The 72,089-nt window shown below is 43.2% G+C and overlaps 1 protein-coding gene across 1 annotated transcript; it reads left to right on the top strand.

The window, feature by feature from the left end:
- The first annotated feature begins 27,131 nt into the window (after positions 1-27,131).
- Positions 27,132-45,726, top strand: LOC124795709 (glucose dehydrogenase [FAD, quinone]-like). Its single transcript, XM_047259790.1, has 3 exons — positions 27,132-27,204; positions 27,984-28,324; positions 44,104-45,726. The coding sequence occupies exons 1-3, from the start codon at positions 27,132-27,134 to the stop codon at positions 45,724-45,726; spliced, it is 2,037 nt and encodes a 678-aa protein (XP_047115746.1).
- The last annotated feature ends 26,363 nt before the right edge of the window (positions 45,727-72,089 follow it).

Here is a 72,089-nt window from a genome sequence, read left to right on the forward strand (position 1 = left end):
TAACCTATCCATTTCCCTTTTTAAATTTTCTAACCTACCTGCCCGATTAAGGGATCTGACATTCCACGCTCCGATCCGTAGAACGCCAGTTTTGTTTCTCCTGATAACGACGTCCTCTTGAGTAGTCCCCGCCCGGAGATCCGAATGGGGGACTATTTTACCTCCGGAATATTTTACCCAAGAGGACGCCATCATCATTTAACCACACAGTAAAGCTGCGTACCCTCAGGAAAAATTACGGCTGTAGTTTCCCCTTGCTTTCAACCGTTCGCAGTACCAGCACAGCAAGGCTGTTTTGGATAGTGTTAGATCAGTCAGTCATCCAGACTGTTGCCCCTGCAACTACTGAAAAGGCTGCTGCCCCTCTTCACGAACCACATGTTTGTCTGGCCTCTCAACAGATATCCCTCCGTTGTGGTTGCACCTACGGTACGGCCATCTGTATCGCTGAGGCACGCAAGCCTCCCCACCAACGGCAAGGTCCATGGTTCATGGGGTGGGGAGGGGGGGGGGGGGAGGACCACGCAAAACAAATCGTAGGAGAGGCAGTTGCCAAACTGTGATTCATTGGGAGAACATCAGGAAGTGTAGTCTCTCTCCCCCCCCCCCTCACCCCATTGTACGTAGTTACAAAGCCTCCGTTCGTCCGATACTTCGAAATAATACTGCTTCTCATTCCCGTAGCACAAGTAGAGGGAACGAAGAATGTCCAACGAAGAGCAGTAGGTTTCTTCACGGATTCGTTTAGTAAGCACGAAAGATTCATTGAATTGTTCATCCAATCCCAGTAATAGGATGTACAGGAGAGACGGGCACATTGTGTCGTTTCCTGTTAAAATTCCGTGAGCATACATTTCTAGGAGATTCAGCCATCATATTGCTTTCTGCCGGCCGCAGTGGCCGAGCGGTTCTAGGCGCTTCAGTCCGCAACCGCGCGACTGCTGCGGTCGCAAATACGAATCCTGCCTCGGGCATGGATGTGTGTGATGTCCTTAGGTTAGTTAGGTTTAAGTAATTCTAAGTTCTAGGGGACTGATGACCTCAGATGTTAAGTCCCATAGTGCTCAGAGCCATTTGAAACATATTGCTTGCTCCTACTTATATCTCACTAAGACACCATGAAGATAAAAGTAGTGTGATTCGAGCTCACATGGAGATATATAAACAGTCTTTCTTCCGACGAATCAATCGAAACGGGAAGAGGAAAGAGGGGAAATAACATTGGTACAGGAAGTATCCTACGCTACACACACTAAGGTGGCGAGTGGAGTATAGATGTAACTGTAGATGTACCCTGAATACATCGAGAGGGCACACACATTCCTCATACTTAATGAAATATGCGAATGACAACCAAATACAATTGTGTGATCAAAAGTATCCGGACACCTAGCTGAAAGTGACTTACAAGTTCGTGGCGCCCTCCATCGGTAATGCTCGAATTTAATACCGTGTTGCCTACCCTTAGCCTTGATGAGAGCTTTCACTCTCGCAGGCATACGTTCAGTCAGGTGCTGCAAAGTTTCTTGGGCAATGGCAGCCTATTCTTCACGGAGTGCTGCACTGACGAGAGGTGTTGATGTCGGTCGGTGAGGCCTAGTACGAAGCCGGCGTCCCAAAACATCCCTAAGGTGTTCTGTGCAGGCCAGTCCATTAGGTATGTTATTGTCGTGTAACCACTCTGCCACAGGCCGTGCATTATGAACAGATGTTCGATCGTGTTGAAAGATGCAATCATCATCCCCGAATTGCTCTTCAACAGTGAGAAGCAAGAAGGTGCTTAAAACACCAATGTAAGCCTGTGCTGTGATAGTGCCACGCAAAAAAACAAGGGGTCAAGCCCCCTCCATGGAAGACATGATCACACCATAACACCACCACCTTTGAATTTTACTGTTGGCATTACACACGCTGGCAGATGTCGTTCATCGGTCATTTGCCATATGCACACCCTGCCATCGGATCGCCACGATGTGTACCGTGATTCGTTACTACACACAACGTTTTTCCACTGTTCAATCGTCCAATGTTTACGCTTCTTACACGAAGCGAGGCGTCGTTTGGCATTTACCGGAGTGATGTGTGGCTTATGAGCAGCAGCTCCACCATGAAATCCATGTTTTCTCACCTCCCACCTAACTGTCGTAGTACTTGTAGTGGTTCCTGATGCAGTTTGGAATTCCTGTGTGATGATCTGGATAGATGTCTGCCTATTACACATTACGACCCTCTTCAGTTGTCAGCGGTCTCTGTCAGTCAACAGACGAGGTCGCCCTGTGCGCTTTTGTGCCGTGCGTATCCCTTCACGTTTCCACTTCACTATCACATCGGAAACAGTGGACCTAGGGATTTTTAGGAGTGTGGAAATCTCGCGTGCAGACGTATAACACAAGTGACACCCAATCGCCTGAACACGTTCGAAGTCCGTGAGTTCCGCGAAGCGCCCCATTCTGCTCTCACGATGTCTAATGACTTCTGAGGTCGCTGATATGGAGCACCTGGCAATAGGTGGCAGCACACTGCAACTAATATGAAAAACGTATGTTTTTGGAGATGCCCGGATACTTTTGATCACATAGTGTATTTCAGAAATTAATCCCAGCACTTTTTTCCGGAAAATTATCCTCACTTCTCAAAGCTCCTTCCTTCAAGATATACTACGTGGAAATTTATCAATAGAAGACGTCAAGTCTGTAAATGAGTCCGCGATCATATTGTCGTACTTTATTTGTGAAGATCCGTCTTGACCACACAAATTTTTTACAACTCACTACTACCGGTTTCGACTACTGCCATTTAAGATCTGCTTCAAATGTGTTACCAGGCCTGTTATAGATTTTGTCTCAGCTAATTCAACTTCGTTGATTATACCATTATTTTTTACTTGTAACACATCTGAAGACGGTAGTACCCGAAACCAGTAGCAGTGAATTGTAAAAAAAAGTGTGTAATCAAGACGGACCTTTACTAATAAACTACCTGGGAAGATTATTTAAGGATGCTTCGAACACAAATACAGCAGTCTCAAGAAACAGGAGTGTTTCCTTGTTTGAACAGTTTATGCACATCGTTTGAAATAAATTCACTGAAATAAATTGAAAGGAATTGGTGAGGAGAAAGTTAAGGTATATATAGTGGCAAATGACATACTACTTTACAATACAGGCACAGTCCTGCCACTGCAGTTTTTACTCTGTTCCCATACGTTTCATTCACTTCATTTCAGTGAATATAATTCAACATATATATATCTGAATTACAAGAAAGATCACCGTCTCCCGACAAATCTCTTCCCTGGGTAGTGCTATTTCCACGCATACCGTCGGAGGACCTCTAGTTGCAGTTTTGGAAAAAACAGGACTTTGACAATATGAATTTGTCCTGGAGACGTGCACCCAGATGGCCTAAGTGGCTGCCTCGCAGATAAGCAAGATGTTCAGTTAGTAGCTGTATGTCACGACTTATTCAGTACTACATGTTACAGCATAAAATGATTTTACATGCGATATTATAAAAATATGGTATTTCAGACTAAAATGATGCACAGCTTATTTTCACTCCTCAATGTCAGGATTCATTACTCCATGCGAAAGTTGGAGAAGAGTTCCTGTTTCAGTGGGTGAATTCTAAAAAAATGGTTCAAATGGCTCTGAGAACTGTGGGACTTAACATCTGAGGTCACCAGTCCCCTAGACTTAGAACTACTTAGACCTAACTAAACTAAGGACATCACACACATCCATGCCCGAGACAGGATCGAACCTGCGACCGTAGCAGCAGCGCGGTTCTGGACTGAAGCGCCTAGATCCTCTCGGCCACAGCGGCCGGCGGGGTGGATTCTGCTTCATTCTGATTGGAAAAAGGTAAGTGGTTGAAACAAGTGTTCTAGTGTCGAAATTTCTTTCTGTATTTTTTTCTTTTTTGTAAATTTTATATAGATTTCATTTGTGCACTATTCATGCAAGAGTCATTTTATAATCATTTGAAGTAATTTTTAGATGTTATGTTTCAGTTACTGATTCGTCGGGTAGATTGTCATACCATTTTCTCAGTAAATGACATGCTACGTGATTTTGTCAGGTAGAGTTGCCACTGACGAAATACACTCCTGGAAATTGAAATAAGAACACCGTGAATTCATTGTCCCAGGAAGGGGAAACTTTATTGACACATTCCTGGGGTCAGATACATCACATGATCACACTGACAGAACCACAGGCACATAGACACAGGCAACAGAGCATGCACAATGTCGGCGCTAGTACAGTGTATATCCACCTTTCGCAGCAATGCAGGCTGCTATTCTCCCATGGAGACAATCGTAGAGATGCTGGATGTAGTCCTGTGGAACGGCTTGCCATGCCATTTCCACCTGGCGCCTCAGTTGGACCAGCGTTCGTGCTGGACGTGCAGACCGCGTGAGACGACGCTTCATCCAGTCCCAAACATGCTCAATGGGGGACAGATCCGGAGATCTTGCTGGCCAGGGTAGTTGACTTACACCTTCTAGAGCACGTTGGGTGGCACGGAATACATGCGGACGTGCATTGTCCTGTTGGAACAGCAAGTTCCCTTGCCGGTCTAGGAATGGTAGAACGATGGATTCGATGACGGTTTGGATGTACCGTGCACTATTCAGTGTCCCCTCGACGATCACCAGTGGTGTACGGCCAGTGTAGGAGATCGCTCCCCACACCATGATGCCGGGTGTTGGCCCTGTGTGCCTCGGTCGTATGCAGTCCTGATTGTGGCGCTCACCTGCACGGCGCCAAACACGCATACGACCATCATTGGCACCAAGGCAGAAGCGACTCTCATCGCTGAAGACGACACGTCTCCATTCGTCCCTCCATTCACGCCTGTCGCGACACCACTGGAGGCGGGCTGCACGATGTTGGGGCGTGAGCGGAAGACGGCCTAACGGTGTGCGGGACCGTAGCCCAGCTTCGTGGAGACGGTTGCGAATGGTCCTCGCCGATACCCCAGGAGCAACAGTGTCCCTAATTTGCTGGGAAGTGGCGGTGCAGTCCCCTACGGCACTGCGTAGGATCCTACGGTCTTGGCCTGCATCCGTGCGTCGCTGCGGTCCGGTCCCAGGTCGACGGGCACGTGCACCTTCCGCCGACCACTGGCGACAACATCGATGTACTGTGGAGACCTCACGCCCCACGTGTTGAGCAATTCGGCGGTACATCCACCCGGCCTCCCGCATGCCCACTATACGCCCTCGCTCAAAGTCCGTCAACTGCACATACGGTTCACGTCCACGCTGTCGCGGCATGCTACCAGTGTTAAAGACTGCGATGGAGCTCCGTATGCCACGGCAAACTGGCTGACACTGACGGCGGCGGTGCACAAATGCTGCGCAGCTAGCGCCATTCGACGGCCAACACCGTGGTTCCTGGTGTGTCCGCTGTGCCGTGCGTGTGATCATTGCTTGTACAGCCCTCTCGCAGTGTCCGGAGCAAGTATGGTGGGTCTGACACACCGGTGTCAATGTGTTCTTTTTTCCATTTCCAGGAGTGTATTTACCAATAGTTAATTCATTGTTTCCACTTCCACACTGGTTTAAAAGTTCCTATGTCCCATGCTATGCAAGTGGCAAAAATGTAACATCTCATCCCATGCTGGAAGCCTGACTGTCTAAATGTAGTGTCTTAAATGCCGATTGACCCTTAAAGTTTTAGAATAGTTAATTTAAATGCCGATTGTGCCTTGAAGTTTTAGAATAGTTAACTTTTATACCGTCAGTTCATGAACAAAATCTTCTTGGTTTACAAGTCGCGTCGCTTCGAATGAAAAGCCGAGACGCTTCTCTTCAGACATGGCACCGAGAAACACTCTGAGGGTCGGTTGGTGTCCTCACGGGTTTAATTAATCCTAGAAATTGGTTGGTTACTACAATTCACTCAAAACATGCTGCACTGGGCATACAATCCTAAATGAAAATTTTTAGGAATATGACACGGAAATATGAGATACCAATCAATGCAACACTAAAATTAGCAACTGCAGTTCAACTATTGGGATTCAGTATAAAAAGCATGAGAAAGACTTACATTGAGTATTTGACAGAGAAAAAAAATACTGACCGACTGCTCAAAGAGAAAAATTCTTTTAGAGGAATACATGTCATACTGGATTGCAAGTTCTTGTCTACAGTGAGACGAGGCTGAATAAAAGGCCGAGGTTTAGCACCTTCCACGACTAGTCGACGGCGCGCCAGTGGTAGTGGCGAGAATTGCGTGGCTAGCGCAACTCATGTGCCTCGTGTCGTCCGCTGCGTACAATGAATCTCAGCTCATCGAGATGGAAAGACTCGTGGCGCTGTAAGCAGCAGAGTGTGAAACAGAGGACAGTGGCAGACACTGGGCAACCTACGGTCTTAAGGCGGGAGCCGATAGTGAAACACTTCATCAAGAGTCCATAAGGTCAGCGCTCTGTCCCTAGATATTCGTCTGCTAGTCTCCAATCCAACAGAACTCCTTCTTCGAGGCTCTAACTGAAAAGTGTTGTTTTGCCACTGTCTTCTTTTCTCGCAGTTTACCTTCACTGATTTGTTCATCCCATGCTACCCAGCTAACGGAGTGCGGCGTTACGGAATACTAAGTTTCTTGCGATCTGATGTATATGTCGTGAGAAGGAAATGATAAACTGCAGAACGGAGTCAACTTCATTCTGTGGCAATTATTTGTTGCATTTAGCGTAATTTTTTCGCTCTACATCAGATGTTACAGATGATAAGCATGATACTTTCTGTCGGAAACTTCAGTATAATAAACGACTGACAAAAAATTCTATCAATGGGATGTATGCAATAATAGGTACATATCACCTAAAATTTGCTCTTTAACAATTGATGGTATATCTTCTTCTCTTATTGCCTCAAATACAGAAAAAGTTATACAGTTCTGGAAAACCTCAGTCAATTTCAGTACTTGTGCTTACGGCCTGATAACATTCTATCTTTTCGCTTCAGCGCAAAGATCGTCGATTCCTCTAAGTGTCAGAATGTTTGACAGACACTCTGAGGCAATAAATGCAGTGTAAGGAGCGTCAGCAGAATTCATCATGAAGAATTCCTACAGCAGCACAGTAATATCTAAGAACGTGGTTGAGTACCACTACAGAAGTTATCTTAAATACCGGTTTTTTTAAAGTTTTAGATAAGCTGAGCTTTGTTAACAGACGTATATATAATCACAGAGCCACAAGTTATGGTATAAACTATCTGCTTGCACAGGTACGTACTATTATGAACTTCAGTTGCTTTATGGATTTGAATGTACCGAAATAACTGGGGAGCATGCTGTTGCAGTCACTACCACCTTACTTGCCATTTATCATACTTTTATAACACGTTTTTGATGAGTCCTAATATCAGTTATATAGTCACATTTTATGGGATAAATTTTTCGATAAAGTGAAGATTTAGCCATGTTCTGACAAAAGAAAGAAGCATTTTTTCATGGTCATTATGCTGTGACAATGTTTAGCCCAATGGTGAGTCAAGCCCTTCAGCATTTCTTTGGATATCGTAACTGTTGTAAACTGATATACTCACCAACTAACTTTTCAATGTTGGATGGAACTTTCACTTTACGTTGGAAAATACTTTGTGCTCAAAGTTCTCGATGTAGTTAAATTAAATATCGGACATAAACTCTGATACAGAACGAAAAGTTTGCTTTACAAACAAAACGTGAGCTGTGGCCAAGTCATTCAGCCATTCCCTCAAGTATCCTTTCTTTCAGCAATCTGGACTAGCCTGTGGAATTGGTAGGTAGAAGAGAGTTACAATCAGTTGAAAGTTTGAAATAGACTATGAGTTCTGCTAGTAAGGATAGCTTAATAAGCATGTTATTCGTTAAAGTGGTAGGTCAAGTTATCATTTCCGGCTTACCACAGAAGTTTAATCTGACAAGAAGTTGGTGTGTGCATCACGTTAGGAATTCTGCGGATTTCTTGCATCGCTTAGAGCGACTACGTTTCAATGATTCTGATATGTGAATTTCAGTAATTTTTGATGTGGTCACTGGCGTTTCTTTCGTCTGTTTCGTTACGGTTTATTGAGGATGGATTTGGTATTGAATTAACTAACCTACTTCAACATGTGCGGACTTGCGTTTACTTCATATTCAACAGCCGGTCCTACGAGAAGATGCATGGCGTTTTATCGGTAGCCCCCCGTCAGTATTTTTTGCTAATCTGTTTATGGAAGATTTCGAAGAGCGTCCTGGAGTCTGCGGCATTGAAACCTGTATGCTTTTTCAAATATGTAGACGATACGTCTGTCGTTTGGCCGCATGTTAGTAAGAATGTCTTTTTCCAAAGCTGTTTCACAGAGGAAGACTGCACTGTAGTTCCTTCTCTAGATTGTGGCACAGATGACAAAATGGTAGATATCGAAATAGATGACAGAGGGATAGAAAAAACAATTAAAATCGCTCAAAAGAGGAAAGACCGCTGGACCTGATGGGATACCAGTTCGATTTTACACAGAGTACGCGAAGGAACTTGCGCTCCTTCTTGCAGCGGTGTACCGTAGGTCTCTAGAAGAGCGTAGCGTTCCAAAAGATTGGAAAAGGACAGAGGTCATCCCCGTTATCAAGAAGGGACGTCGAACAGACGTGCAGAACTATAGACCTATAACGTCGATCAGTTGTAGAATTTTGGAACACGTATTATGTTCGAGTATAATGACTTTTCTGGAGACTAGAAATCTTCTCTGTAGAAATCAGCATGGGTTTCGAAAAAGACGATCGTGTGAAACCCAGCTCGCGCTATTAGTCCCCGAGACTCAGAGGGCCATAGACACGGGTTCCCAGGTAGATGCCGTGTTTCTTGACTTCCGCAAGGCGTTTGATACAGTTCCCCACAGTCGTTTAATGAACAAAGTAAGAGCATATGGACTATCAGATCAATTGTGTGATTGGATTGAAGAATGCAGCATGTCATTCTCAACGGAGAGAAGTCTTCCGAAGTAAGAGTGATTTCAGGTGTGCCGCAGGGGAGTGTCGTAGGACCGTTGCTATTTACAATATATATAAATGACCTTGTGGATAACATCGGAAGTTCACTGAGGCTTTTTGCGGATGGTGCTGTAGTACATCGAGAGGTTGTAACAATGGAAAATTGTACTGAAATGCCGGAGGATCTGCAACGAATTGACGCATGGTGTAGGGAATGACAATTGAATCTCAATGTAGACAAGTGTAATGTGCTGCGATCACATAGAAAGAAAGATCCTTTAACTACAATATAGCTGGTCAGAAACTGGAAGCAGTTAATTCCATAAATTATCTGAGAGTAGGCATTAGGAGTGATTTAAAATGGAATGACCATACAAAATTAATCGTCGGTAAAGCAGATGCCAGACTGAGAGTCCTAAGGAAATGCAATCCGAAAACAAAGGAAGTAGGTTAAGTACAATTGTTCGCCCACTGCTTGAATACTGCTCACTGGTGTGGGATCCGTACCAGATAGGGTTGATAGAAGAGAGAGAGAGAAGATCCAACGGAGAGCAGCGCGCTTCATTACAGGATCATTTAGTAATCGCGAAAGCGTTACGGAGATTATGGATAAACTCCAGTTGAAGACTCTGCAAGAGAGACACTCAGTAGCTCGGTACGGGCTTTTGTTGAATTTTCGAGAGCATATCTTCACCGAGGAGTCAAGCCGTATATTGCCCCCTCCTACGTATATCTCGCGAAGAGACCATGAGGATAAAATCAGAGAGATTAGAGTCCACACAGAGGCATACCGGCAAACTTTCAATTCACGAACAATACGAGACTGGAATAGAACGGAGAACCCATAGAGGTACTCAAGGTACCCTCCGCCACACTCCGTCAGGTGGCTAGCGGAGTATGGATGTAGATGTAGATGTAGATGTAGAATTTGAAGAGTTTTTCAGAACATCTGAATTCAATCCACCCGTATATTCGCATCACTGCCGGCCGCGGTGGTCTCGCGGTTAAGGCGCTCAGTCCGGAACCGCGCGACTGCTACGGTCGCAGGTTCGAATCCTGCCTCGGGCATGGATGTGTGTGATGTCCTTAGGTTAGTTAAACCTAACTAACCTTAGAACTACTTATAGTTCTAAGTTCTAGGGGACTGATGACCACAGAAGTTAAGTCCCATAGTGCTCAGAGCCATTTGAACCATTTTTTTTATTCGCATCACTACGGACGAGGAAATGGCCAACAAAGGCGAGTACCGGCAGACTTTACGATGGCCACATTTCCTTCGGGCCTAATTTTATGTCTTATTTAAATAAATAAATAAATGAAACAACATATTTAAAAAACGCTATTTAGTTAGCAGCAACAGGTGGCACGAAATCTGCTACAAGTAATTAACCCATTCGTGGGTAGCAGATTTAAACTCATACAAGAAGATTAAAGGTAAAAAACAAAGTATTAAAACGTCTTGTCGCTGCTCGTGGCACTTCTACCTTCAAAATGACGGGATGTTCATTTGTCCAAATGTCGTAGATTATCGAAGATGTCACTAGACCGCATTCCCGTAAGTTGTTTGAACTGTTTCATCATAGCTTACACCTCATGGCAGAACGAAAGTTTCCTACTGGAGCGCCTATGCTGTGCCTAAGCCATAACTTTCCCACCAGAAGACCTTCTGTGGACTTCAGAAGAGTAGAAGTGAAGTTCTGGAGAAGTGAATATTTGAATTGGACTATGCGGTTATAATATCTGCGTGGTATTTAGGGTCTTGTGTTAATATGACGTCGTTGTTTGGGTGCGTGTTAGCACTTGCGGGTTAATGAAACACGCTATTCTACACTGTCTGTTTCTTAACAAAATTAGATACTTGACACCATCGCCTGAACATCAATCTTGAAGCAAATTAGTACATATTCCGTACCTGTATTGATACATTCGAGAGCTGTCAAGCATCATATGGTCTGCTAACGCGCGGTCCGGGCAAAAGTTCGGGCGCACACAGAGTGGCCGCCATACTGGCCATTTGCTTCTATCATATAAAGTCGTAACTCATCACTCTGGTAGATTGTCTAGCTAGTCAAAAGTTTTCAGCTGTGTGATTGGTTCTCCCACTACGATCTGGTTATAAACTAAATGGTTTCGTTCATTTCTCACCAAGCCTTTCATCACCGTCTGTAGCTCGGTTCCTAACTCGTTGTGCTACTTGTACGTCATGCAACCATACAGACACAATGAAGTCCATTTCGTCGAATGAATCGCATTTATTTACTTGTTGCAGACATGTACACATACCAAATTCAACGGCAGCGAGCTATTAAAAAGCAACAAGTGCATAATTTCAAAAAAGCAAGGAATCTCAGCTTTCAGTCTCGTGTGTACGTCGATGTCATTGTACACGCAACGCTACCATCATATGTACAGTAGTAGGAAAACGAATCGACTGTGATGTTCTTCAGCGTAGTATGACCGAAATGAAACTACTAAAGAGTTAAATCTGAAGGTTAAATTTATTGCGTAGGAGTTCCGTCCATGCCACTACGTCGTATTTATTTGTACGCACAATTTGCATTTTTATTTTTAATGGTAGCTGAGAAAACCTGCGTTGCCCGGGTCAGATTATATGTCATGGGAGAAGGCACGAGTACCATTCTAGATATGAGATGCACACAGACATATATCTCATTAAGGATATTATGAATGCAGTTATCCTGTTACTAAGGTAGTTTTGTCGCAGTGCATGGCAGTAAGTGAGTGTGGAGAGAAAAATCCGGGAATGCTCTTAGGCAAAGTTAATAATATATGACTTACGAACTTCACAGTATACATGAAAATGTTCCTATTGTTTCATTCACGATGCAGTATAATGGTGATAGAGTCCTCAACGTGTTTCTTCCACATTTTGATGGGTAAAAGTGAACTGTCGTGTGACTAGGGCCTCTCACGGGTAGACCGATTGCCTGGTGCAAGTCTTTTTAGTTGACGCACTTCTGCGACTTACATGTCGATGGGGATGACATGATGATGAAGACAACGTCCAGTCCTTGAGCGGAGAAAATCTCCAACACAGCCGGCAATCGCCTCTTAAATCGTGTATATGGATAGGGAACCGCAGAGCACCTGTAACACTACCTTGGAGAACACCAGAAATCACTTCTGTTTCACTCGACGAATTTCCGTCAATTACTACCAACTGCGACTTCTTCGACAGGAAATCAAGTCTCCAGTCGCGTAACTGAGACGATATTCCATAAGCATGCAATTTAATTACAAGCCGCTTGTGAAGTACGGTTTCAAAAGCCTTCTGTAAATCTATAAATAAGGAATCAATTTGAAAACCCTTGTCAATAGCACTCAACACTTCGTGTGAGTAAAGAGTTAATTGTGTTTCACAAAAACGATGTTTTCTAAATCCATGTGGACTGCGTGTCAATAGACCGTTCTCTTCGGGATAATTCATAATACTCGAACATTGTATACGAGGATCGTTCAATAAGTAATATGCCCGACTTTTTTTAAAAAAATCCATTAATATACATAGACAGACGTCCTTGTTGGTGCTTCACATTTAATGTTTTTTCTGTGCGCCGGTGAAGTTTCGAGCCGTTCTGGCAGATGGCTGAGCCGTAGTACAGCGTAAAAATGGCGTCTACATACGACTCACGTTACAAGAAGTGTGCTGTTATTGAATTCTTGTGTGCAGAAAAAGAAACCGTAGTGAACATCCATAAACGTTTGTGTGTAGTGTATGACGGTGCTGCAGTTGATAGGGAGTATAGCTGGGCGATGGGTAAAGAAAGTTGCAGCCTCAGAAAATGCAGAAATAGAGCTCTACGATCAGCCACGCTCGGGACGCCCTGTCACAGCCACTCCTCCAGACATGTTGAATCTTGCGGATGCCATTATTCGTACCGACCGGCGGGTCACAACTCGCAATTGGCTCTACAGTTGTCGATCAGCATTGGAAGTGGTCTGCAATGATCGAGACTCCCGGATATTCAAAGAGGTGTTCATGATAGGTTCCACGAATGTTCACAGCGGACCACAGATTCAAAGAAAGGCCTCATCCACCCTACAGTCCAGACCCGGCACACACGGACTTCCATCTCTTTGGGCTACTTAAAGATTCTCTACGGGGAGCACACTTTGAAGATGACGAGTGTCAGTAAAGCGGTGAAAACATGGCTACGCCCACAGGACAAGAGCTTTTACCAGCAAGGAAGACATGCCCTTCCACAATGTTGGCGTACGGCCATAGAACGTGATGGAGACTACGTAGAAAAATAAGACAGGGTGATGTATATTATCACCAAATTCTGACTCTTAACAATAAATATGTCCTGAGAAAACAAATGTGGGGCAGTACTTATTGAACGACCCTCGTATGTTCCAGAATCCTGCTGCACATCGATGTCTGAAATGAACCTAATTGGTATACCCTCTAGACTGGAAGACTTGCTTTAATTAAGTGACTTAAGTTGTTTCACTACTCCGAGGTTATCTACTTCTAAGTTACTCATTTGGCAGCTGTTCTTGATTTGAATTCTGGAATATCTACCTCGTCTTCTTTGATGAAGGAATTTCGGAAAGCTGTGTTTAGTAACTCTGCTTTCGAGCACTGTCATCGGTAGTATTTCCATTGCTATCGTGCAGGGAAAGCATTGATTGTGTCTTGCCGCTAGCATACTTTACATACGATCAGAGTCTCTTTGGATTTTCTGCCAGGTTTCGAGACAAATTTTCGTTGTATAACCTATTATAAGCATCTCGGATGAAAATTCATGCTAAGTTTCGTGCTTCTGTGAAAGATCGGCAGTCTTGGGGATTTTGCATTCGTTTAAATTTGACATGCTTTTTTCGTTGTTTCTGCAATAGTGTTCTGACCCGTTTTGTGTACCAAGAGAGATCAGTACTGTCGTTTGTTAATTTATTTGGTACAAATCTCTCAATTGCTTTCGGTACTATTTCTTTGATTTCAAGCCACATCTGGTCTATACTTACATAATTAATTTGGAAGGAGTGCAGATTGTCTCTCAGGAAGGCATAAAGCGAATTTTTATCCGTTTTTTTGAATAGGTTTATTTTTCGTTTATTTTTGCAGGATTTGAGATTTACGGTATTCACTCTCACTACGACAACCCTGTGTTCACTAATCCCTGTATCTGTTTTGATGCTAGTTATTAGCTCATGATTATTTGTTACCAAGAGGTCAAGTGTGTTTGCACAATCGTTTACTATTCGAGTGGGCTCATGAGCCAACTGCTCGAAATAATTTTCATAAAATGCCTTTAGTACGATTTCGGATTACGTCTTATACTTTCCTCCGGATTCAAACATGTATTTTCGCCTACGTATCGTGGGTAAATTGAAGTCACCACCAACTATACCTTAAATTTACGTTTTTGAAATTAGATTCAAGTTTTCTTTAAATCTTTCAGCAATTGTATCATCTGAGTTGGGAGGTCAGTTGAAGTATGCAATTATTGTTTTATGCCGGTTGCCAAGAATGACCTTTCGGCATACTATTACTTCAGATTCGTTACAATATAAACTACTGTTTATAGCAACAGATACGCCACCACCAACTGTGTTTAGCCTATCCTTTCTAAACGCCGTTAGGTCCTTCGTAAAAATTTCGGCTGAACTTATCTTCGGCTTCAGCGCCTATAAAGATTTGAGCATCAGTGGTTTCTAATAGCGTTTGGCGCTCTGATACTTTCCCAACACAGCTACGACAATTTACAGATACCGATGGATCCTAGATCAACGTTCTTTCAATGTTCGAGCTGCACCTTTGAGACTGAAGCCCTCTCTGTGTTTCGACGAGACCCTCTAAACTAAAAAACCGTCCATTTCACGCCACACACCCCTGCTACCCGCATAGCCGCCTAGCCTGGGTGCAAGTGTGTTTTTAAATGGCTCTGAGCACTATGGGACTTAACAGCTGCGGTCATCAGTCCCCTAGAACTTAGAACTACCTAAACCTAACTAACCTAAGGACATCACACACATCCATGCCCGAGTCAGGATTCGAACCTGCGACCGTAGCAGTCGCGCGGTTCCGGACTGCGCGCCTAGAACCGCGAGACCACCGCGGCCGGCTGGGTGCAAGTGTGATTGTGGTTGGCAGATATATCAGTATAATGCGAGATGTGCAACACTTAGTTCTTTTGGAAAAAGCTATATTCTCTATGACTTTTGCACTTTACGGTATTAGTGAATATACTCGCCTAAACAATCCTCACCCTGTTCCATTCATACTGGCATTAACATTACGTTACGCAGACATATTTTACCGGTGGTGACATCAAGGGGCTAGTGATACTTTAGTAATATTAGGACGTGGTCAATATGCAACAGAAGAATAAGCAAAGTGATTCACGAAAATGCACTAAATTATGAAAAGGATTATACCCACGAAGAATAAGCGAAATGTTTATCCGAAATCACTGTAGTTTACTGTTCGATTATTCATTTGTTAGTTACGAGTATTTTTATCTTTGAGTGTACCTAGATTCTTTTTTGTGTCTCTGTCGATCGTAGGTGAAGTGTCATTCACAAAAACGTACTGAGAGATTAAAAACTGACCTCTTTGATGTTACACATCTTTATTAAAGTCTGAGTGACGAAGCCGCACAAGCATCGTACTATATCAGACGAATGATACAATAGACGCATTTTCATATGTACGATAAAGTTCGTAAGTGACAGAGCGTATAGCTTTTCCTAAGAGTACTTATTGCTCCATATTTCACGGATTTTTGCTCACCACATTCACCCACTGCGACGCACAGAAACCAAATTTCTTTACTAACAGTATGAGCCAAGGGCTATCTACACCGCAACCACAAGTGAGTAGCAGGGGGTGATCAAGCAGAAAAGATCTTTTTCTTTAGTCATCACACAATTACACGAGCAGAGTACGGTGTTTACTCCACGTTCTACGTACCTATTGCATTTTATTTGTTCCTTGTCCTCTTAACGAACTTCTCCCGCGGTTTGTCCGCAAGAGTCAGAGTAACCGTGTACAGATCTCGATGGAATGAACAAACCACTGGGTCGCTCTGCGAGACTGTCAGCTTAAGCGCGAACTGTGAAAATTTATTAAAGCAGTAATGATTCATTATAATGAGACGCAAATAACTCACAAACTAAGAACTACAGCAAAAAGCCAATACCACCACGTAAAGTCTGGTAATACTCTTGTGTAGTTGATGAATAAAATTTTTGGTGGCTATAAGTTTAATATAGTTTTTTCGGTCAAATATCCGCGTATGACTGACGAGAGACATTGTGCAAGATTTATCTACAAAAGGCACTCCAGATGTCATGCTCTACCACGTCAAAGGTATCAGTGCGTAAACGAAGTTACGTAAAATGTTTACATGTATGATTTTAACAGTATTATATTTAGTAAATGCCGTTTGTTCGTTTCGCAACGACAGTTGGAAGGCTACTTAAAGATGGTACACATACTGGCCTCAGTCAGGTCAATAGAGGTCCGATCTGTGCGAACGTGTGGCGTGCCAGTCGTGACCAAACGTGACATATTTCATGCAAAATTTCTACGAACTTTTAAAATTTCTGTACGATTTTGTGAACTTAGAAAAGTTTTTCACTGGTTTTGGTGGACTTCAACTCTTAACAGCCGCACGGTGTTCAGCAGAGCTTATGCAGGGAATTCTTGATTGACCCCGTGGATCGCTCTGTCGTCGCATTCACAGCATTAAGCACGAGTGAAATAAAAATTTTTATTTATTAAACAGTGACCACCCTGTATGAAGGACGTTTTTATTTCACCAACCATATTCGGTTTATAATTTAGTCAATTAGCAGGAATTTAACAGAACAGTAACCGGACACTGCGGTGGATGTGTGGCCGTCCCCTGGACACCAACGTAGCCATGAAAATTTAAAGTTGGTCACACATTTTGTTGAGTCCTTTTACACGAATTGTGAATAAGCAGAGAAAGAGATGCGATAGTCAATCACTACATTTTTTTATTAGATTGCCGTTTTTGGTATGGCCTACAGATGACCTGAAGATCCAAAAGTAGTGCAGCAACGCGTAGTACATCCAAAAGCGTTAAGATCCATCCTTATTCTTCTGTAGAAAGGGCTTTGCACCACTAGCTGTAGAGTTGAAGAAAGTGGTGTAAGGTAACTACTTTTCGATGATTTTATCGAATGTGTTAATATTTATGAAGAAAAATTATATATTTGAAGAACTGTGGTCAGTTGCTAGACAGCAGTACTTGTGTCTGTGATAGCAGCACCGTGGAGTCGTAGCATCTTTGACAGTCAGTAGTGGAAAGCCGCGGTGTGCAGCAGGCGGGGTTTCGTTGAACCTACAGTGCAATGTATTGACGCACTTTGGGACCTATGCGAGTTGTAGATTTATTACGAGGAGAATTGATGACTCAGAACAATGGTTGGATAGAATTCAGACATAAAACAAGTTTTGAAATGAAGAACAAGGTATTATATGATGAGGTAAAGTGTGTGTTCAAATGTTCAAATGTGTGTGAATTCCTAAGGGACCAAACTGCTGAGGTCATCGGTCCCTAGACTTATACACTACTTAAACTAACTTATGCTAATAACAACACACACGCCCATGCCCGAGCGGGTGCGACCGCGGTAAAGGATTTTTTTTATTTATTTTTATTTTTGTAGACATGTATTGTTGATCTACTTCACCCTCTTCACATCCGAGTTTTTGATAATTATTCTATTGTTTGATTGATCTTCTGACTTAATTTACAGTACCATGGAAGTTGTTACATTAAATGAATTTTCATAATAGAGTCTATAACTTTTTTGTATAAGTTCCTTCCGAACTGAAATTACGGAACTTGAAGTTGAGTCATGTGTTTCATTGACATTTTGTGTCAAGAATATGAACGCAGTTTTCCTGGACCAGCTGTAGTTAGTTTTTAGCAGTATTTCTTCCATTGTTGCCGAGTCTTGCTGTGTTGCTGTTTCTGCCTGTACTTCATTTTGCAGGTGAGATTCGTAATAAGTGACTGTTTCGATTCCTTTGCGCAATGTAGGTTCTGTCAGTTTTTTTATTTTACCAGGGCCATATGTGAGTGCAGAAATTTTCGTGTGTTTCAGGTTACATTCTTATAAAGGTCGAAATTACAGTTTGGATTTTTTTATACAGTTACGCTTTTTTCAAACAGTTCGCACTGACCATATCTACTGAGCGTGAAATTACTGGCTTGCTCATTTATGTGCGCATGAATGAAATCGGTTTTCTCACACACATACACACAAATGGTTCAAATGGCTCTGAGCACTATGGGACTTAACTTCTAAGGTCATCAGTCCCCTAGAACTTAGAACTACTTAAACCTAACTAACCTAAGGACAACACACACATCCATGCCCGAGGCAGGATTCGAACCTGCGACCGTAGCGGTCGCGCGGTTCCAGACTGTAGCGCCAGAACCGCTCGGCCACCAGCGGCCGGCACACACACACACACACACACACACACACACACACACAGAGAGAGAGAGAGAGAGAGAGAGAGAGAGAGAGAGGATATTTTTCAATTTCATAGAAGTGATGTGGCTTTGAGCTCAGTAGCGTATTTAGGTTGTCACTTCACATTCCCAGGTTTGTACTTGCGATAACACACACACACAAGTAAACGCTACTCACTTACAGTGGTAATCTAATTAAGAAAAGTGTAGTGAATGATCCAGATCAGTTTTTTTTTTTAAATTAAGCAAGTAGTGTGTACAATTTGCGAAACCTCAGTGCCTTTAATTGCGACTTCATTCTAGCGATTATAGTAGACAAATTCTCGTAAACATAAAATAAAATAAAAGAAGATAAGGACAAGTGAAATGCCTTGTTGAACTACGTAGAGGGAATCATGATATCTGTAGCATACAGAAGACGTATTTTCATGGTCTATGGTTTTCTCAAACTGATTTCCTGTGAGGCAGAGGCACACTATGTCAAAGGAAGCGTAAACTGTCCATGGAAAGTAACGCATCACTGTATTCCATAGCGGAAAACAAGTTGGATCTCAGGTAGATGCCATTTTCCTTGACTTACGAAGGCGTTCGATACAGTCCCGCACTGTCGCTTGATAAACAAATTAAGAGCCAACGGAATATCAGACCATCTGTGTGGCTGGATTGAAGAGTTTTTAGCAAACAGAACACAGCATGTTGTTCTCTATGGAGAGTCGTCTACAGACGTTAAAGTAACCTCTGGCGTGCCACAGGGGAGTGTTGTGGGACTATTGAAACACTATTGAAAAACTATCTATTAACCACCAAGCCTGCCGATACTACCTGCCATCACTGTCTCTCTCTCTCTCTCTCTCTCTCTCTCTCTCTCTGTCTCTCCTGTGCATTTCCTACAGCTGTCGCTGCATCCCTCACATCTGTCACCGTCGTTTTCTATCTTCCCATGCTTCCTTATCTTCTTCTACTTCTCTTTTTTTCATGGCATCCTTTACCCCGAATAACAAGCATTTTTCGGTCCCTCTTCTTCTTCTTCACTGGGGAAGGCACATCAAGATCTTTTTTTGCCATCTGTCATGTGTCATTCGCATTGTTTGTCCACACCAGGAGAGCTGCTGTTCTTCTGTTCTAATTGTGATGTTTTCTTGAGTGTGGGTCATTTCTCTGATCGTTGTATTTCTTGCGTGGTTTCGCTGATATTCTACACGATCTTCTTGGATAATGCATGCCTACAACTCTCACTTTGTTTTCATTTTTTTTCCACTAAGGTCCCAGCACTCGCATCCACCAATCGTTACAGGCGCTACAGTGCTTGTATAGAGCATCTTCTTTACTTTCGACCGTATCTTAGAGCATCATAACAAAGGGTTTAGCTTTTGGATTGCTGTCCCATAGTGTTCAGAGCCATTTCTGGATTGCTACTTTCCCATGGGCTACTCTTTGCTGTATTTCCCAATTACTTGCTACGTCTTCCGAGTGAATGCCGCCCAGATATTTAAATTTCGTACATCCCTTGATGTGCTGGTCCTCTACTATTATGTTTCTTTCATTTTCTTCACTGCATAGGTTTTCAGCTTTCTGAAAATATGGTTTCAGTCCCCACTTATCACATTCTTCAAATTTTTTTTTATGTTCAAATGTGTGTGAAATCTTATGGGACTTAACTGCTAAGGTCATCAGTCCCTAAGCTTACACACTACTTAATCTAAATTACCCTAAGAACAAAGACACACACCCATGCCCGAGGGAGGACTCGAACCTCCGCCGGGATCAGCCGCACAGTCCATCATGACTGCAGCGCCTCAGACCGCTCGGCTAATCCCGCGCGGCGATGTGATCCCCGCCTATGTTAGTCTTCTACGTGCAATAACCACTCACAGACGGCAATCGGCAGCATTAGCAGTGGAGGGTATATAAAGTGTATGGGGGGGGGGAGGAGGGGGGCGGTAAACAGTGCAATCGGTATCGTAATGGGGAAACAGAGTGATTTATCTGATATCCAAAAGAGCATAATCACAGGCTTTCGGGAGAAGGATGAAACGTATCCGACACGGCTAAGTTCTTAAAACGTTTGACAGCCTTCGTGGTTAAAGTATGTCGGGCATATCAAAATGGCCACATCCAAAACCAGCGCCGAGGCTACTATGGTGCACCACGAGCCGTAGATGACTGGGGTGAACGACAGTTGCTGAGAGATGTACGAGAGAACAGACGTGCAACTGTTCAGCAGCTAACAGCCCAGATGAGCTAAGGGGCTACCAACAGCGTCTCCTCGACGACCGTTCAGCGAACGTTGCTGCGCATGCGCATCCGCAGCAGCCGCCTGGTTCATGCAACCATCTTGAATACTGTTCGCCGGTGACGGGGGCTGGAATTTGCACCCGAATACCACAACTCACGTCCACTGAGTGGCGATAGGTGCCTTTTCAGACGAATCACGTTTTATGCTCCATCGGACAGATGATCGTTGGCGTGTACTGCGTGAAAAGTCTAAAAACAAACCCCTACAATTATGAGGGAGCTTTATGGTCTGGGGAATGGTTTCGTGGCATCCCCTGTGTGATCTCGTCATTCTGAAAGGTGCAATGGATCTACACAAGTATGCATCTTTCCTTGAGAACCATGTCCACCCGAACATGCAATTTGTTTTTTCTTAGCACGACTGTATCCACCAGCAGAACAATGCAACGTACCACAAGCTTACAGTGTACGTTCGTGATTTGAAGAGCACCAAGATGCGTGTATCACACTCCCCTGGCCGCCAAATTCCCCAGATTTAAACCCAATTGAGTATCTGTGAGGTCACCTCGATCACACTGTTAGCACCGTGGGTCCCCAACCGAGAAACCTAGAGCAGCGGGTCACATTCCTGTCGGAAACTTCCTGAACCTCTTCCTGCACGTATTGCACTGCAAAAAGTGGTTTTTCTGGCTTTTTATAGGAGATCACATTAATATGACTGGACAGTGTATCACTCTATTCACTCGCACCATTACATGATCATCTGCGAAGAACAAGGTGTACAAATACTGATGACACTTTCTTACCTGAATACCAATTCCTACACATTTCCTACCTCACAAGTCTAAGGCTATCTGGATTTATAATTTTAACACTGTAGGAGCCAAGCAGCATCCCTGTTCAATCCTTTTGTAATTCTGAAAGGCAGTGACGAAATTTTATTCCCTACTCTGATTACACACTTTCCAAGGTTGCCTATACGTCTAACATACGTCTTTTCAAGCTCATTCCCACTCAGGACTACCACCTACGATGTACCTTTACCCCAGTATGGATGTGTGTATACAGGGTATATCAAAAAGAATCATCCGATCTGGCACGTCTATATTTTTGAAACTAATAACCATGTACAATGAATTTTAATTTTTGATGAAGTTTTTGTCACAGCTTTTCATAGGTGTTCGATATGCCCCCTGCAGATCCATGGTATATGTCAATGTGATATTCAAATTGTTCCCACACTTCAGCGAACGTGACTTGAGTTACAGCTTCCACAGCTGCTGTTACGCGATGTCACAGTTCATTCACTGTTGTTGGTAACTCAGGCACATAAACAGTCTTTTAAAACCTCCACAAGAAATAATCACACACAGTCAGGTCCGGCCACTTTGGAGGCCAGTAATGCAAGGCTTGGCGGTGCCCCATCCTGTTGGTAAACGGAGTCGTTCGAATCAGTCTCCAATAGTGGGGCAATAAACCTCTCAAGCACATCGAGATATATGCTACCTGTAAAAATGGCTGAAGCGTTCTGTGTCAGACACTCGGGGACGGCCCAGCAATTTGCATTTACACAAACAACGTGCTAGAACTGAAGTGGGCGCACTCTGCTGCTACCTAGTGGAACTATGTAAAACTCCAGAGTTTGCTCTTTCCAGAAGTATGTTGTTCACACACAAATCTCAAATAACATAATAGTAGTGACTTTTTTTTTAATTGAATGATTCTTTTTGATACGCCCTGTGTTATCTTGCTCTCAGGAAGGTATCGTTCAGATACTTGTGAACACTTTCTATATATCTATATATTCCTGCCTAACACTGGTAAAACGAGAAAAAAAAATCACGAATTGAAGATACAACATTGCTGAAGGCTTCTAGAACCCAGAGCCATTTGACATTTTCAGGTGCACCGAGAATAGCGGCCAGTCGCGAAACAGGATTGACCTCCAAGAGAAAGGACACTGGGTGCACTTGCTACTAGTCAGTTACTCCTCGCTGGGTATGCCCTCATTAATGTATCAATGGTGTAGAATGATGCTACAGCGGATTCTGAGGTATGGAAGCTGTCAGGAAGTCACAGTAAACTTCTTCCTTGAGCAGTTGATGAGCGCAGGCCTGCGGACAACGAGTATTGTACTTGGAATGGAATGTGGATCTCTGCGGAGATACGTGTAAATGGGGAGATCGATCCTGACGGAAATGCTTGGAGAAATCTTTATATCTTCATGTTCTCTGTCGTCCTGCAGATCAGTTACTTCAAGTTGCATTCACTTGTGCTACGAATCTTGATTTATTTCCCAACCTGACGGGCGCTCAGTCTGTAGAGACATAAACTCATAAATTGCGTGGCTAATCTGTACGTATTTTCTACACTTTCGACAACACTGCTAAGAATGTCACGCTAACTGTGTGCCTGTGATATTAAACTTTCATAAAGCGCTAAAGAACTTATAACAGTCGTTACAAAAATTTTGCAAGTGTTTGCAAAGCGCCAGCCGGTGTGTAACCACGCGACGGCTCCGGTAGCAGGTTCGAATCCTGCCTCGGGCATGTATGCTTGTGATGTCGTTAGGTTAGTTAGGTTTAAGTAGTTCTAAGCTCTAGGGGACTGATGACCTCAGAAGTTAAGTCCCATAGTGCTCAGAGCCATTTTTGTTTGGAAAGCATGTAACGGCACCATGCGAAACTGTTCTACCTGAAGTGGACACAGATGTTCAGCTGCAGCTATCAAGTGTTGTTTTATTAAATTACTATTAGCTGAAAGAACACAAAAGCAGTGCAATTTTGTAGCTCATCTCGCTGCACTCCAGTTTTTTCGTCCTTTCCCTCTTCTTCAAGAGCCTCCTTTTAAGTTTTACAATCCCTCGTACAGGCTCAGGTCCTTCAAACTTTCCGTTTCCGTATTCTTTGACGTGGATCGAAATGTAGAGCCTTTGTAAACAGTACGACCTCAAAGTATATAATGTTTTGTGATCCACTAAGCCTTTTGCAAATCCTGTGTACTCAAAATTAATCTACATCTACATCTATACTCCGCAAGCCACCTGATGGTGTGTGGCGGAGGGTACCTTGAGTACCTCTATCGGTTCTCCCTTCTATTCCAGTCTCGTATTGTTCGTGGAAAGAAAGATTGTCGGTATGCCTCCGTGTGGGCTCTAATCTCTCTGATTTTATCCTCGTGGCCTCTTCGCGAGTACGTAGGAGGGAGCAATATACTGCTTGGCTCCTCGGTGAAGGTATGTTCTCGAAACTTCAACAAAAGCCCGTACCGTGCTACTGAGCGTCTCTCTTGCAGAGTTTTCCACTGGAGTTCATCTATCATCTCCGTAACGCTTTCGCGATTACTAAATGATCCTGTAACAAAGCGCGCTGCTCTCCCTTGGATCTTCTCTCTCTCTTCTATCAACCCTTTCTGGTATGGATTCCACACCGGTGAGCAGTATTCATACAGTGGGCGAACAAGTGTAGTGTAACCTACTTCCTTTATTACTGTTACTAGGAGAACTATCTATAATAATTTATTTTGTGATAATTTCTTAATATAGTACGCATTGTTGAAAAAACTGAAATCATTATGAACGTGATTTGGTCTGCGCGCACATCTAAAGCAATTTGCTCCCATATTCAGTTTGTTCTTAATTACAACATAGTCTTTTCTTTCTGAGCAATATTGTCTTGCAGTTACTGGTGGTATACAAATTAATGTCGTGACCTGTATTTTGAATTTTATATTTCAATTTTGGTAATAATCATTACTTGGATTCTTAATTCTTTGCTGTTAGGCCCAGTTCACTATGCAAATATTTTCAATACAAAAAAAATTTAGGTGACGATTTGTATAGATCAACAATACTGAATCTAACAAAACATCAGGCAGATACAGCTGTTACATATGTATATAGGGAGATTTGACAAATAGGGAAAAACTGCAGGGAACGACCCCTGAGTGGATAAGGAGCAAAACAGGTTTGTAAATGCTTACCACAGAAGGTGCACCCACTTGAAAGTGGAGATACGAGGTCTCTGACAGTGATCCCAATACCATCACCAAGCAGCCATGTGGAACGTTCTCCATGAGAACAACAACTACCCATATCACAATGCCGGCAAGCCTTGTTGCCTATGGACTTGCCTCCGCGGCGACGCTTTTGTCGCTGGCTCGTCACATGGGCCACAGTAATACTGGGACTTCTGTGATCCATCGCCTTCACAGATAAGGCTATGTTTATGGAAGATGATATCAGCAACCTTCGTAACACCCAGCTGTGGGCTACGGAGAATCCCTGTAATACAATATGTGGCAGTGAACCATCAGCACTGCTCCAGCGGCAATGTGTGAGCGGAAATTTTTTATGACGACTTCATGGTACTCCATCTTCCCACAACGCTTCACATGCAAGACATATCTCTACCCCCTGTGGTTGACCCAGCCTCCTCTGCTGGAAGATTTCCTTTGGTGATACAAAGGGTAATATGGGTACCATATATGATGGTGATCCGGCTCACAGCCCTCTTGAGTGTGAAGCTAAAACACTAGTACAGGCAGAACATTTCACCTTGCCTTGCTTGTTGCAGGATTCTAGTGTGAATCGTTTACAAAGTATCATATTTTGAAAAGTTTCCATACATGTTTGTGCCACTCAGCCTGCGTGGTTGTTAGGTACGGTATTGTTGTGCTTGCTTACAGTGTTCTTGTGTGTTCCCTGAGTACACTGCGATTTGCTGGTCATCAGTTAGTGTGTGACAGTTCATGCAGTAGGTTGTGAGTGGACGATGAGATTTACCAATATAAAAAAGCCGACTTGCTCATGGTGTGTGGAAAGTGTAGAAAGAATGCAGTTCGTTCTTGTACGACGTAAGTGGCAAGATACCTCAACAGCCATCAACCAGCTCGGTAGTTATTTATTAACCTCTACAGTTATGTGAAAGTGGTAGTGTAACAGCCACACAACGTAATAGAAGGAAACAAGTGATGAGAGAAGAACGGGAAATTAATTTTCTTGTTGCTTTTACAGTTGATCTGCAAGTTAGATCCCTCGCAATCGCACGAGGAAGTGGTATGAGTCACGCAAGTGTCTTACACATTCTCCATCGACACAGGTTCCATTTCTATTACATCTCTCCATTAAGAGCTGCATGAAAACGATTATGGGAATCGTGTTAACTTTTGTACCTGGGCATTAAGACAGGATACTCCAGATGTATCATCCATCTTCTTTGGTGATGAAACCACATTTACCAATCATGGCCAGGGAAACCGCATATTTTTATGCGCTATCAGTCTGTTGGCAATCCCTGTTGGCTGCGTCAGGTGGAACGTCAGCGCCCATGGAGTGTAAAAGTGTGGTGTGGGATAATGAGCCATCGGCTGATATTCCTGTTTTTCTTAAACAAAACACTGAACATGCACAGGTATCACAGCCCCTTAACAGTCCGTCTGGCGCGTACGCTTGGGGACATTTCTCTGTAGAGCAGGAGAAACCTGTGGTACCAATATGATGCCTGTTCACCTCATAGTGCACGAAATGCTACAACATGTCTTTACGAATTGCTTCCGAAACGTTGTGCCTGGACGCAGAGGACAAGTACCTCAGCTGACCTGTTCCCCGAATTTAACGCCTGTGGACGTTTTTTCCGTGGAGAAAGCTGAAAGATGCTGTCTACAAGGACATATCAACTACCTCTGATGATATCAACGACGTACTACTGCAGCCTATTCAGACATCTCTGGTGAAATGCTGGAACGTGTGCAGCAGTCATTCCATACCGGATTGGAAGCGTATGTTGCATCTGTCGACGGTCATTTTGAACACAACATGTGATCGTCAGTTGCCTCGTTATTGGTCAAAATCCACATAACTCCTTATTCACTTTTGTTGTTCTTTAGTGTGTACTACCACAGGTATTAAGTATCTCTGTGGGAATTTTTCAAAATATGTCACGCAAACGGCTCGTACTAGAATCTTGCAGCAAACACCACTAACGTTCTAATTTAGTCTCTTTTAGTCTGTTAATGTCAATAGGCATTGTTTCAGTTAAAAAGTGTACGCTTGCACAAAAATACACTTTTTAAGTATTATTAGAATCTGTTGATTGACTAATAATACGAGTCCCTGACTACCAATCCATTCTGTGAAGACTGCATATCAATAGCACTTTCCATTTCCGTAATATCTGCGGTGCAAGTTTTTGGTGATTCGTCTTATATATGAGAGGCTTACTACAAAAACTGAAAAAGTCCAAAAACCGACTTTTTGAGTTAATGCTGCCTTGCTCTTCCCCGTCATCGGATATCCCATGGCGAATTTGTTTTGGTAAAAGCAATACAGATCGAAAGAAACATCCATTTGAAAATCTAAAAAAAAGCAGACAAGTCCCTTGTTATTTCCAGAAAAGTTGGACAGGATTCGTAGGTTTCACAGTGTCTTCTTGCTAGGCTGTTTACCATGCACCACACTCAGAGGAAGCGTCCCAGGATTGCAGAAGAAGAAGAAGAAGAAGGACATCGTAAACACGCAGGTGCGTTTTCCTACAAGTTGAGAATTGTAGGGAGGGATATTCTAATTTGTAAAGCGGCATTCCTTTTCTTTCATGGAATAAACATAGTGTACAGAATACAGGAAAGTACTGTAATGTGTGGACAGTCTCCAGAAAAGGTTCACAAAAAACACCAAAAAAGAAACCAGAGCCGATTGTTCAGGCGACTGAATGCATATAAAGCCACGGTAGTCTATGCCGAATAGCCCAAATCGAAAACACCTGCCTGACCATTTGACAATAAGCGATACGCATCTTGAAATTTTAAAAAAAGTGTTCAAATGTGTGTGAAATCTTATGGGACCTAACTGCTAATGTCATCAGACCCTAAGCTTACACACTACTTAACCTAAATTATCCTAAGGACGAACACACACACACCCATGCCCGAGGGAGGACTCGAATCTCCGCCGGGACCAGCCGCACAGTCCATGACTGCAGCGCTTCAGACCGCTCGGATAATCCCGCGCGGCTTGAAATTCTACACATGTACTATGTCAACCTTCGTTAGAAAAGCCACTGGACAGTGTATAAAACTTTTAAGATACATATTGGATATCTAGGGTCTGTTACGTGTATTACGTGTGATTCATTGACCAATAAAATAAAAGCTGAGGAAAGACGTATTGAGAAGAGTAATTAGTAGTGCAAAAGACACTGCGCTTGAAGAGGATTGAATCTTTTGTAAGCGTGAAACGAAACTACGTTCTAAAACAAAACAAGCGCTCAGTAACTGTATTTCTCGATTCTTTAATGGAGAGCCGTAAAGAGCATCGGGACGATGGACGTGAGCTGCTGCCAGTGCGCGTTCGAGGACACGGCGTTCTTGGCGGGGACGTGCGGCGCGGGCTTCGCGCTCTTCATGTCGATGGTGGAGTACGTGCTGCGGACGCGCTGCGACTTGGCCGACCCTTGCGGACGCGCGGGCCGCGACGCGCAGCTGCTGCTGCCGCAGCTGGGAGACCCGCCCGCCGTCGACTTCATCGTCGTCGGCGCCGGCGTCGCGGGGCCCGCGCTCGCCGCCCGCCTCTCGGAGAGGCAGAACTGGACCGTGCTGCTGCTGGAGGCGGGGCCCGAGGAGCCCACCGCCACGCAGATACCGGTCAGTGCGCCAGCTCTCGCGCTTAGACCACTCATCTCCATCTACACCACAGGCCATTAAAATTGCTACACCAAGAAGAAATGCAGACGATAAACGGGTACTCATTGGACAAATATATTATACTAGAACTGACATGTGATTACAGTTTCCCGCAATTTGGGTGCATAGATCCTGAGAAATCAGTACCCAGAACAACCACCTCTGGCCGTAATAACGGCCTTGATACGCCTGGGCATTGAGTCAAACAGACCTTGGCCGGCGTGTACAGGTACAGCTACCCATGCAGCTTCAACACTATACCACAGTTCATCAAGAGTAGTGACTGGCGTATTGTGACGAGCCAGTTGCTCGGACACCATTGAACAGACGTTTTCAGTTGGTGAGAGATCTGGAGAATGTACCGGCCAGGGCAGCAGTCGAACATTTTCTGTATCCAGAAAGGCCCGTACAGGACCTGCAACATGCTGTCACGCATTATCCTGCTGGAATGCAGGGTTTCGCAGGGATCGAATGAAGGGTAGAACCACGGGTCGTAACACATCTGAAATGTAACGTCCACTGTTCAAAGTGCCGTCAATGCGAACAAGAGGTGACTGAGACGTGTAACCTACGGCACCCCATACCATCACGCCGGGTGACACGCCAGTATGGCGATGACGAATATACGCTTCCAATGTGCGTTCACTGCGGTGTCGCCAAACACGGATGCGACCATCAGGATGCTATAAACAGAACCGGGATTCAACCGTAAAAATGACGTTTTGCCATTCGTGCACCCAGGTTCGTCGTTGAGTACACCATCGCAGGCGCTCCTGTCTGTGATGCAGCGTCAAGGGTAACCGCAGCCATGGTCGCCGAGCTGATAGTCCATGCTGCTGTAAACGTCGTCGAACTGTTCGTGCAGATGGTTGTTGTCTTGCAAATGTCCCCATCTGTTGACTCAGGGATCGAAACGTGGCTGCACGATCCGTTACAGCCATGCGGGTAAGATACCTGTCATCTCGATGCTAGTGATACGAGGCCGTTGGGATCCAGCAAGGTGTTCCCTGTTACCCTCCTGAACCCACCGATTCCATGTTATGCTAACAGTCGTTGGATCCCGACCAGCGCGAGCAGCAATGTCGCGATACGATAAACAGCAATCGCGATAGGCTATAATCCGACCTTTATCAAAGTCGGAAACGTGATGGTACGCATTTCTCCTCCTTGCACGAGACATCGCAACAACGTTTCACCAGGCAACGCCGGTCAACTGCTGTTTGTGTATGAGAAATCGGTGGGAAACTTCCCTCACGTCAGCACGTTGTAGGTGTCGCCACCGGCGACAACCTTGTGGGAATGCTCTGAAAAGCTAGTCATTTGCATATCACAGCATCTTTTACCTGTCCGTTAAATTTCGCGTCTGTAGCACGTCATCTTCGTGGTGTAGCAATTTTAATGGCCAGTAGTGTAAAAACATGTGCATATCTACATAGAATTACTACTAACTGACAAAGTGTGCAATGGAATTATATGTCATTCTTTGTAGTTCAAAAGGATTCAGAATTTGTACTAAAACTTCAGAACAACGACGAAATGTACAGAGAGGGCTTTCCTTGTCATAAAAACCGTACTTTCCAATGTGTAGGAGAGGGCCTTGCACCTAGGAAGACGTTTCAATTTTTCGCTTCTAGCTAGCTCTGTAATAAAAGCTTAATAAATTTTCTTACTTCATTTTCAAATGGTAGTATTCATTTTAAGCGTGCTGATGTCTTTCTCTGAAAGTACGGTTTTTTCAAATGTGGAAAACTGTTCCAAGCTCTAACGTCGTTATTTATCTAGGAAAAAATATTCCTTTCAAATTAAAAAGTGTTACAGTTAAGAAAAATATTGTCAACATTGAACTTAATAGTCTTTGTGCAACGTTATTACTCTACTATATTCCAAAAATCGGTAAGTGAAATCAAATTAAAAAGAAGTGCTATCAAAACCCAGTTACAAGTTAAAAAATTCTGAAATACAAGCTATTGGAAACCAACAAATAGTTACAGTTTCAAGATAGGTAAAATTATTAGATCATTTGCATATAACATTTGCAAATTTGAGGTAAGGTCTTATGGGACCAAACTGCTGAGGTCATCGGTCCCTAAGCTTTTGCACTACTTAATCTAACTTAAACCAACTTACGCTAAGGACAACACACACTCCCATGCCCGAGGGAGGACTCGAACCTCCGACGGGGGGAGCCGAGCGTACCGTGACAAGACTCCGCAGACAGAGCGGCGTAGCCATATATTGTGCTTTCTATGGCAGAGGACGTTCTTCCATTTCACGGTACAAGAAGGTCCACAACAAACAAAGTACGCTTTGGCAACCCACACGTCATTTAATTACTTATAACGATATACAGAATTTTCTCACCAATATACTCTGTAACTGAAGAATTAACAGCAGCCTACAAATAGCTTTAATATATTACACTAGAGTTTAATATGTGGAACTCGTAATGTTTACAAACGCTGCACAAAACAAGGTTGACATGCTTCAGGAAGAGGGACAGCAATCTTTTCAGTATGTACAGCGGCAACATTATAGAGAACGGACTGATATAACCTCGTAGCAACATTCACCACAGCCTTGCTAAGTTGTTGCTGCAGACTGATGAAAGCAAAGGGAAACAGTCATTATAATTTCCGTGGAGATGCAGCTCTACTGTATGGCATGGAGAGCTCCATTAAATCAGCTTTCTGACTGAAAGCCATAGGAACAACAACAAAATCAAAATGTTAAAACGAGAACAATGGTAATCAAGTGTCATCAGAGAGGGCTCTTAAAATTGTTGTAGCACTTCATATCCGTAACTGCGGTTACGACGACGTTGTCAGATACATTGTACGGTTTGCCCCCAACGAAGACTTACCAGAAACGTGTAAATTTATACGGAATCTGTTACGCCACATACAACAACTGTCTTTCACCAAGTCTGCTAGGAATCGTCAAAATTTTGTTAGATATTCACAGCAACGGGTTCTGTAGTTATCTGTGACTTTCTCCTATGGAATCATCTTTCTGTAGGGTGTATAGTTTACTTCTGGATTATCAAAAACTGGAATTAAAACGCTCGTCCGCAATACAGCGCGTTATCCATTCTAACAGCCAATATCACCTACGTGATTCAAAAACCTTATGAAGGAAACAGAAGTTGTGGTCAGATGTCAGTTCTGGACATCAGATCGTCTGGTTTTGGGAGCTGTTTGCTGATGAGGCTGTGGAAAACGGGAAGGTGTCGTCGTCGAGTGACTGGGGGAGTGTACGAGACGACTTAGACAAAATTTCTAGTTGCTGTAACCAACGGCCGCTTGCTCTAAATGTGGAAAAATGTAAGTTAATGCGGTTGAGCAGGAGAAACAATCCTGTAAAGTACCAGTACAGCCTTAGTAGAGTGCTGTTTTGCACAGTCACTTCTATTAAATATCTAAGCGTAGCGTTTACAAAACGATATGAAATGGAATGAACACGTCAGGTTGGTGGTAGGGAAGGCGAATGCTCGGCATCCTTACAGTGGGAGCATTTTGAGAAAGTGTAGCTCATGTACGGAGGACAGGGAGTATAGAACATTAGTGCGACCCATTCTTGAGTACTGTTCGATGATGATGACGATGTTTGGTTAGCGGGGCGCTCAACTGCCGGTCATCGGCACCCGTACAAAGTCCCAATTTTTTCACACTCCAATTTTTTACGCAGTCCTGTCTAGCCACTATCACGAATGATGATGTCGATAAAATGACGAGGACAACACAAACACCCAATCCCTGGGCATAGAAAATCCCCAACCTGGCCGGGAATCGAACCCGGGACCCCATGATCCAGGGGCAGCAACGCTAACCACTAGACCACGAGAAGCGAACAGTACTGTTCGAGTGTTTAGTGTTTGGGTTCACCACTTTTTCTTTCTTTATTTATTTTTTGAGTCATCAGTCTTCTGACTGGTTTGATGCGGCCCGCCACAAATTCCTCTCCTGCGCCAACCTCTTCATCTCAGAGTAGCAATTGCAACCTATGTCCTCAGTTATTTGCTGGATGTATTCGAATCTCTGTCTTCCTCGACAGTTTTCGCCTTCTGCAGCTCCCCTAGTATCACGGAAGTCACTCCCTCACGTCTTAACAAATGTCCTACCCTCCTGTCACTTCTCCTTGTCAGTGTTTTCCATATATTCCTTTCCTCTCCTAAATCCTCATTCCTTAACTTATCAGTCCACCTAATTTTCAACATTCGTATGTAGCACCACATCTCAAATGACTCGGTTCTCTTATGTTCCGGTTTTCCCGCAGTTCACGTTTCACTACCATACAATGTTGTGCTCCAAACCTATATTCTCAGAAATTTCCTTGAATTAAGGCCTATGTTTGATACTAGTAGACCTCTCTTGGCCAGGTATGCCCTTTTTGCCAGTGCTAGTCTACTTTTAATGTCCTCCTTGCTCCGTCCGTCGTCGGCTATTTTTCTACCTATGTAGTAGAATTCCTTAACTTCATCTACTTCGTGACCATCATTCCTTATGTTAAGTACCTCGCTGTTCTCGTTACTTTCATCTTCCTTCAGTTTATTCTCAATACGTATTCTGTACTCATTAGACCGTTCATTCCATTCATAAGATCATGTAATTCTCCTTCACTTCGCCGGCCGGGGAGGCCGAGCGGTTCTAGGTGCTACAGTCTGGAACCGCGCAACCACTACGGTCGCAGGTTCGAATCCTGCATGGATGTGTGTGATGTCCTTAGACTAGTTAGGTTTAAGTAGTTCTAAGTTCTAGGGGACTGATGACCTTAGAAGTTAAGTCCCATAGTGCTCAGAGCCATTTGAACCATTTCTCCTTCACTTCACTGAGGATAACAACATCAGCGAATCGTATCATTGATATCCTTCCACCTTGAATTTTAATTCCACTCATGAGCCTTTCTTTTATTCCTTCACTGCTTTTTCGATGTACAGATTGAACATTAGGGGGCGAGAGACTACATCCCCGTCATACACCCTTTACAATACGAGCAAATCGTTCTTGGTCGTCCACTCTTATTATTCCCTCTTGGCTCTTGTACGTATTATACATTGTCCGTGTCTCCCTATAGCTTACCCATATTTTTCTCAGAATTTCGAACATCTACGATTTTACATTGTCGAAAGCTTTTTCCAGGTCGACAAATCCTATGAAAGTGTCTTGATTTTTCTTTAGTCCTGCTTCCATCATCAACCGCAACTTCAAAATTGCTCTCTGTTGCCTTTACCTTTCCTAAAACCAAATTGATAGTCATCTAACACATCCTCAATTTACTTTTCAATTCTTCTTTTTATTATTCTTGTCAGCAACTTGGGTGCATGACCTTTTAAGCTGATTGTGGGGTAATTCCCGCACTTGTCAGTTTTGCAGTCTTCAGAATAGCACGGATGATATTTTTCCGAAAGTCCGATGGTATGTTGCCAGACTCATACATTCTACTCACCAACGTGAATAGTCTTTTGTTCCCACTTCCCCTAATGATTTTAGAAATTCTGATGGAATGTTGTCTATTCCTTCTGCCTTATTTGATCTTAAGCCCTCCAAAGCTCTCTTAAATTCTGTTTCTAATACTGGATACCCTGTCTCTTCTAAATCGACTCCTGTTGCTTCTTCTATCATAACAGACAAATCTTCCCCTTCACAGAGGCCTTCAATGTACTCTCTCCACCTATACGCTCTCTCCTCTGCATTTAATAGTGGAATTCCAGTTGCATTCTTAATGTTACCACCTTTGCTTTTAATTTCACCGAAGGTTATTTTGGCTTTCCTATGTGCTGAGTCAGTCCTTCCGACAATCATTTCTTTTTCCATTTCTTTACATTTTTCATGCAGCCATTTCGTCTTAGCTTCCCTGACTTTCTATTTATTTCATTCCTCAGCGATTTGTATTTCTGTATTCCTGAATTTCCCTCAACATTTTTGTACTTTTTTCTTTCATCGATCTACTGAAGTATTTCTTCTGTTACCCATTGTTTCTTCGTAGTTAGCTTCTTTGTATCTGTGTTCTTATTTCCAATTTCTGTGGTTACCCTTTTCAGATATGTCCATCCCTCTTCAATTGTACTGCCTAATGAGATATTCCTTATTGCTGTATCTATAGCCTTAGAAAACTACAAGCGTATCTCGTCTTTCCTTAATACTTCGGTATTCCACTTACTTGCGTATTTATTCTTCGTGGTTAATCTCTTAAACTTCAGCCTTCCTTTCATCACCACTATATTGTTATCTGAGTCCATGTCTGCCCCTTGGTACGTGTTACAATCCAGTACCTGATTTCAGAATCTCTGTCTGACCGTGATGTAATCTAAGTGAAATCTTTCCGTATCATCCGGCCTTCTCCTCTTGTGATTCTTGAACAGCTAAAATTTGTTACAGAACTCAATTAGTCTTTCTCCTCTCTCATTCCTTGTCCCGAGCCCATATTCTCCTGCAACCTTTTCTTCTACTTCTTCCCTTCCAGATGCATTCCTGTCCCCCACGACTATTGGAGTTTCATTTCCTCTTACATAGTGTATTATCTTTTAAATGTCCTCATATACTTCCTCTATCTCTTCATCTTGAGCTTGCGACGTCGGCATGTCTACTTGAACTATCGTTGTCGGTGCTGGTTGGCTGTCGATTCGGATAAGAACAACCCTATCACTAAACTGTTGACAGTAACACACTCTCTGTCCTAACTTCCTATTCGTAAGGAGTCCTATTCCCGTTATATCATTTTCTGCTGCGGTTGATATTACTCTATACTCATCTGACCAGAAATCCTTGTCTTCTTCCCATTTCACTTCACTGATCCCGACTATATCTAGATTGAGCCTTTGCATTTCCCTTTCCAGATTTTCTAGCTTCCCTACCACGTTCAAGCTTCTGACGTTCCACGCCACACTAGGTCGGACTAAAGGGAGACATTGAAGCAACTCAGCGGCGTGCTGCCAGATTTGTTACCAGTAGGTTCCGTCAACACGCAAGTATTACGGAGATACTTCGTGAACTCAAATGGAAATCCATGGAGGGAAGATGAAGCTCTTAGCGCGAGACAGTATTGAGGAAATTTAGAGAACCGGCATTTGAGGCTGACTGTAGGATGATTCTACTTCCACCAACGGAAATTTGCGGAAGGATCACGAAGATAAGACGTGAAGAATTAGGTCTCGCAAGGGGGCTTTTAGATACTCGATTTTCCCTCGCTCTATTAGCGAGTGGAACAAGAAACGAAATTACTAATAGTGGTACGCGGTACCCTCCACCATGAAACTTGCGGTGGCTTACGTAGTATGTATGTAAATGCATAAATTGAATGAAAGCAGAAGTTTCACATTAATAATCTAAAAAAATGTAGTTGTATTTTTACTCTTCTTCATCCACATTTAAGACCATTCGCTAAATCAACCGAAAACTTATTTAACTCGGTGCCCATTTACCCAGCGATGATCTACATCTACCCCTGCATCAATAATGTGCGAACTAATGTGAGGTGGACGGCTGGGAGTACATCCCACTGTACCGTTTATTATAGCTCCTTACCGTTCCATTCAAGTATGGAGCGGAGCGTGGGAAGAATTATTGTTTAAATGCCTCTGTGTGTGCTGTAATTAATGTACTCTGATCCTTAAGATCCTATGGGAGCGATATGTAGTGTATTCCTAAAGTCATCATCTAAAGCCGGTTCTTGAAACTTTATTAGTATATTTTCCCGGGATAGTGTACGTCAGGCTTCAAGAGTCCGTCAGTTCAGTTCTTTCAACATATCAGCGACACCCTCCCACAGGTCAAACAAACCTGTGTCCATTCGTGCTGCCCTTCTCTGTGTACGTTCAAAATCACCTGCTAATCCTATCTGGTATGGGTCCCACACACTTGCCCAGTATTCCAGGATGGGTAGGACGAGTAATTTATAAGCAATGTCCTTTGTAGATTGATTGCATTTCCCCAGTTTTCTACCAAGAAACCGCGACTGAGCCTATGTGATCGTTCCACTTCATGTTCCTACTAAGTGCTACGTCGAAGTGTTAGTATTAGTTTACAGATTCCAGCTGTGGCTCACTAATATTATTTTATTTGGTACTTTGGTTTTCGATGGAGTGCACAATTTTAATATTTGAACATTTAAAGCAAGCTGCCAGTCATACACCATTTTGAAATCTTATCAAGGTCTGACTGACCATTTCTACAGTTCCGTTCAGACTGTATTTCATGTAGACAAGTTCATCCGCGAAAAGTTTGTCGTTTGTATTAATAACGTCCGCAAGATCGTTAATTTACAACGTGAATAGCAAGGAACCCTACACCGTTCCCTGGAGTACACTCGAAGTTACTTCGACATCTGTTGATGACTTTGCTGTTGGGTACAGCGTCGTCGCTCAACAATCTAAGATTATTGCTCACACCGCCTGTTAAGTCTTTTGTGCACTAGTGTCGCAATTTTAAGAATAATCAGCACTACAAGCTGATATCTTAAACAAGTTGTCGGTAGAACTTCAAAGCGAGGAAAAGCGTAATTACAAAACATTTGGTATACAAATATCCTAAAGATGCAATTGAAAGAAGACTTTCAGGCAAATTTCGTTGTCCTTGAGTCTTAAAATGTGACTTTTTTGCAGTTAGGAACAGAGACACGGTTTACTTTTAAGCTTGCGACTGTTTCACAAAAGTTTTGAGGAACCAAAGCCAACACGCAGTTCTATCAGCGATTACCTGTTTATCAAGAAGAAGGCTAACGTTCGGTGTGCCACAAGCATTTTTTTACATGGCCGCTAATGAGTTCTATGTACCGTGCGGTTATAATTAAACTTTCCCTATTTAAAACGTTATAACACGGAAACTAATTACCGAACGAGTACCAAACTTGGTAGCATTTATGTCCATAGCATGGGGTGCATGATTTCCATGTGCCACAGCGTCGCAGTCCAGTTTCAACTATGGCCATCAAGTGCCGTGATCAGTCATCGTGGAGGCCGAGAGATTCTAGGCGCTACAGTCTGGAACAGCACGACCGCTACGGTCCCAGGTTCGAATCCTGCCTCGGGCATGGTTGTGTGTGATGTCCTTATGTCAGTTAGGTTTAAGTAGTTCTAAGTTCTAGGGGACTGATGACCTCAGATGTTAAGTCCCATAGTGCTCAGAGCCATTTGAACCATCAGTCATCGTGATTCATAGTCTCACCTACCTGACCAGTCGCAGAGCACTTGTTGACGTGTCAGCATGAGCTTGGACAAAAGGAGCAGGGCGTTACTGATGAAGCTCTATTATCAAAACAACAGTAATACTGCAACTGCACTTGTAGAATATCGCGGGCTGAAAGGATTACGGAAGGGTCCTCTTTCTCCACCTGCTGTGTGGAGCATGATGAAGAAGTTCGAATCACCTGGAGAACTGGGCGTCCCTCCTGGAAGAGGCCGACGACCGGTTGCACCACAGGTGGTTGATGAAATCGCTGTTGCTATGGCAGACAACGCTGAGCGCAATTCTCGATCGTCAGGCAGTGCGCGTGCTGTGTCACGACAGTTGAACATCCCGTGGTCCACTATAACGCCGGCGCTTCGAACCATTCTCAAATGGTATCCGTACACGATCCATATCGCACAGTACCTTGCACCACAGGACGCACAACGATGTGTTCACTTCGTTCTCCGCTTTCTCGAAAGGATTTAAATTGACGAGGGCTGGCCCTGCACCATCATACGGACAGACGAAGCTCATTTTTCTCTTACGGGTAAGGCGAACACACAGAATTGCCTAGTGTGGGGATCCTCACCTCCAGTCACTGTGATGAAGTTCCTGTGTATGGTGAACGTGTTACCGTTTGGTGTGGATTCACCGGCTACGTTCATCATCGGCCCATTCTTTTTTGAACAGGCTAGCGCCCAAGGACAAAGACGTGCAGTGTGATAGGCCAGCGTTATTGCGATATACTTCGCCAGCATGTCATATCCGCCCCGCAGGAGACAGACGCATTGAACTCAACAGTTTTCATGCAAGATGGGACCTCACCGCACACCGCTCGTGAAGTTCACCTGCTTCTCCGAAAGACGTTTCGAAACGATCGAATTAGCAAGTGAGGTAGCCAGTATACACACGGACATCCTTCGAAAGCAATCCTGCGCTTTCAGACTCTTCTGGACACTGACGGGTACCATATTGAACCCCTTTTGTAGTAGTAATGGTACTGGTATGTAATGGTATGATGTACCGTAGCAGCACATTAAAAGTCTTTCAATTGAATTGATTTTGCATTACTTCTCTTCCCCGTTTCCTTGACGTTAATGCTACCAAGTTTGATACTCGTACGGTAATTAGTTAACGCGTTATAACGTGTTAAATATGGAAAGTTTATCATCTTAACTGAATCTTCCGTGGGCTCTTGGTAGAACAACATAATGATAAATCACTCTCCATGTTTTATACCTCCCAGAGTAGCACTGTCAAGAGCTAATTTTTATTTTATTTTGTTAGTTTTGTTTGGAAACAAAAACTTTTAGGTAGGCATGTTGTTCCTATTTTGTGTTAAAGTTCTTTCCTGACTACTCCCTTACTATTTTTTTTACTTACTGTTCAGTTTTTTACTTTTTGCACTGCATTACCACCACACTGTCAAAGATGTTACTTACTGTGTGTTTCTGCTTCAATGTAGGCGTGAAACTTCTCTTCTAATGTTGTTTACAAACATTGTAACTTTTTTTTGGTGACAATACTCAGTAAATGTCTGAATATGGCCTTGTAAGCCGAAAACCGGTTAACACAATAAAAGTAATACTGTACAACAAAAGCAAGCTAGTGTTTTTCATTTATTAGGGAAAGTTTAATTACAAGCACCCGGTATAATGCTAGTCGATACACGAGGACATCCCTAATAATGTATAAACATCAGGGAACAAGGTTTTCGACAAATGATGGTATTTTGCTATGTGGTTAATTCACATAAGTTTACTGAAGCAACTAAAATGTCTTTAAACGGAACAATTAGAAAAAGACAATACCTACTGCCTCAGTGCAACTTTACTTCTATTGTCACATAAACATTGTATATTATTGCAGAAACTGGTCTGCGCTGCCTACCATGGCCTTCACATTTTGCATATTTCTCGTTTTCTGCGAAAATTTTCTCTGAAAACCGGCCAGTTACCAGAATTAACCACACAGTAAATTATTTGCCCCATCCATGCGTTTCTACTCGAAGGAAACCATGCTTCGATATCTTTACTCGTTTATGAAACATTAATGGTAGCATATTTGTGTTCCCGCTGCACAATACAGTAGTGTACAAAAGTTAACCATGATATGGAAAATAGAGACATTTATTCACAACTTGACATTGTGCATATGCATAGGGAAGAATACGGTATCTTCGCATTAGCACGTGATCCAAAGATAAAGAATGCAGCACATCAGAAAGGTAATGCAGTGGCGCTTCGGCTGAGTAAAGAGTAGTTTCTTGATAAATACTGCAATTTAATGCCACAGATATGCTACTGGATCCCGATTTTCAAGCAACAACGTCACATCTTCAAGCACTTCAGTCTCAGCGCCGAGTGCACCGTTTTGACACCGAAGACACAATTTATTTTTAAAGTAATACAAGAAGAAAATCTTTTGCACAACAGCGAAACAATTTTTGCATTGGTTACCTCTAATTGCCAGACATACGTGACCGCCACGTGGACGGCTGGTTATGAGGCGATTAAGAATCTGTACTGGCAGCCAAAGCATCCTTAAGAAAACCATCACAGAGGCCTGAAAAACGGCTGGCGGCTGGTGCGTGCAGTTCTTCTTCCCAATGTGTTCCAGATGTTCTCTGCAAGATTTAGAGTCGGAGAAATGGCTCTAAGCACTATGGGACTTAACATCTGAGGTCATCAGTCCCCTAGACTTAGAACTACTTAAACCTAATTAATCTAATGACATCACACACGTCCAGGCCCGAGGCAGAATTCGAACCTGCGACCGTAGCAGCCGTTCCGGACTGAAGCGCCTAGAACCGCTCGGTCGACGGGGCCGGCAGAGTCGGAGACCTCCGAGAACAATGTTCTTCTTCTGTGCAACATTCAACTACCAGAACAGTTGGATGCAGACGGACATTAACTTTCATAAAGCGGAAGTGTGGACCAACTGCAAGTTTGAAAAGCCACGCATTTGGTTGCAGCTGCTCGCCTCTACATCTCTTGTAAGGTGGATCTCTACATCCTTGCACCATGAAGCGTACCTACATCAGATCTCTTCCACACAGCAGTTGATCTCTTTCCACTGTCTTCCTGTAATTGTACCCGCTACTCAGGTGGTGCAGTGTTTAACACACTGAATCCGCATTCGGAAGGACTGGGCGTCAAACACCGTCCGGACATCTAATTTTGTCTTTGATGCTTTTCCTAAATTGTTTCCAATAAATACTCGGAAGGTTCCTCTAAAGAGAGTAAGGCCGGACTCATTCGTCATCTTTCTCGAATCCCATACTAATCTTGAATCCTACTCTTCCTTCTTTGTCACATCACCACTTTCCCTCCATACAAACTTGTGACTACATTCATTCCGAAAACTCTAGCTAGATTCATTTGTGGAAAGAAAATTCCTCCAGTTATTCCCGGTAGTATTTTGATGTTTTTGGTTTCATAATATGCAGGTCCACCTTTGTAAGCTGGAAATGTATTACCGGTTGAGAAGCATACGAGCTTGCTTCTCTGAGCCACATTCACAGTTTATCGCACACTGCAATATCTGAGCCAGCTCTTTTTTCTGTAGGCCAGTCCTGCAGATACCACTGGAATTCGCCACTGCTGAGGCCCAAAATCGGTCCCATTGTGGAGTGGTTACTCCTGGTGAACCTTGGGTTTATGTAGAGCGAACTTTCCCTCCATCTCGAAGCAGTCTACAAATACATGACATGAAATTTAGTGATTCATTCATCACAGCTGAGACTGACTTGCTTCAAGGTGTCTGCGATTTGTACCTTGTAAAAGAGGGAACCAATGGCATGCGTGTCGCATTACTTTGCAACATTCATGAAGAAGTTATCCTGTAGAGCTGATATATTACGCTTCAAATGCACTTTTACCTTTGAATCGCGTCACAATTCTAAGGCAGAGTAGTCCTTCCTTATGAACACGCACCTCATCTTTGTGGAGAAAAGTTGACAGTCATTTTGATCGTCTTTTCTCTCTCTCTCTGCTTTTCCTCCATTGTATATCATGCACAACTTTTGGACATTCGTCTAATTTGCAAGGTGAACAAAAAATATGACGCCGTTTATGTTTCATGAACTTTCTTCAAGTGGAAATAAACGGAGAGGCGAATATATTATTAAAACTCGTAACTTGCAAGTTTCCTGTAGAAATTTTCACAAAAAAGAGGAGAAATGTGCAAAATCCGAAGTCAAACGGCACAGTGCATATTCTGCCGTATTGACCAATGTTTATATGGCAATGGAAGCCAATAAAGCTGCACTTGCATACAATGGTTAGGCAGGGGGTCTTCATTTTGTTTTCGTATAAAGTTCCGCAACAGACTTTAGCAAGTATCATATCATTATACACTCCTGGAAATGGAAAACAGAACACATTGACACCGGTGTGTCAGACCCACCATACTTGCTCCGGACACTGCGAGAGGGCTGTACAAGCAATGATCACACGCACGGCACAGCGGACACACCAGGAACCGCGGTGTTGGCCGTCGAATGGCGCTAGCTGCGCAGCATTTGTGCACCGCCGCCGTCAGTGTCAGCCAGTTTGCCGTGACATACGGAGCTCCATCGCAGTCTTTAACACTGGTAGCATGCCGCGACAGCGTGGACGTGAACCGTATGTGCAGTTGACGGACTTTGAGCGAGGGCATATAGTGGGCATGCGGGAGGCCGGGTGGACGTACCGCCGAATTGCCCAACACGTGGGGCCTGAGGTCTCCACAGTACATCCATGTTGTCGCCAGTGGTCGGCGGAAGGTGTACGTGCCCGTCGACCTGGGACCGGACCGCAGCGACGCACGGATGCACGCCAAGACCGTAGGATCCTACGCAGTGCCGTAGGGGACCGCACCGCCACTTCCCAGCAAATTAGGGACACTGTTGCTCCTGGGGTATCGGCGACGACCATTCGCAACCGTCTCCATGAAGCTGGGCTACGGTCCCGCACACCGTTAGGCCGTCTTCCGCTCACGCCCCAACATCGTGCAGCCCGCCTCCAGTGGTGTTGCGACAGGCGTGAATGGAGGGACGAATGGAGACGTGTCGTCTTCAGCGATGAGAGGCGCTTCTGCCTTGGTGCCAATGATGGTCGTATGCGTGTTTGGCGCCGTGCAGGTGAGCGCCACAATCAGGACTGCATACGACCGAGGCACACAGGGCCAACACCCGGCATCATGGTGTGGGGAGCGATCTCCTACACTGGGCGTACACCACTGGTGATCGTCGAGGGGACACTGAATAGTGCACGGTACATCCAAACCGTCATCGAACCCATCGTTCTACCATTCCTAGACCGGCAAGGGAACTTGCTGTTCCAACAGGACAATGCACGTCCGCGTGTATCCCGTGCCACCCAACGTGCTCTAGAAGGTGTAAGTCAACTACCCTGGCCAGCAAGATCTCCGGATCTGTCCCCCATTGAGCATGTTTGGGACTGGATGAAGCGTCGTCTCACGCGTTCTGCACGTCCAGCACGAACGCTGGTCCAACTGAGGCGCCAGGTGGAAATGGCATGGCAAGCCGTTCCACAGGACTACATCCAGCATCTCTACGATCGTCTCCATGGGAGAATAGCAGCCTGCATTGCTGCGAAAGGTGGATATACACTGTACTAGTGCCGACATTGTGCATGCTCTGTTGCCTGTGTCTATGTGCCTGTGGGTCTGTCAGTGTGATCATGTGATGTATCTGACCCCAGGAATGTGTCAATAAAGTTTCCCCTTCCTGGGACAGTGAATTCACGGTGTTCTTATTTCAATTTCCAGGAGTGTACTCTCGATTTTCAAAGTTCACAAATGATTTTAAAAGAAGCGCATTGTTTTGTTTACAGTTGCTTCAAGGTATCGGTAGACAGAAAATTATGTCAACTTCATAATGAAATGCTAACACTTCTGGAAAACCTTGTTTCTTGATCTTGTTTATGAAACGTTAAGGGTGCCCCCTTTAAATTAATAACCTGATGTACTGAATACATGAGCGGCTCTAATACTCATGCTTATCTCTTTAACTGAAGTTAACTTTCTTCTTGATAAGCACCAGTACATCAGAAGTACGGCCTGTCCTATATCGGTCAAGAATCCTGCGAACCAGTACAGTATTTAAAATTGCTCATTTACGATCGTGTCTTTGTTATCAGTTGACATTTAGTACAAGTTCGAAAATCTTTTAAGACTCGAGGGAACCGAAATCTACCTGGCCACTTTCTGTCGAATCTTCAGAGTGTAGTATGAAGAGAGAGAAAAAAAAATGGCTCTGAGCACTATGCGACTTAACTTCTCAGGTCATCAGTCGCCTAGAACTTAGAACTAATTAAACCTAACTAACCTAAGGACATCACACACACCCATGCCCGAGGCAGGATTCGAACCTGCGACCGTAGTGGTCACGCGGTTCCAGACTGAAGCGCCTAGAACCGCATGGCCACACTGGCCGGCAAGAGAGAGAGTGTGTGTCGTTTTCTACGTGTTCAGCTTAATAAGTCCATACAGATTTTTAAAATAGCTATTTTTTACGGAGTTTTGCGTTAGAGCGGAGCGTAATAAACAAACTGCATCACCTTTTATTTTCTGCAGGCATTCGCAGTCGCAGCGGAGAACACGGTGCTTGACTGGAACTACACGACCGACGTGCAGGAGCAGGCGTGCCTCAGTACAGGAGGCGTCTGCAGCTGGCCGCGAGGCAAGATGGTCTCTGGAACTGGCAGCATGCAAGGCATGATGTACACCAGGGCACACCGCAGCATCTACGACGGGTGGGAAGCAGCTGGCAACGAAGGCTGGGGCTACGATGACGTGCTGCCGTACTTTATTAAAGCGGAGAACAACCTGGAGGCCGACCAACTGGAGGAAGGGTACCACGGCACAGAAGGACCACTCGTGGTGCAGCACTTCGCCAGCCACCCGCTGCTCTCTGAGACCATGGTGGAGGCGGGAATAGAGCTCGGCTACCGCACGGGAGACCTCTGTGGCAGCAACCAGACGGGTGTCGCCATAGCACAGATGATGGTGAAAGACAGTCTCCGAGGTAGTACACCCAGGCTGTATCTCAGGCCCGCTGCTGCCAGTAATCCCAAACTTTACACTGGTATAAACGCGCATGTGACCAGAGTTCTTATCGACCCTGAAACTTTGACAGCGACTGGCGTAGAATTTCTGGATAGTGAGAACAACCTGCATACAGTAATGGCCAATAAGGAAGTCATCCTAAGCGCAGGAGCCATCGGATCTCCACAGATACTAATGCTTTCTGGTGTCGGGCCACAGGCGGATCTCGAGGACTTGGGCATCACAGTACTGAAGAACTTGTCTGTCGGCCAGAATCTGCACAATCACGTATCTGGTTTCGTGGCCTTTTTCATAAATGATACATCCTACCAGACACTGACCACAGAGGTGCTGCAAGATTTCATCAGCAACCGCACTGGTCCGATGACAGGTACAGGTCTGACACAGACGACAGGCTTCATGCTTTCAAAGTACGCCACCGACGGCGTGCCCGACCTGCAGATCTTCTTTGACGGCTTTAATGCAGCTTGCTCCCGATCGGGTCTGCCAGAAGAATGCTCCAGCGGTGACGTGGGCGTCGACTGCGGTCGCCGTTACATCGATGCGCGACCTACTAACATCATGCCACGCAGTAAAGGTTATATGAAACTACGCAGCACCGACCCTCTCGACTACCCGATTTTCCGACCCAACTACCTCTCTGAGCAGATCGATGTAGACATACTGGTCGAGGGCATCAAACTGGTGATCAACATGACACGGACGGAGGCGATGCAACGCTGGGGCTTCGAGCTGGACACGACGGTGACGGCCGGCTGCGAGGACTACGAGTTCGCGTCAGACGAGTACTGGGCGTGCGTGGTGCGCTACAGCACCGGCGCCGAGAACCACCAGGGAGGCACCTGCAAGATGGGGCCCGCCACCGACGACTCCGCCGTCGTAGACCCGCGCTTCCGGGTGCACGGCGTGGCTGGGCTGCGCGTCGTCGACGCTTCCGTCTTCCCGTACATACCCAACTCCAACCCCATCTCGTCCATCGTCATGTTGGCCGAGAGGGCGGCCGATTTCATCAAGGAAGACTGGCCCGAAGAAACGGAAGTCGTCGACAATTCGTCGGCGCTTGGTGTCATTAACAATGGTCAATTTAAAGGTAAGGGTCATACACCGCCCGTCATCAATCCCAGAAAGTGAGATATATCCTTCGATTGACTCTCCAAGATTTCCTTCCCCACAAAAAAACTTGTTTAACTGCTTACGCTGACCCTTATGGCCGTCTATATGCAGCGAAACCTGAACGACTAGCAGTCCAGACAAGAAGCTTTTAAAATGTGATGCTGCAGAATAACACTGAAAATCAGACAGGTTGATCGAAAGTGGAAGCAGTGAACCGAAATGGTTAGAAAAGAAATTTATGGCACAGCTTGTCTTAAAGAACATATTGTTCATAACACATATCCTGAGACATTAAGGAATCGTCGGTTTCGTAGTGGAGGGAAGAGAGCAGCATCAAATCAGTCTCCGAACTAAATACTAAAACATCAACAAGATACGCGAAACAGCCGGTCTGACATCTCTGGCGTATTTGACGAAGTGATACAGGGATGTCTTTTAAAAGAGAGGAACGAGCAACTGTTTTCCTCTTCGGTTCGCGAATGGAACGCGGAAACACTACGCTTCCATTTTTTGACTAATCTTTCTTTTGTTCCCCTTAACGCCCACCTGCGAATATACGATGGAGACTTCAGAATAGGTTTGCAGTCTTAACTTTGAAGTTACCAACAATAACTTTTTCTGCCAAAGATAGATATCACCTATGAAACTAGTGCTTTGGGTATCCTACCCGTGCGCCGCTGGAATGAGGCAATGACCGTGTTAGTATTCCTTACATATATATATTTCATAAGAAACGTGTTGGCAAAATTAGATAAAATATGTGAGTATAAAGGCAAACGTTCTTTAGGGATAATATGAATGTACTAAAAACGCGAGTAAATGGTACTAGCACAGCAGATATCTGACCTGATGCCTTTTGCAACGCTTATGGATGGCACTTTTTGAAGTAGTAGCTGAAATAGTAGAGCAGTCACCTCCATTTCCGAGAAATGGAAGGAAGCCGTAACTTTCACACTACTGCTCCTGTGATCGACAAGCTGCATAGGACACGAGGTTGAGGTTAGCCGATACTGCAATCTTGTTTACGTCGGTGAGACGAAGCGACCTGTTATCATATGTCTAAAGGGTTTCGGGTATGCATATGGATCAGGCAGTATAATAAGTAACAATGCAGAACATCGAAGTGGCTGGCGGAATTTGGGAGTCTGTTCCAATTGGTGTGGCATCAAACACTGCAGAGAAAGCTTCCGATAGCATTTATCAGTTGAAACACAGTGTGTGATTGTCATAAGTCGTTATTGTTTTTCGGTCTTCAACCTGAAGAATCGGTTGATACAGCTCTCCACGTTACTCTATCCAGTGCAAGCCTCTTCATCTCCGTATAACTACTGCAGCCTATATCCAACCGAAATGGCTTAACGTAATGAACCCTTAATTTCCCTCAACAGTTTTTACCCCCAAAATTCTATTCATTACCAAATCGGCGACTACTTGATGGCTCAGGATGTGTCCTGTCAGTCGGTCCCTTCTTTTAGTCTAGTTGTGCCATAAGTTTCTTTTTTCCCCTCTTTGATTCAGTACCTCCTCGTTAGTTACCTAATCTACCCATCAACTCTTCAACATTCTCCAGTAGCCCCTGAAGCGTTCCACTCTTGAATTTACTACAGAACTGCCTGCGATATTTTAAACGATAATTTTTCCAGTATGTCACGGAAATTATACAATATGATTATTAAAATATTGCTTACAATGTAACACCGTGACTAGCGAAAGAAACGTCCAAGTACTTCAAAACTGGTCCAAATTCTAGTTAAATAGAATCCATGATTGCTGTTAAAAATGATACTTACGCATTCACGTAATATTTCAGGTTGTCAACTGTTGATTTTGTTTAGGCACGACACATTAAGCCAGTGAAGCGACTGCAACTAACCGATCAACCTAAAAAAGATTCTTACGTGTAAAATATGCGCAAAGAACTCAAAGAAATGATCAGGAAATTAATCTCGGGAGAGTTCTCTTTAATGATACACTGTACAAGGTGCGGCGCTTAAATCCGGACAAATGAAACTTTTTTTTTAAAAAAGCAAATTTATTAAAACAAAGTACAAATGAAAAGAAACTCGTTTTACATATAAGTAGTGGTATCTTTCAAGAGTAAATTACTAAATGTAACCCCCTTCAGCCGCAATGACCGCCTCCGATCTTGTCCTGAAGCGATCGCACGCACTCAACATCGCTGTCCATATTTGTGAATGTTGCTTAGATAGCGGCGCGTAGAGATGCGACGTTAGGATGCCTCGTTTCGTTGATAACTCTTTCGACTACGATCGTCAAGGGGTTTCAGGTCCGGGCTATTCGGGGGCCAGAATTCCTTTGACCAGAACATGTAAGCTTTATTCGAGAGCCAGTTTTTAACTAAATGGCTCGTATGAGGTCCTCCTCTGCCGTCCGACGCAATGTGCGCTTGCTAACATTCAATACTCATGCCAGTTTCCTCTGCCATTGCCCCGGGTTCTCCGAAATGAGCGTCTGAGCGTTTTCGATGACTACTGCAGTTCGTGACACGCGTTTCCTTGGAAGAGGTTTCCTCGCCGGGTTACTGGAACCTTCCCCAGACTTCTCCGAAGCATTGTACTTGGTCACAATATCGTAAACAGTTAACATCGGGTAATCGAAGAATCGAACTATTTCAGTGGGCTAACGTCCAGCGCGAAGACCTTTCATAATCGCGGCTCTTCGGTTGTACTCCGCACTTGTCCGTAACATCTCGGCCATTTTGGGCTTCTGACTGTTTACTAAATACTAATGGCTTTCAAGAACGCCAAAAGCGACCTACAGCGGAACTACGATATGGCGAGAAATTCAAATTTGTCCGGATTTAAGCGCCCCACCTTCTAAATAACGAAGAAACAAGTAATGGGTTCGGTCGTTATACCCTCGAACAACTCGTCATCAATTCTTTCTCTACGGTCTCCGAGAAAATCCAAAAATTCTTGCAAAATTATGGTTAATCACATGCTACATAACCAGGTCTAATATTTTAAATGAATGCCACACATACAGTCATAACAGAACGCTCTATTTAAGACAAAATTACAGTATTCAGAAACATGGATGCTTACGTTACAACAGACAGACGATAAAAGACATCTAAGTATGGCGAGAATAAATGATGTACAACAATTCGTTTGTTTTAGAGAGAAAGATACACAAAGTTTCTTGCCTCTTTAGAAAAAGTCTGTGACCAATCATCATTACGTTGATTTTAATTACATGGATTAATTCACAAAGAATAACAAAACAGAAATTAATATGTTATTACAGTAATAATTTGTTTTTCCTTGTATATTCCCGGAAAAAATGAAATGACCGTCTGGTATTGATGCCCTGGAGTCCCCATCTGAGGAAGTTCGGCCACCGAGTTGTAAGTCTTTTCAGTTGACGGCACGATGGGCGACCTGCGTGTCAATGATGAAGAAATAATGAGGGAGGCAATAGAGGACTGAGTCCCCAACCGGAGAAAAGCTCCGATCCGGCCGGGAATTGAACTCGGGCTTGCTATACGGCAGTCAGACGCACTGAGCACTCAGCTAATGGAGGAGACGTGTATATATTTATTTTATTCTTTATACGTTTACGCAGTTTCATGGAGGGACGCATTAACATACACTCTAAGGCAAGAAAAACGACGCCCCATAAAGGAATTAACCGAATGGGACGGATGTCGGTAGATGTGATGTACATGTACAGACAAACAAATGGGTACAATTTGAAAAAAAAATGGATAATTTATTCAGGAGAAAGAGTTTCACAAATTGAGCAAATCAATAATTCGTTGCTCCACCTCAGGAACTTTTGCAAGCAGTTATTCTGCTTGGCATTGGCTGAAAGAGTTGTTGGATGAACTTCTGAGGGATAGCATGCAAAATTATTCTGTCCAGCTGGCGAATTAGATCACCAAAATCATGAGCTGATGCGAGGTCCCTGTCCATAACGCTTCAAACGTGCTCAGTTGGGTAGTGATCTTTTGACTTTGTTGGCCAAGGTACGGTTTGGCAAGCACGAAGACAAGCAATAGAAACTCTTGCAGTGCACGAGCGGGCTTTATCTTGCGGAAATGTAAGCCCAGGTTGGCTTGCCATAAAGGCCAACAAAACGGGGCGTAGAACGTCGTCAACGTACCTCTGTGCTGTCAGCGTGCCGCGGGTGACAATCGAAGATGTCCTGCTGTAAAAACAAATAGCACAACAGATCTTGGCCGTATTGCGGGAGATAGTCAGGATGTTAAAAAATTTCTTTTTCGAGAAATGCTGTTGCCGGTCTACATTTTGTACCCTCTCTACTTTGACTATCGTCTCTTATTCTCCTGTTCAAATAACAAAACTCATCTACTAATTTTTGTGTCTAATTTATTAATGTAATTCCTTCGGTAGCGCCAAAAATAATTTAAAAAACCAATCATCTGCGAACCCAAACGTATTTCGTAAACTTGTAATTCACTGACTTTCAGTGATGTAATCAGTACTAACGTGAATTTAGCCCACATCCATCCTCAAAGCCTGGAATAGCTAGCTGATTACCCAGTCACGCAGAAGAGATCTACGACAAGAGAAAAAGGGATCTACCCTTTGTGCAACCGATATTGCATCTAAAATTTATCCATCAAGTCCTATGATCTGTCTTTCATCGAGTAGCTTGTGTACAGTCAATTAACGATGTACGGTTTTTTAAGACGGATAGTCACTGAATGAAAAGGTCTTCGTATGGACCATCTAATGTTTAAAAAATCTATTTAATCACGTGTTCTACTTTCATTGGGTATGGCTGCAATGAAGCCTTCAATTTCGACTTGTCTGATATTTGAATCAAACGAGCGTATCATCTGTTTGTTGTTATATAGATATTTCAGAAAACACAGCCCATCTTTACATTGGTGTTGAAGTAAGTCATGACTTGTAGCCACATGCACACAGCAGCTTCAGCAGCCGCCTAGTTCCTCAGACGAGAGCCAACACCAGTCACAGTTAGTAATAACATACTATCGAAAGGAAACCAATTCTTTGAATAATATACAGAAGCATGGACACTTGAAGAGGCTCCAGCGTGCCTTAACGAAGCGTCCAGGCATAAGGCACAAACTCTGAAATAATGCACGCGTGTACGCTGCGTTCTGTTAGTTGAGGGGTAATAGTCGAACACAAGAAAAATACACACATTCAATAATTGCCATACATGCTCTGTATTGACTGTTGATAGCTGGAGATCAGCTGCTGGAACCGTAAAATAAAGAAATTCTCACAGTGTTTTGGGGACTATCCAAGTAAATGTTGAGTAATTGCTTACACTGCCTGGAATCCAGAGTATAAACCAGACACTCGCGATAGTTTAACTCACTGAACCAGCACTACTCAGGGAATCGAGATCACAAGATGTAATAAAAAACAAGATGCTGGGATAGGGATGTGTCAAGAGATCATCAAACGCCAGTCGAAGTAATCCTTCGCCCCGGAGGAGGTGGGGAGGGGAGGAGGGGGGTATGACATTGAAACTGGAGGAGAGAATAGACACAAGGTAGTTCTCGTCGTGTTCCAGACGATGAGACAACGTCTCTGAGGCTTGGCCGTTTTTGGTACTATTTCTTTTGGTCGGAAAATGTTATAATCTGAGTGAATGGAACAGTTGTAGACTGCCACTGTCTCTGACTCTAGACTTGGTCTTTCTTCATATGAGACTTTAGAACAGTGTCCCAGAGAGTCTTTCACTTAGAGTAAATTTCTAGCAATCTATATACTTTGAAGTTAATAATTTTCCTAGGTGTCTTCTTCTCCTATCGATATTACATACCGGATATCAATAAATCAAGTCAAATTCACATCGGTCAGCTGGATAAAGTGCACCTCAAGAACCTTCTCGTCCAGTTATTTGCTGACGCTGACGCTCTACAGACGGGCCTTGGCCTTGGCCCGAGGTGTAGGAGTTTAGACTTATTACAGTCTTTCCTCCTGTTCCTGACGATGCGATGATGACGTGGCCTCACTGTATGGTGTGTCCTCTGGTTGTCCGGTGTCTGTCCTGGCTACTAGCATGCAGGCCTACTAGTGGACTTTGGTGTTTTGGTTCTTCTTTGTCTCGCGCGAGACGTTGTGCAGGTCTGCGGACAGCTTCCTCGCGCCGTCACGAACCTCGTTCCTCAGCCGCACGACTGCGTCCTCTAGGATGTATTCCCAGTCGCGCGGCGTGAAGACCGGGTTCGCGTTGATGGTGTTGAGGTCTTTCTTGGTAACGAACTCGAGCATAATTGCCCGATGCCCGCCACGTAGCTCGAACGGCCTGTGTGGGAGCGACGGCTTCCGTTCCCTTTCCACCTGAGCAAAGAGGTACGGGTTCTTTTGGGCGTTGTAGTGCCCATCCCATAACATGGTGGCAATCTTCTTCAGCACGTTTGGCATGTTCGTCCTGTCCGGGAAGGGTATGATGTCCGTGCAAAGTTTGCCATCCTCTTCTTGCTTCCCCTTCTGTGTTGCCTTTCCGCCTGGAGTTGGGGACGGGGAGGACGGTGCCACGTCCATGGGCGTCTCCCCGGTCTCCTGTATCGCTACAGGTTCCGGGGCGACGTCCGTTTGAGTGGCCACGTCCTTCTGCGACGGAAGGTCCGTCTGCGTGACGGCGTCCACCCCAAACCAGGCGCACCGCAGGGGAGGCGGGCGCGGGGGCGGGCACCATCTTCTTGTTCAGAACTCGCAGCTCCTAACGCAGCTGCTGGAGCTGACGATGAACTGCAGCGAGTTCTTCTTTGAGCTCGGCCCGTTCTGCCGCAAAGGCGGCTTGGAGGCCGGCCGTGGCGTCGTCAGTGGCGGCTTCCGCTTCGTGTCGGCGCAGCTCGCACCCCTCGCCGGAGCGGTGGGGCAGGGCGGCCGTCGTGGCGCTTGACACCGCCGCAGGGCGTGGTGCGGCGGGCTGACGGCCTGACTCCCTGAGGTAGCTGCAGCTACGCGAGTTGGCGGCGTGTAGCCCGCCGCAGTTCGCGCAGCTGCTGGCCGCCCCACGTGGCTTCGCGCAACTCCGGGTGTCGTGTGCCGCCGCGCACTTCAAGCACGCGACGACGTTCTTGCAATCACGCGCAGCATGCCCCAGCTGCTGGCACTTGTAGCACTGCAGAATCTTGCTGTTCTGCAGAGTGCGCTTGCGCTTTGGCTGCCGTTGGCGGCCGCTGTTGTTCCCCATCGCATGGATGAGAATTCCCAGTGCGGCTGCAATCTGCTTCCCTTTCCGTCCAGCCAGGGCGTTGGGCTAGTGGCGTTGGCGTGCGCGAGCGACGGTAAAGAAGTGAGCCGCAGCGAGTCGAGCAGCGGTTGCTGAAAACCAAACCTTGGAGGTGACAGCATTCTGAGTGGCTTTATAACTGGTCTCGTGGTGGACCGCCCAAAAACATAATCATTGTCAACAGATAAGACAGCTCCAACTGTCTTTTCGGCAACAGGCTATGGCTCCCATTTAGATTGGGACATACAGGGAGTGTAATATGGCCAATCCCTTCCGCCCAGGGACACATAACATGAACAGCCCGTTGACTGTCCATGGAGCAGGACAAGAGAGCCATCAGTTGCAGATGGCACGGCAGAAATGATCCCATGTGACGCCGTCGCACATGCCGTGATGCCTCGCCAAGGCTGCGACCCAGAGATATAGCTTGCAGCCTATCAGAAACAGTCAAAGCACCTTACAGCTGTTTTGTCAACAGCGATCAAATACCCCCTACAGTCCCACACAACATCAATACCGAGCAATGTATGATTAGGTAAGCCCATAAAGAGAATGAAGACTACTGAAGTTGAGCATTCTGGGCTAAAAAACCGAAAATAAGAAAGCAAGAAACAAGCTAGAAGAAGGCAATCACTAACGTAGCACACGCTGAACGATTTAGGTATTTGTGCTTACTATAGTTGTAAAAGTACGATGGGAGGTAAATAGGTTAGATGATTTGCAAAATGTACGCTGCACGGTAACTCCCCAGGCTGCCGTGTGCTGCTGCAGGCAAAACGCAGTCCGTTATCATGTAGGCCTACTCTAACCTCAAAAGAATTCCACGACTTCACTGAGTCAATGTTATCGTTCCATTTCATATTCCAACCCATACTTAATTCCAACTATTTGTATGACTTGGTTGACTGCTGTTGAGAATAACTACCGTGGCGTCAAACGTTATTATTATTCTCTCATTGTAGCTTCTCAAGATTCACAACATTCGTACATATCTCAAAATATTTACCAATTTTCTTTTGTGGTTCTTTGGCATGATAACTGTTTAATAAACTGCATTTATTACTAAGGGCTTATCTGGTCATTCCGCTTCTTCATTTAGGAAACACTACAGTTTTGTTGCTTTAATTCCTACATTAGTAACAAGTAGAACTTCTTTGCTTTTTTACAGTCTCTTACAGTAGCTGAAGATAGTTTAGGACACTCATCGAAACCTGTAATTTGCAATGCGTATATTTAGAAAGTGCAAATAAACATGTAAACTTAGACTTCCCTTTTTTTTGTTAAGTCATAAGTATTTTTGTGCTCTTATTTTTGTCGAAACTAGCACCTGCACATAGAACAAGATGATGTATAACTTGAAATGAAAATCAACTAAAACTGAATGACCGCACATATGAACTTCTTCCACTTTCACAATATAGTATTGGAAAGCGCTGTTAAGTCCTTTCCCTATGATATTGGGATTAGCTACGTGAAAAAAAACACACTATAACAGTAGTACTTTATAAGTAGTCAAATTTCTGTATTAGCTGTACGAATTAGATAGCGGTCTGGCGTAAGCTAAAGATCAATAGATAAAACAAGCAAATAACCTGAGCATTAGGACAAAGATAACACCAGGGCGAATGTCTAAACGACTCACATTTCTCATGATGTGCTCTCCAATCAGTCACAAGGGTTCTCATCTTGTTTGTAGCTCATCTTGACACACTGAGGCCAATAATATTTTTGAAACTGAAACACTTTTCTTGTGTTGCAGGCTCGCTCTTGTTCGCTGCCCTTGTCTTCATTTTGGTGGCTATACGAGTTTAGAGACAAGGACTGCCTCAACTAAAAAGTTCAATGTCAAGTAATGGTTTATATACTCCATGGTCATCAAAACGACATCACGACTTCAGGTGCTATAAATGAACTTACAGATACGTGTTCCACAACATGTTACAATAGGAGCATTGTGATAAGAGTAAGTTATCAGATAAGGTGGTCTGCTTCGTCAAGATAATGGTGGCAGACAACGTGCTCAAATTCACCTCAAACTTCAGAAAGCTAAGAAAGGCATCCGGAAAATCATTTACAGACCCATCTCCTCTATTTGCAGCCAGTGTATTTTCCATGTATTCTTTCCTCTATCAACAAGTACCTCGACACGTATAAAAGTTTAGTTTAGAAGTCGAGCACGAGTCAGCGCAGAGTACGAATGTTTGTCAAAGACATACTTTTTATGCATCCTGTTCTCATGCAGACATATCTCAAACGCGATCTGAATCTTCAACGACTCGGTTCGAAGGACCAGCGTAATCTCATTTTTTTCTTTTCACATAAGAGACTAGTGCATAAACTTTAGCTGCAGGAAAACACTACTTTGTATGTGACTGTTGTAGAAAGTGATACCTCTGAATATGTTAAGTAAGTTTAATCACGCTTTTATTCATTTATAAAAATTCAACAGCGATCGTCAATAAAACAAAGCAAAAAGTGCATAATCTACAAGGATCTACATTTGTTCTGTAAAAATTTATGTTGAGAAATTACAATAACATTTGTATTGCTATGTATATTGTCATAAACAAACAATCTACGCATCTTTTGTCAGTAATCACTCAATGTTCCTGCGATTTCCTGAAATTTTGTGTAAGAATGGCAGTCATATACAGGTACTGCATGCTGCTGAAGCATCTTTTTTTATTCCATCAGTGTGGGCGAAGAAACGCTTGTGGTTAACCTTTGCATATCGCATGGCGTAATCCGGACACCCTCATTATACGCGATAACGCATCAATGAGACGCCATAACAATACCTTGTCTATTGTAGAAATAGTTGGTCCTATTAAATGACAGAATTCTAATTAAAATATCTACATGTACATCTACACTGATACTCCGCAAATCACATTCAAGTGCCTGGCAGAGGGCTCATAAAACCACCTTCACAATTCTCTATTATTCCAAAGTCGTATAACGCGCGGAAAGAACGAACACCCATATCTTTCCGCACGAGCTCTGATTTCCCTTATTTTGGTGATCGTTTCTCCCTATGTAGGTCGGTGTCAACAAAATATTTTCGCATTCGGAGGGGAAAATTGGTGATTGCAATCTCGTGAGAAGATTCCGTCACAACGAAAAACGCCTTTCTTTTAATGATGTCCAGCCCAGAACCTGTATCATTTCAGTGACACTCTCCTCCATATTTCGCGATAATACAAAACGTGCTGCCCTTCTTTGAACTTTTTCGATGTACTCCGCCAGTCCTGTCTGGTAAGGATCCCACACCGCACAGCAGTATTCTAAAAGAGGACGGACAATCGTAGTGTAGGCAGTATCCTTAGTAGATCTGTTATATTTTCTAAGTGTCCTGCCAATAAAACGCAGTCTTTGGTTAGCCTTCCACACAACATTTTCGATGTGTTCCAATTTAAGTAACTGTGGGTATTTAGATAAATTTACGGCCTTTAGACTGAAAAAAAAATGGAAATGAAGCCCCATGCTTCTTTACAGAACGTAGGGGAACGATGCGGGAGACCCGCACCGCCTTACTAGGCAAGGTCCTAATGGAGGTGGTTTGCCGTTGCCTTCCTCCGACCGTATGAATGATGATGATGAAGACGACACAACAACACCCAGTCATCTCGAGGCAGGAAAAATCTCTGACCCCGCCGGGAATCGAACCCGGGACCCCGTGCTCGGGAAGCGAGAACGCTACCGCGAGCCACGAGGGCGGACTGCCTTTAGACTACACTAATTTATCGTGTCACCAATTTTTAACGAATTCCTTTTAGCACTCATGTGGATGACCTCACGTCTTTCGTTATTTGGGGTGAACTAACAATTTTCGCACCATTCAGATATCTTTTCTAAATCGTTTTCTAATTTGTTTTGATCTTCTTATGACTTTATTAGTCGATAAACGACATTTCCTATTCAGATTAAACAGACTACACAAAAACAAGCTTTGCTGTGTACGACAAGGTACGTGCAGCTTCGCTCACAATTGCTGTCCCAACATCTATTCAGTTCCTAGTATATTATTCATTTTTAAACAGAGAAGGCTACCAGATAAGCAATTCCGACAGGAAAGTGAATTGAAAAAATATCAGGATCATCAGGATATCTTCCTGGAATTTGTGGACCCAACTTAGGCTTCGATTACTTGAGGCGGGCTAAGGCGTTCACAACCCGTGGAAGACTGGATCTAGAGAGACAGACGAATAATCTACATCATCTTCAAAGCCAAAAGAGGGAATAATAAAAAGAGGAAGGTCAACAAAGGTAATCATGTTGAGAAGGCTGTAAGGCAGAAATGCCAATTATTGCCGTTATTGTTCGACCTGTAGGACGACTATGTAATAACGAAAGTGATGGAAAATTTCAGAAGTGGAATGAAAGTTCAGGAGGAACAGATATCAGTGCCAAGATTCAGTGGCAACACAGCCCTTCTCGCAGGATCTAAAGACTCAGAAGACTTCTTGAAAGAAATGTACAGTATAAGTAGCACAGAATATGGTTAAGAACAAACAAAACAAAAATAAAGAGTAGTAGAAAGGAGAATAGTAACTTGCTCAACAGCAGATTTAGGAACGATGAAATAGTGTGTATAATGACTGCTCTGTTTAGAGCTGGATAACTATTAAAATAACTCCTAACGCTCTTCGATATGGATTAATGAACGTAATCTGACTACAGCATGAGAAATGAAAGTTATGTGAGCAGTTCACGCTTATTTTAATAGCGCATCAGGAGTTAGTACACATAGCAATAGATAACTGAACACAAGCGAACATGAGAAATTATCTCTAAGGTTCCAGCAGTAATGAATGTCCTTTAGCAATCGACTTGTAGTTGGTCACTGTCCAGTAGTGATGGAATTCTGATCTGTGATTACAGCAGTCAAATGTGAAATTTTGAATGCACGCACTTGAAAAAGCACGCACAGCGCGTCTGCAGATTTTTTCCAGCATCACATTCACCTTATTTACAGTAAATGCATACGTAACGTTCAGAACAGAGAATGCTTTCTTTGATGTGAAAGTACCATGTGATAACCGTTGAACGAATCAATCAGTATATCAAAGGATACATATTGCATTGTGCGATCGTGTAATGGCCGCAAAGAATCAGTCTCATTAACGCAGTTAAGCAATAAATAAATGACCAGGTAAAGCAAAATAAAGAGATAAATTTTATGTATGACTGCATACAAGTGAATTGTTAAATGAAATGAGCAGAATAATAACGGTCCTCCGAGTCCACAAACAACACGTGTTACTTAAATGTAACTGCATTCTCATCATCTGAACGAAGTTTCCGTATAGGATGCAAAGCATTTAATAAGCTAAACTGAAAGGAAGAGTGACCGAATTGACTCCACCACTTCCCAATAAGCGACTAAAGTCGGATTCTGTACGAAGTCTCGTGGCTTTTGACTTCACAAGATACAATGGATTAACAGCGGAACATGGAACGTAAGTCCACTCCCAGGATTCACAGCAATTTCCCAACGCGAATCAGTGAAAAATTAACCGTGGAATGCGAGCAGCTCACAATTTATAGCAAATGATTAACGAAATAAATTTTCAGATAGGTAATCCCTACGGATAACCTCGTAACATAAAACATTTCACCAAACAACAACCCTGTAACAAACCAGAATCGACACCAAAACCTCCTACCTTGCTTCCGTCCATACCAGACCAGCCAACAGCACAGTACCAAAACGAAAAAAAACTGAGACCAAGAAAAAGCGTGGACCACGTGTGGGGCGGCGGATAAAAGTTTGTAAAAATATTATTTGCTGTATATCCTTGTTTGAATGTTGTAACAGTTTCTAGCTTTTAGAATGTTGTTATTGCTGTCTTTTGCCGTTCTCAACACTGGCTCTCTATTTACTCCGTGACCCCCAGAAAGTGATTTAATAAAACTTGGAGCCAGTAAATAGATATCCTAGTGCCCACTTTACCTGAGAATGTTCTTATAGCTGCAGCTTATAGCTCTGAGGAATTAGGAGATTGTCCGGGATTTCTAATCAAAAACGGTTTTCCAAAATAGTTGAGTATATTCTGAAATTCACTAATAAAAACCACAAGTATCCCTACAACCTAACTAACAGAACAGTTCAGAGTCTAATGCGCTGATGCAACTATAAATGTCCGAATCAAATGTTAAAAAGAATGCTCGCCATAATTTGATGAAAATATTTCATCAAACGCCACGCTAAATTTTTGGTAGAATGTCTGTCCCGCGACGGCACGTGAAAACGCGACAATACGCAAACTGAAGCTAGATAATGAAAATCATTCCAGAATTAACACTTCACATGAAATGTTTTCATGGTTCCGCATATCTCTAGTAACTTAATACGGCACCCGAGGCTGTTTGTAGCAGATACACTGATGCGACGCGACTACCGACACAGATGGCGTGTCATTCAGCGTCTGGAGAGAACTGGGGCCTTGCTTCCTCGCGCAGTGTTCTTATATATAAAGCCGCGGTGCGGACGGCTGAGGGAACGCCTGATTAAATCCGCTCTCCCGACTAGCCGCTGGGCTAGTAACGCACCACTTCAAGTTACATAATAATTTATAGCTTCTTTGGCTGATGGCCGAAGAAGCTCTTAATTTAAACGTGCATTCAGCACGCAGGTAAGTATTGATAATAAAATTTTGACGTGGCTAAGTTAAATACTTTAGGCGAGAGAATTAATTTAATTGCCCTGCACGCACTAGATGAGCTCTGAACTGGCCCTGTTGAGATCCGCTATCGCTATAATTTTATAGGTATTAAAAAGAAACTTTACACATCTTCATAATCATAGCGGACCTCCAACCTATTTAAATCTAAACATCCTAGCCTTATTTACTAGCCTACTTAATCTATCTTGCTTCCTTCAGTTTTGAGACGAAAACCAGAAAATCATGAATTTCCACTAAAGTCTCAATTTGTGAAATCCAAAGTACTGTTTTTATTAAATCACTATGAAAGATGAATCTAAATATAAATTTTGAAGTCTCTAGCTCTGTTCTGTTGCGCCAATGATTTTTTTAGAAAAACGTCCAAATCTCGGAAATGGCTGAAGTTATCGAACTGATATTTAACACACATTAATTTAGTATTATTTTTGACCTGCTAGAAAAGTTTTAGTTCATTTGCTTGATTTTAAGGTATTGCGCAACATTTATGACGTCAGAGCTAGTTACAGCAGACTGGCTGGCACATAATGGAAACTGATGTGAATTTACTACAACGTGAGTAGGCTGCTTCCCTACATCACCCTCTACTTAAATTTTTTGTTTATGAATGTTAATGAATGAAAAAAAAATTTAATTACAAAAAGGGAAGCAAGAGTACAGTTTAACTCCCTATGAAAAATCAAAATTGAAATATAAACCTGTATAAACATTAAAGAAAACTGATTACCTACATTAATTATTTAAATTGTAGGCATGTTCACTGCCTTTTAAACAATGTCATTACTCAAAATTTTAAGCAAAGTCAACGAAATATTTTGGCATACATATTGCCTTAGACAAATAAACACATACAAATTGAAAAATTATGAAAATCTTAGATCCATTAAATACATTAGATACACTTTTACATACACAAATTCAAAGAAAATAACATGATACATAAACAGATGATTATCTCTTAGCAGTCTTTTCTAAACCTGAAAGAAAAGTTCACAAATAATTTTTACACACGTGGTTGTAGCCGCTTTGGCTGGCGTCCTACACTTCTATTCACAAGGGTAGAGGTGGGGAAGTTGCTATGGTGTGCGTCCTTCACGTTCTCTCTAAATTACATGGGGGAAAGGGGAGGGGTCACTGTGAGTTGTGTCCAAGTCACTCCACGCTTTCACGCAGCTACCAAGCTGCCATTATCTGGTTTGGCCTGTAGAACAAACAAAAAGAGTGCCTCAGACTCTGTTCACTTAATATCTAAGGGTGGGTCACAATGAAATGGGGATATATACATCTTATCCTTTAATATGTTGCTGGAACAAAGTTAACAGAACTTTCTCAGTATTACTCTCGCGGTTACTTAATTGTCATAAAATCGTTAAACAAGTGGCTCAAAACGCCGTCAATGACGTACTTGAGAAAATTTATGCTCAAGGCATACAGTCATAAATCATATTTAATCTAAATTTATTATTTCTGGGCCGGAACACTGAACCAATGCTCGGTACATTCCTGACAAATCTGCATCTTATTTACTTAACTGACTCATCTTTGATTACCTTATTCTTAGAGATAGTATGAGTATGATTAGTGGTTGTTTTCTCAGCTTCTTTGTACATGTGAGTAACTTTTGGTAACAGTACAATTGTGAGTGTTCAAAACACACTACGTTTATTTGACTACAAAATCCACTTATTGGTCCTCTGCTGTTGCCAGTTCCACATCTGCAATTAGGTACTTACTTACTTTGAAGTGTATTTATGCGGAGCTAAAATAATGTTTTACGTCTGTCATTATGTACTTACTTACTTTGCTAGTGTATGAACTTAGGTAATACTCACTCCACTTAAATTTAAAGCATAGGAAAGCACATTTATCTCATATTCATAGTGTATTGCAGCTGATTAATTTGCTCACGTGGCAATCCATTTCCACTCGATCGGACGCTGAAACCTCAGGTAGTCTCTCTCGGACCTACCACTAAACTGCATCAAGTAATTATGGACGAGCGTAATGCTAAATTCCTTAAACCTATAGGACACCATGAGCTGCTCTGTCTCATCTAACATAAGGGTACCTATGGTCGCATTCACGCCTCCAACTCATAACCTCAATATGTGTAGGTGTATCCTGTCACACACTACACTAAAATAATGGCCAGCTCCAACCTTATAAATACTTCAGGGACGTGTCCTTCACGTCTCAACCACAAACACTGCTCAATTCTATTACACTGCCTTTCCTTGCTACACCAGGTGAGTTTAATCTTACAACTTATCTGCATATTTTTCCTAACACTAAGCAATCTCTTTTATTATTAATTAGTTAGCTCTAATGCATACACTAGGTTTCACTACCGCTTCAGATCCTGCTTGTACATGAATTCATATATCTTTTTAAATTACTGGTGGTGGACCATTTCCAATAAAACAACACTTTGTACTCACTATATTACCAAGGTACTATACATAATTGTTACTCAAATACATTAGTATCTTAATTACGTCATACTTCTCTATTGTTTGTCACTATTAGGTTTGTCACATTAGGTATTTTTCTTCACTAATCGGTAGATAGAATGGTTACATAACTCATGGCTGGATAGTCATGACAGAAAATTTTGTGTTGGAAAGTAGAGGTCGAAATTTTTGGGGATAGGAAAGAGGAAGAATGAGTGAGACCTGAAAGGGAAAGAAGATCTCACACAGCTGGGACTGCACAGCTGCCACACTGTGTAGAGGTTAAAGAACAACCTCCTCCCTACAGCATTCATTAGCTTATTATTGACGTGATAATCATACCGGAAAATTTTGTGTTGGAAAGTAGAGGTCGAAATTTTTTGGGGATAGGAAAGATGAAGAATGAGTGAGACCTGAAAAGGAAAGAAGATCTCACACAGCTGGGACTGCACAGCTGCCACACTGTGTAGAGGTTACAGAACAACCTCCTCCCTACAGCATTCATTGGTTTAATGCTGTAAAGAAGAGTTAGAAATTTTAGGTGGATAGAAAAGATGAAGAGTGAGTGAGATCTGAAATGGGAAAGAAGATCTCACACAGCTGGGACTGCACAGCTGCCACACTGTGTAGAGGTTACAGAACAACCTCCTCCCTACAGCATTCATTAGTAACCTTTGACCACGCCACGTCGATCTGAAAATACTTTATGATGCCTTTTTAGAACCTGTCTCAGTTCTTCCTTCTGATTGGCTGAAATCCTATCGATTTCCTGCAATTTAGCTTCTATTTTGTCTAAAATAATTGCATCTTCTTCTTCTTCTGTGTTCAGCTTATTGTTATTAAGATTAACACCTTCGTCCCGATACCTCCTATTTTTCAGAACTCGTATAGGCAGCTCCCAAGTTTCATGATCAGTTACTACATGTTTATCACTAAAAGGAACTGTAATTACTCCGGTTATTGGCAAGACCATTTTTAACTGGCTTCTTTCAAAATCAACAACACTCTGATATTTCGACAAGAAATCTATGCCAATTAAAACCTCAATACTGAGATTGTTTAAAATTAAACATGGATGATCAATTAAATTACCATTAATGTTAAAGGGTAGTAAAGCTTCTTGCTTTACCGTTTTTGAAACCTTGCCAGTAGCACCAATTATTCTTAGTCCTGATACCCTCATTACTGTAAGCTTGTCTTTACCAGCTAATGCATCAAAGAAGGACTGAGATATTGCACTCACCTCACTTCCACTGTCTAAGAGACAACGTACATTGATACCCAACATATTCACTATTATTATAGGGTGGCTTATTCCAGGTTGTACAGGTGGTTCCTCCAATTCATCTAGTAGTTCCTTTTGGATTTGTCTCCAACTAAAGTGATCGACATCTGTCTTCATTACATTTAGGTCACAGTGTGTAGGGGTTTCCTGAATTACATTTTCAGCTGCCTTTTCCAGTCGGTCTATCAATTTTAAATCGAAACACCGCACGACTTCATTACATTTAGTTTGCTGAACATGACCCAAATTACTGTAGTCTGAGCGATTCTGCGCCTCCAGACCGGGCATAACATTAGTTACAGCTAAACCACTTTTACCATTATCGTCGGTTTCCTTCTCAAGTGACAACTGGTCACAGCTACTGGGTTCATCGACCCCAAACAGCCTACCCTCTACATTCCCACTTATCTCCTGTCCTAAATCTATTAGTACATTATCAACATCCTGCACAGGCACTTTAGATAAGAGCACATCATCCTCATCGTAAATATAAGCATGAATTTCTTCTGCTTCTCCACCTGTCAATTCAGTATTTTGTAGCTCATCCCTACTGTTACACTGCTGCGCCTTCTCTTTCTCTTCCCACTTAGAAAGCGTTTCTAACACGGTATCTATCAAATACTGTGAGTGATCTAATATTTCTGTTGTATCCTTAGGTGCTACCGACTCTTCATCCACATGTTCAGTTTGAGTATTCTGATCTGTCTTACCAATTCCCTTAACTACTGGCTTAGGAAAAGTAACCGCCTGGTGAGCGCCAGTGTCCTCATAGACGGGAACTAGTTTTCCTGCCTAGGTCTACTACTGTTTCCTTTATTTTCATTATAGTTAGCTGGCATAGCCTTACTTTCCGTACTGTTGTTTACATGCATATTTCTGTTTGGAACAAAATTATTATCCCTTGGACGCCATCGTTGGTTCTGATAATTATTTCCCCAATTCCTACCTCTCTTAGGATGGCGAACACCTACTGTTCTGATGTTTACATTGCCATTTTGCTCGTTCCTAAAATTACTACCATTATTATTAGCATTTCTATTATTACGTGCTTGCTCCTCATTGGCAGCAACACGTTGTACACGTTCCAAATATTCAATGAAACGATCCAGATTGTCTCTAGGGGCTGATATAATTCTAGTTTGCCAGTACCATGGCAGTTTGGCTTCCAGACCTAGTATAATCATTTCTGGTTTTAGCTTTTCCGCCAAATGTGACAAACGTGAAATCCATGACCTAGCAAACTCTTTAATAGATTCCTTGCCTGCATTGAAGCGTTTCCCACTCCAAAATTCTCTCAACACTTCATTTTGCTTATTGCTAGACCAATACTCATTAATAAAAGCTGTTTTAAATTCCGCTAATGTTTTACATTTCAACATAACATCAGCTGACCAACGCATGGCGTCACCTGCTAAATGGCTTCTAATAAATGAGATTTTCTCTCGCTCAGACCAAGTTGGTGGAATCACATCTTCAAAATCGTTCCAGAAATCTAGCGGGTGGATATTTTTATCTGGATCGAACCGCAAGAACTGCCGACACCCGATAAAAGCGGCGTTTGCAGCTACAACTTGTTGTACATTACCATTACTAGAAGTTACTGAAGCTACTTTACTCTCAATGTTAGCAATGTTAGTACTTATATTTTCTACTTTCATTTCAACATTATCTACTCTTTGCACAATATGAGTAGTGTCAGTTTTGATTGCTTCTACTTCTGCTTGACATATGTTTACTTTTATATTAACATCTTTAAATCTATCTGAGCACAGTTCAGACTCCGCTTCGATCTTTTCTGTTAACTTGTGCTCCAGCTTCGCATCTTCCATTTGGAAGTCTTTGCGAACCTCAGCAACTTCAGATTTAACTGTTTTATACATTTCAGAAAACTGTTGAGCAACCTTTTTCTTAATATCCTCATGATTGCAATCAATTTTGTAATTCAAACTGTCTAGATCCTCTTTCAACTTATTGCAACCAGCCTTGAAGGTATCGTCCATTACCTCCAATCGTTTATTAAAATTTGTTTGGCTGGCCAAAATTTCAGACTTTAATTCAGCGTTCATCCTAGCATTACTGGCTGACATTTCAGCATTACTGCTTTTGACCTGTTCACTTATTTCAGATTTTAATTCAGCTGTCATTTGTGCATTACTGGCAGCTATTGCTTGTAATATAACATTTAGATCCACAGCCCCAGCATCTTTGGGTTGCTCACGAGCTGGCTTTTTATCACACTCAGGTGACGAAAAACTAGCTCCAATACCAGAATCATCAAAACCAAATGAAACTTCTGATTGATTAGTCATATCTAACTGCTCCTTCTTAAACTCTACCATCTCTGATGACTGTTTCATTTTTAATTCATCAGAGAAACTATCATCCAATAAATTTACAATTTCTACTTTCCGCTTTACTACAGGGGTCTCTATTATTGAATCATTGCCCCTTCCCACACTACTGTCAGGAGACAATACTTCATATTTCACTTTAACATTACTACTTTCATGCATATTTACACTCGAACCGTTGTCTGTATTTACAGTTCCCTCAACAGACATAGGTTCTGATTTAAGTTTAAACTCAGTTTCTTTTGGCGGTTCCATCGCCGACAGTCTTTTAGTGCAGGTTAGTAAAATTTTTAACAGTTTTTCACTTAACTTAGTTCCTTCTGCACGACGTATGGCGTTGCCGGCGCGGCGTACCAGGATTCCTGATGCGACGTGGCACGTTGAACCGCAGACGGCTCTCCGACGGCTGTTGTGTGTTTGCGTGGCCCGCAATTGCAGGCTCTGCGCCGGCTGCTCCAGCGGACGACTGCGGTGCGGCGAGACTGGCTTCTCGCGATGCAGGCAGCACCGCTAGACTCAGTGCCAGCTCCGTCAATCCAGATGCGTTGTTAATCCAATTGCGTCGTCCACATGCACACGTAACACATTCACTGTTCTATACTCAGTTGCGTGTCGCATTTCACTCGCGAATCCGAATAGTTAAAAATCACTTTCACTTAGACGATTTCCCGGCCGATGCACCATATGTGTGGCGGCGGATAAAAGTTTGTAAAAATATTATTTGCTGTATATCCTTGTTTGAATGTTGTAACAGTTTCTAGCTTTTAGAATGTTGTTATTGCTGTCTTTTGCCGTTCTCAACACTGGCTCTCTATTTACTCCGTGACCCCCAGAAAGTGATTTAATAAAACTTGGAGCCAGTAAATAGATATCCTAGTGCCCACTTTACCTGAGAATGTTCTTATAGCTGCAGCTTATAGCTCTGAGGAATTAGGAGATTGTCCGGGATTTCTAATCAAAAACGGTTTTCCAAAATAGTTGAGTATATTCTGAAATTCACTAATAAAAACCACAAGTATCCCTACAACCTAACTAACAGAACAGTTCAGAGTCTAATGCGCTGATGCAACTATAAATGTCCGAATCAAATGTTAAAAAGAATGCTCGCCATAATTTGATGAAAATATTTCATCAAACGCCACGCTAAATTTTTGGTAGAATGTCTGTCCCGCGACGGCACGTGAAAACGCGACAATACGCAAACTGAAGCTAGATAATGAAAATCATTCCAGAATTAACACTTCACATGAAATGTTTTCATGGTTCCGCATATCTCTAGTAACTTAATACGGCACCCGAGGCTGTTTGTAGCAGATACACTGATGCGACGCGACTACCGACACAGATGGCGTGTCATTCAGCGTCTGGAGAGAACTGGGGCCTTGCTTCCTCGCGCAGTGTTCTTATATATAAAGCCGCGGTGCGGACGGCTGAGGGAACGCCTGATTAAATCCGCTCTCCCGACTAGCCGCTGGGCTAGTAACGCACCACTTCAAGTTACATAATAATTTATAGCTTCTTTGGCTGATGGCCGAAGAAGCTCTTAATTTAAACGTGCATTCAGCACGCAGGTAAGTATTGATAATAAAATTTTGACGTGGCTAAGTTAAATACTTTAGGCGAGAGAATTAATTTAATTGCCCTGCACGCACTAGATGAGCTCTGAACTGGCCCTGTTGAGATCCGCTATCGCTATAATTTTATAGGTATTAAAAAGAAACTTTACACATCTTCATAATCATAGCGGACCTCCAACCTATTTAAATCTAAACATCCTAGCCTTATTTACTAGCCTACTTAATCTATCTTGCTTCCTTCAGTTTTGAGACGAAAACCAGAAAATCATGAATTTCCACTAAAGTCCCAATTTGTGAAATCCAAAGTACTGTTTTTATTAAATCACTATGAAAGATGAATCTAAATATAAATTTTGAAGTCTCTAGCTCTGTTCTGTTGCGCCAATGATTTTTTTAGAAAAACGTCCAAATCTCGGAAATGGCTGAAGTTATCGAACTGATATTTAACACACATTAATTTAGTATTATTTTTGACCTGCTAGAAAAGTTTTAGTTCATTTGCTTGATTTTAAGGTATTGCGCAACATTTATGACGTCAGAGCTAGTTACAGCAGACTGGCTGGCACATAATGGAAACTGATGTGAATTTACTACAACGTGAGTAGGCTGCTTCCCTACACACGAACTGTAACTCATCTGATTGGTCCGTACCACCGAAGATGCCTCAAAGAATGCTTCCTTCAACCCTCGCAGACTAAACCTCCAAAGATATTAGTGTTGTTAGCCGATGCTGACTGAAGAATCATCTTGGCAGCAACACTGTGACAACTATTTCGCGAAGTAATAAAAATAAAGAAGTCGCAAAATTAAACACCGAAAGCGATTATTTAACAGAGAACTTCTAAATAGAAGAAGTGAAAGAATTCTCCTGTCTAGGAAATAAAAATAGAAAAGTGATCGAACTAAGGAAGATACCATATGTAGAGTGGCACAGGCGAAGAAAGTTTTCTTCAGTGAAAGAGCTCCATTGATATCAGATATTGATGTGGAACTGAGGAATAAATTCCTTAGCCTGTATATATGGAGCATAGCAATCCATGTAAGTGAAACGTGGACCATCGTACATCTGAAGAAAAAGAAACTGGAAGCGTTTGAAACGGATAGTTATTTCACAATGTTAGAATTAAGCTGTCAGGGACTTAAATGAAATGCTAAAAAGAATAGGCGACGATAGAGTTATGTAGAAGACACTATGAATAACAAGGGTCACGACACTGATACATCTGTTACGGCATCGGGAAGTAGTTAACCTAACACAGGAAGAAATAGGTGAAGGGAAAAATAGTAAAGACTAAAACGTGCAAAAAAGTTGTGGAGAATGTTTAGCTCAAGAACTATGTCGAGATGAAAAAATTACCACGAGGTAGGATAAGAGGAAGAACTGCAGCAGACGTGTCAGAAGACTGGTGACTTAAAAAAAGACTTTTGATATGAAACTTTGGCATGAAGATTCACAGATTACATAGTTGTAACGATTTCAGTGAAATTATTCTCTTTCGCGGATTTCCTGGTGCATATTAAACATGCCACCGTGGTCTAGGAGTAAGTTCTTAGATTAGTCATCAAAACTTTCTGCGTCATTGTTCGATCCTAGTCATTGCTCAGACTTTTAATTATAATCATTAGCAACGGCAGCCGAAGACTTCCGCCAAAGAGGGTGGAGAACTGACAGAGGTTCCATACAGGCGTAGGGATCAGAACTCATCAACGGCATGAGGATGCGGAATGAAATGGAAACCAATTAATTAAAAACACTAGATATGTATACACACGACATGTAGCCTGTAACTGAAAAAGTATCATGATGATCTCCTCTCCGGGAACAGAATCCATATTAGACTCCATTCAGATCTCCGAGAGGTGGATACCAGTGGGGAGATAAGCACAAAAGAAAGACTGAATGATCAATGAAAGGGTAACACACTAGAGTTTAAGTGTGGAACGCAGGAAATCTGAATGTGGCAGAGAAATTAGAAAATCTTAAAATTGAAATGCAAAGTTATAGTCTACATACAGCGGGTCAATGTCGGTCGGTGTGGCCGAGTGGTTCTAGGCGCTCCAGTCTGGAACCGCGCGACCGCTACGGTCGCAGGTTCGAATCCTGTCTCGGGCATGGATGTGTGTGATGTGCTTAGGTTAGTTAGGTTTAAGTAGTTCTAAGTTCTAGGGGACTGATGACCTCAGATGTTAAGTCCCATAGTACTCAGAGCCATTTGAACAGCGGGTCAATGAAGTGAAATGAAAATAGCCGGTCAGATGAATATAGGATAACTAGCTTTTTACCCTCAGATTAGCTTCCATGCAGATAAGCCATAAACACTAAAGAGTCAAAGAAACTGGTACACCTGTCTAATATCGTGTAGGGCCCATGCGAGCACGCAGAAGTGCCGCAACACTACATAGTATGGACTCGACTAATGTCTGGAGTAGTGCTGGAGGGAACTGACACGATGAATCTTACAGGGCTGTCCATAAATCCGTAAGAATACGAAGGGGTGGAGATCTCTTCTCAACAGCATGTTGCAAGGCATACCAGATATGCTCAATAATGTTCATGTCTGGAGAGTTTGGTGGCCAGCGGACGTGTTTAAACTCAGAAGAGTGTTCCTGGAGCCATTCTGCAGCAATTCTGGACGTGTGGCGTGTCGCATTGTCCTGCTGGAATTGCCTAAGTCCGTCGGAATGCCCAATGAACGTAAATGAATGCGGGTTATCAGACAGAATGCTTACGTACGTGTCACCTGTCAGAGTTGTATGTTGACGTATCAGGATTCCCATATCACTCCAACTGCACACATCACACACCATTACAGAGCCTTCACCAGCTTGAACAACCCCCTTCTGACATGCAGGGTCCATGGATTCTTCTTGAGGTTGTCTCCATACCTATACGCATTCATCCGCTCGATACATTTTGACACGAGACTCGTCCGACCAGACAACATGTTTCCAGTCATCAACATTCCAATGTCTTTGTTGACAGGCCCGGGCGAGGCGTAAAGCTATGTGTCGTGCAGTCATTAAGGGTACAAGAGTGGGCTTCGGCTCTGTAAGCCTATATCGATGACGTTTCATTCAATGGTTCACACGCTGACACTTGTTGATGGCCCAGCATTGAAATCTGTCGAAGGGTTGGACTTCTGTCACATTGAACGATTCTTTTCAGCCGTCGTTGGTCCCGTTCTTGCAGGACCTTTTCTCGGCTGCAGCGCTGTCGGAGATTTGATATTTTATCGGATTCCTGATATTCATAGTACCCTCGTTAAATGGTCGTACGGGAATATCCCCACTTCATCACTACCTCGGAGATGCTGTGACCCATCGCTCGAGCGCCGACTATAATATCACGTTCAAATTCACTTAAATCTTGAGAACCAACCATTCTAGCAGCAATAACCGATGTAACAACTGCGACAGACACTTCTTGTCTGACATAGGCGCTGCCGACCGCAGCGCCGTATTCTGCCTGTTTACATGTACCTGTATTTGAAGATGCATGCCTACACCAGTTTTTTGGCGCTTCAGTGTATGTTGTACATATACGAGGGGTACCCAAAAATAACAGGAACTACTTTTTAACAACTATATATTTTCAAATTGCTTACAGTCCCCTTCAAAATACTCCCCATAATACGCTTGTCCCACTGGTGCTTCCACTGCTCGAAACACATTTGTAGACATCTTTAGAAATGGCTGACAGCTCCTCCCCGGCTTTTTTCTTGACTTCTCCAGTGTTGCTAAATCGGTGTGCAGTCATACCCAGTTTCACTTGTGGGGAAAAAAAATAGTCGCACGGACCGAGGTCAGGCGAGTAACATTCGAGGGCAACCGGAACCGTGCCATTTTTAGCCAAAAATTGTCTAACAGAGACGATGTGTATGAAGGTACGTTGTCATGGTGGAAGAACCAGTCTCCTGTCTGCCTCAGATCTTTTTTAATCCTCTTAAAACCTCCAAATAAAAGGTCTGATTGACGGTATGACCTGGGGAAACAAACTCTGAACGAACCACTCCTTTGGCATCAGAAAGGTAAATTAGCATTGTTTTGATGTTTGGCAGTGGTGACGGTGACATATTCCATTGGTTTGACTGTTGCTTTGTTTCCAGGTCGAAACCATAGGACCATGACCTTTGATAGAAAATCCGGATCAGTTTCAAGCTGTTGTTTCAAAGCAGAACATGTTTCAACTCGACATTCCTTTTGATTGTCAGTCAGTAGCCGATGAACAAACTTGGCAGCAGCCCTTTTCACTCCTAAAGCTCCCGTTCAAATTCGCTGATCGAGCTCCAAGGTAATCCACTGATCTCTGATAGTTGATCAGTTGTCTGTTGACTGTCTGTGTGCACAAACTCTCGAATTTTTCAATGATTTCCTCGATTCGGGAAGTTGATGGACGTCCAGACCGAGGTTTGTCATCAATCGACATGTCGCCACTTCAAAATCGAGCAAACCACCAGAACACTTGAGTTTTTCCCACAGCTTCATCTTGGTAAGCTGCTTTCAACATTAAAACAGTTTCGGCAGCAAAATGTCACAGCTGCAAGTTGTTCACTTAGACTTGCCATCATAAGAAACGAAACAAGAAAAAAACAGCGCTGTCAAAAACTATTACTGCAGTTGGGCAGAACAAGCCAGGTCGACAACACAGGCGGCACTAAACTGGCAATGAACTGCGCTATACACGCGTAGCGGTAGAAATGCGTACTACACAAGTTCCACCCATAGCAATGTTATTCGTTTATCTGTGGTATTCCGCCTCCTACCATGATCTTTCGTTCCGAAACGTGTTGACAAAATATTGGCTCGCTATAGTGCTCATTCTCTATACA

Source organism: Schistocerca piceifrons, chromosome 4, assembly GCF_021461385.2.
Source record: "Schistocerca piceifrons isolate TAMUIC-IGC-003096 chromosome 4, iqSchPice1.1, whole genome shotgun sequence".
Classification (NCBI taxonomy): domain Eukaryota; kingdom Metazoa; phylum Arthropoda; class Insecta; order Orthoptera; family Acrididae; genus Schistocerca; species Schistocerca piceifrons.

What these genes read in the sequence shown, in the direction of transcription:
- LOC124795709 (XM_047259790.1), top strand. Translation starts at nt 27,132, where the DNA reads ATGCACCACACTCAGAGGAAGCGTCCCAGGATTGCAGAAGAAGAAGAA. An exon ending in AGGACATCGTAAACACGCAG is followed by an intron (nt 27,205 to 27,983) that starts GTGCGTTTTCCT and finishes TTTAATGGAGAG; the next exon opens with CCGTAAAGAGCATCGGGACG. An exon ending in CCACCGCCACGCAGATACCG is followed by an intron (nt 28,325 to 44,103) that starts GTCAGTGCGCCA and finishes TATTTTCTGCAG; the next exon opens with GCATTCGCAGTCGCAGCGGA.